This window comes from Lygodium microphyllum, chromosome 26 (assembly GCF_053477565.2).
Source record: "Lygodium microphyllum isolate KBCC chromosome 26, Lygodium_microphyllum_v1.1.10, whole genome shotgun sequence".
In the NCBI taxonomy this organism is placed as follows: domain Eukaryota; kingdom Viridiplantae; phylum Streptophyta; class Polypodiopsida; order Schizaeales; family Lygodiaceae; genus Lygodium; species Lygodium microphyllum.
This window is the reverse complement of record NC_141160.1, coordinates 28,963,259-29,035,347: the sequence shown is the minus strand read 5'-3', so window position 1 is coordinate 29,035,347 and position 72,089 is coordinate 28,963,259. Positions and strand designations below refer to the sequence as shown.

At 41.2% G+C, this 72,089-nt stretch overlaps 1 protein-coding gene across 2 annotated transcripts; it reads right to left on the bottom strand.

Annotated features, from left to right (window-relative positions):
- Positions 1–18,506: 18,506 nt before the first annotated feature.
- MDAR6 (monodehydroascorbate reductase 6) lies at positions 18,507–61,978 on the bottom strand. Of its 2 annotated transcripts, none has more exons than XM_087668629.1 (17): positions 61,823–61,978; positions 61,334–61,496; positions 60,879–60,978; positions 60,548–60,625; positions 60,363–60,434; positions 60,140–60,258; positions 59,906–59,990; positions 39,084–39,173; positions 38,708–38,809; positions 38,279–38,371; positions 38,116–38,196; positions 26,952–27,023; positions 25,004–25,098; positions 19,515–19,603; positions 19,352–19,414; positions 19,208–19,248; positions 18,507–19,108 (listed from the first exon to the last, which is right to left on the bottom strand). In XM_087668629.1, exons 1-17 carry the CDS (start codon positions 61,893–61,895, stop codon positions 18,974–18,976), a joined length of 1,551 nt encoding a protein of 516 aa, XP_087524755.1. In that variant the 5' UTR covers positions 61,896–61,978; the 3' UTR covers positions 18,507–18,973. The 2 variants fall into 2 exon arrangements, with proteins under 2 accessions (XP_087524755.1, XP_087524756.1); XM_087668630.1 differs by having other exon boundaries at positions 61,334–61,481; positions 61,823–61,959.
- Between the last annotated feature and the right edge of the window lie 10,111 nt (positions 61,979–72,089).

Sequence of the window (72,089 nt, the reverse complement as noted above, 5' to 3'; positions counted from 1 at the left end):
TTAGTGGCTAATGATTTCCCCAAATCTAATGTGGAAAATATTGAAATGGCCAAGTTCTATGTGCATCATGCATGGGCATGTCATCCATATCATGTTTGCCACTCACTTGGGCATTGCATTCATAGTGGGAGTTATGAGTAAATATATGTCAAATCCTAGTAAGAAACATAAGGAAGCAATGAAAGATAACTTGAGATACTTGAGTAGTACATGTGTATATGCTTTAGAAGTAGCAATAGTGATGTACTTGGGTTCATAGACATAGACTATGTAGTGAATGTTGACAACAAAAAGTCAAACACAGGATGTCTTTACCTTGTATGGTGGCGCTCTTGGGGTGTTTAGGGAACTTGGCCTTAACCACAAGGATTTAAGAAAAAAGGTTGCAAAGAGTTGTAGATTCAAAAGACATTGATAGAGGTGCAATCAAGATGCTTTGATTCATTTATAGTTCAATAAAGCAACTCTATTACATCCAATACTTAAGTATAAATACTAACTCGTGACAATTGCCCAAAACATTTTGAGATTATCGCTTAGTAAATAACATGATACAAGTCAAGTCTATGCTATACATAAACCATATCCAATGCTAGGCACCCCAAAATACATGCTCAATCAAAGAAAACATGGCAAATCAAGAGGCTACTATCATCCGAGCATAAGATCAAGAGTTGGTATGTAGTAATTCTAATGAAAACCAAGAGTCGATATGAAAACCCTATATGTACCTCCATTCTTCACTTTAGCCATGTATTTTCTATTATGAAAAATAGTAAAAGAACCCACTAAATCAGCTCTAAATCCCTTCAAAGTTGTCTTTTGGAAAGCCCAAAGAGTCTATCTATTGTAGAGAGATAGATGCTTTGAGCGAAGGCCCTAGAACTAATAAAAGATGCTTGAAAAGCATCCATGTACAGTAGTACCTTGATGTATACCCTACCATAAACCCTATGTATTCTAGCCCAAAGAAGCCACAAAAACCCGTTTTGATAACCCAAAAACCTTTCCTCAATGTCAGAGGGTATTTAGCCCTATTCCTGTTTATCCAAGCTTGGAAAACCTTGTAGAGAATGAGAGAATTGACTTCAATTGTCATACCTTGTTTAGGACAGCATGTATCTTCTTCAAATCAGTCCCAAAAATCTTCTTGAAAGCAAAAAACAACCTTTGAAGATGACAAGAAGCTTCAGTCCTCCCCTTCCTCAAGCTTTCATGGTAGAAAGTTCCCCCATTTAATTGTCATCCCTTTGGTTAGCACGTAGGAAACCTTGAACTACCTAAAATCAAGTGCATTTTTCTTGTCTTTTTGGCCCCACAACTTCTCTCCTCAAAGGTCTTCCCTTTCTCCCACTTACTCTCGGTCTTTAGTCCCTATTTTGGACCCTTTTGACCTTGTCCCATGGACATTGGACACTCCTCATTTGCATGATCATAGGTAGCCAACAAGCTCATCCCCTTTTACACTAAAACCTCTCTTCAAACTTGTTCTTCTACTAATCTATGGGCATTACCACTTACACCATCTTGAGTTATTATCACATACACTGAGTCTTTTCACATCATGTCTCAGAAACAAGCACTTAAAAAATAGAAGAATGACAAAACAAAAGGTTAACATTGCATTGACTAAGAACACTCAAATCGTGTGAAATGGGGATCCTCTCAAGATTTTTGTGAGTGGGCGTATAGCGCCACGACATCCAGCCCCTCCAAACCTACACGTCCTCCAACATGTGCTAGCGTACCACTCATCTATAGGTTCAAAGCCCTCACCATCTATCTCCATGTCATCCTCTTCTTGCTTTTTTGCACTATTATAGGTAGTACCTATCTCCAACTCCTATATCTCAAATGCATCAGGCTCCTAGCTCTTAAAGAGCTTGATTCATTTTCTCACTATAGGAATCCTCAATACTATCCCATCCAACGATCCAACTCACTAAGAGAATAGATAGCATTGTCATCTACATGTCTCACCACATATGAACCAAACCACCACTTAGAAACCTTTCAAATAGCACTATGTTGATTCTCTAAATTGCTATCATAAATCAACACCCAATCACCTTCCTGTATTGCCCTTTGTGTGAGTCTGTGCTTCTTGTCAAAACTCTTATTATTCTGAAGCCTTATTGCTTGCAAGTTAAAAACTATTGTCTCAATATCCTCCAATCTCCTCTCCAACCATTTAATGCACAAAGCAAGAATTTCCTCTCTACTCAACTCTTCTTGCCAAGGCAGCACATTTCATATAGAAGCCACCTCAATCGACATGATACGCTTTTGACCATAGATCAACTCAGAAAGCCTAAAACCTCATTACACTATGTGTCATCATGTAGGCCCATAATGTCTACAATAACATTCATGGCCACTCCTCTATCCTGCCTCTACATGACTTTGCTAATGCCTTAATGATAGGTGAGTGTCCCCTCTCAATCTTCCCATTACCATCTAGATTATAAGCTAAAGTGAATGCCAACTATGAGAAGGACTCATGAGCCTCATATGCATCCAATTTCCCTCTATCAATAATAATCTTACCAACACATGCATATCGGCCAAAAAACCTCTTCTAAGACAAACCTACATATATATAGCATGTGTAGTCTTAGTGCTTTGAGCTCTTACCTCCACCTAATTTGTCAAATCCTCATGCATAAGCATTAGATTTCTCATCTGCGAAAGTCTTGTTCTACAACCAGGTTGTAGTGAAAAGACGAAGGATATGTTGACTACAACCCATCTTGATGCTTCACAATTGAGTACATTTGGCAGGTACTGCATGATTCTACAAAGTATATTTTCTTAATCTTCTCAAATGTGCCCCAAACACCTTTATGGCCCCCCTACCACCTGTATCTTTCCTTGAACCTCTCAAATGTTCCCCAAATACTTATATGGCTAGCCCATAGACTCTCATGAAACTCTTGCATTATTCGCAAACTTAGTAGCTCTATCACCAATGAGTCACAATGGAGTGTCTTTCTTCTTCTTTGCATGCTTCAAAAGATATCCATCTTTCAAAAAGCACCCATACACCTTTCTTTTGCTTGTTTTATACTCCTCTTTTGAACACTCATCTTTCTTGGATGATGTAATGAGATACTACCCTATTTTCAACCATTCACATGCATTATTATAAGTCCTCCAAGAACACCTCCATTGCTAAAACATAACACCTATAATTTTTTCTTCCTACAATCCAAGCTTTGTTAATTGCTTAATACACTTTATGTGCCACTGAATTCACTGTTACAACAACACTCCAAATCGGTCTACATGTTTTATTTGTTATATTTAATGTTATCCATGTATTTATGATAGCTGCACTCACATTCATGAAAGTTGTACCTACAACTACAATAGCTATCACTCAATTTCTTGCAATAAAACGTGCATTTTCAACAGCAAAGTCACCCCTCTCTTCATCTTCCATCATGCCCTGTTTATCCTCAAAGCGTGCTCTTCATAACATGTCAGCAACTAGATCGTTGATCATTGCAATGTGTTGCGATGAAAGATTATGTGACTTAATGTAAGCGATCCACTGTAGCATGGAAATATCCAAAATTGTACAATTAGCAATCATCCCAATGGTGAGAAACCCATATGTATAACCATGGGCACACCAATAAAATACTCTCAATCACACTTGAGGGCTCTTACATCCCCCCAAATAACTCTCTCTTCACTTGCGGATACCTTATTTGCCTCTCATTCAATACCTTTGCACCATATCTCTAATAGCATACATATTACCCTCTTCATCATTCTATCCAATCGTCCATCCAATGCCAATCGTGCTTGTGTCACAACTAAACAAAAGATCTCTTTCTTGCTTATTATTTTATCATCACCATTGTACATTATTGTCAACATGTCATCCCTTCCTGCAACACATAGATTTCTATAACAATGAGAGATGCTTCATATTGTGTAACTCGAACCTAAGCATCATAGCAAAAGTTGATAAATGCATGTTGTGTCTTAAAGAGTTACACACAAAATCCAAGCTGAATACATCTAAGTAACTGGATGTCAATGAAGGATCTTTGTGAAATAGCATCTTCCAATTGACTTCACCAAAGATATTGAGTCTTAACACTGAATTCTTCTCTACATAGTGTGGTGAGTAGCTTAGCTTTTGTTGCACTATCATCAAGAAGGGAGATCCACAATTATTCTCGCCTGGCAATTTGATGTTACAATGATTCATTTTATAAGGTTTATTTTGAATCCTCAACCTTTGATACTAGTGTTTCCAATCAATGCATAGGATGACTTCAAACACGTTAGCTCCTTCCTTAAACATTACACTTCCTCACCATAGCATTAAATCTATTAAAATTTAAATTTGTTTTCTTTAATTGTGCTGGTCCCTAAACTTTAGCATTGTAGTCCAAAAATGCCCCCTTGGATCTCTCAAACTTGGTGTTTTGACACTATGTCATACATCCCATCACTATCAGGGGTAAAGGCATAGCAACTGTCTGAACCTTTTTCTCAATTGTTTTGTACTTTGTCTTCATAAGTGCTTCAACCCATTCTTGCTGAAATTTACATTCTTCTTGAGCAAATTCTTTTATGACTTCAAATATATCACATGTAGGACATAAGTTTCAGCCATATTTTTTCCATTAACTACGGCTGTAATTTTAGATAGTGTCTACAAAGATCAACCCATCAAATAGCATAGAAATGCATTCATCTTTAGCCATAACATCATATCTTTAAAGCTCTTTTTCATCTGTCACTAGATACATCCTTTCAACCCTGTACATGGCTTCAATCCTCTTGTAGCTTCCCAAATTATTTGCTATCCATACATGAAAACCAATTGTAAATGCATTTTCCCCTTTACTAGGAGGCAAGAGCATTTGCTAGCAGCACTACTATAGCCTCCCATTACAATAGTGCCTTCTAAAAACCTTTAAATTCTTTTACATTCAACTGCACTAGGTAATCCCTAAGAGTATCTATATTTAATACATGATTGACACACATAGTCAAAAACTTTACTACTCTTCTATCATCTCTACTCCTAACATAAGCATATGCTAAACCATCATCAAGCACTTTAGTCTCCATTCTCATTGTTGTGATATATGACTATCCCAATATAACTAGATAACTGCATGTATCCTGCACAAAAAAATGTCGGTCATCCTATACATCCCCAATAGTCACCTGCACATTTGGGCATGCAACATAAAGCTCTCAAATGGAGTTAATTGTAGCCCACATTCTCCACCCATTATCTACATCAATTGGCCAACCACCATTTTCATATAGATTGTGTCATGACATTATTTTAGACCCATGATCAAGTAATGCAATGCATGGAGTCTCTTGCTCCCCAACTTTCATAATAGTCTCAGTAGTGGCTCTAGCCCAATTTTCATATAGACTATGTGTCATGACATTATTTTATGCCCATGATCTAGTAATGCAATGCATGTAGTCTCTTGCTTCCCAATTTTCATAATAGTCTCGGTAGTGGCTCTAGCCCAATGTGTGCATGAATAGTGGCTTCTAGGAATGATACCAAAAGCCTCATCCTCATTAGATTGCAACTACATAACATCCACATGAATAATGATGTTATCAACAACATTTTCAGCCAATACATTGACTTTTACATCCTCATTTTGCCCATTTTCAAACTTAGTCTATTTTAAAATAGTAATGAATTCATCATCAGAATCCAAATGCATCCCTTGCAAACCCATCCCTTCTTCAACCTGCATTAGTGCCTCAGCAGTCTCTCCCAAAAACTACCCTTTCTCTTAATAATATCTATGATTTCATCATGGAATTCATACTTTGCAATCCCCAACACCTTGCCAAACGTAAACTCCACCCCACTATTAAGGATCCGCTCCTCAAGCACTTTCTTGATATTAGTTGCAATCTCTATGTTGTGGATTGCAACTTATACCCAAGCTCCTTACTCTTTTTCTTCCCTTCCTATTTCTTATCCTACATTACATCTTCCAATACATGTTCAAGAATGAGCTTCTTAGCCATCTTTCCACTTTGCCCCATGTCATCCTCTTAGAGGTACTTACCTCATTCTCATCCCTCTTTCTCTTGTCTCCACAACTACATCTTTATTTTTCACTTTTGCCAAGTATGCATAGGCTAAAAACAAGTCCATAGGAGCATTCCAACCTATCATATCACATATAGGCTGACTAACACCTATCAAATCAGCCATGGATATCTTCTTGTTCTAAATAGAATCCAATGCACAAGTCTACATTTCAATCTTAGTAACATCCTTGCATTTTCCACAAGATTTTTCAATTTGTAAACCATATGTGGCAGCATCTACAATTGCAAATGCATTTCTTGATGTCATTTCATCAAGAAGCTTTTGCATTCTCTGCCTTTGCCAAAGTTTAGCTCAAGAGACAAGCTTGTCTCTCTTGCATGGATCTTTCAATCCTCCAAAAGATCAAATCTTTGGCCAATGCATTGTGATAGGAAGCACAGTCATGCCTCTCATGCTAAGGGCTATCAGACCATGTGCATCTACATGCAAACCCCTCTTGGATAGGTTTCGAGGTTTCCCTTCCTCTTTCTTCCACCTTTTCATCCAACTTTATAACATTTAGGTGTAGGTCACACATCCCCTTCACAATCTTATCCACAGCATCTTCTTTCATAGTTGGAATAGTAGGTACAACCATAGCAACAAATGGTTTCACTATAGGTTCTTTGCCAAAGGTAGTAGGCATAGCCCCTACATGCAATCTCACTTCCATTCTTTCCCTCTTAACAATCCTGTTTATAGCATCATTTACATGTGACTAATATGATTTCATCCATGTCTCTATTGTATCATCTTCCAAACGATACCTCGACCTTTCTTGCAAGGCAAAACCTTCCAAATGATCTCCTACCCTTTCTTGCAAGGCAAGATCTATGGCTTTCAAAAACAATTCAACCTTTTGACCTTCTAGAGCATACTGCTCAACAGCATCCAATTGTGCATACATGTTCTCAAATTTTCATAGCAATGCGATGGCTACAAGACCCTTATTAGATTTCTCTACCTAGTCCATAAATGTCCTGCATGTAACCAAACCAATATCTTCCAAGAAATACTCCTCTCTTGGAGCCTTTTTAAACTCTACCCAATCTGAATTTCGCCTATACAAGGTTGAAATCTAGCGTTTAAGTGTCCTCACACCAAGGCAACCAAAGCATTAACTCCATGCATACTTTGAAACCCCCAAAAAATCCATTTTTTATGCATATACAACCGTAAATAAGTTGATACATTATGCCCATTAAACTATTTCATCAACTACCTACAAAGCATTTACAAACTTACGCTTATCTGTGTCTAATTGTCGTTGTTGTTGTTGTTGTCACTGCTACTACAGTAGCAATAACACCTGTTATATAATGTTGGGGCCTTTAGGGAAGATAGCCTTAACCACGGGGATTTAGGTAAGGTTGTAGATTCAAGAGACACAAGTAGAGGTGCAATCAAGATACTTTGATTAATGTATAGTTTAGCAAAGCAACTATGATACATCCAATACATTTATCCAATTGCATAAGCATGAACATTGACTCGTGATAATTGTCTAAAACACTCTGAGAGTATCGCTCAGTAAATACCCGGATACAAGTCAAGAGTTTTTTGTACATAAATCATATCCAATGCTAAGCATTACAAATTACATGCTCAATCTAGGAAAACGTGGCAAATCAAGAGGCTACCATCATCTGGGCATAAGACCAAGAGTTGTTATGCACTAATTCTAATGGAAATCCTATATGGGCCTTTGTTCTTCACTTCAGCCATGTATTTTTTGTTATGACCACAAAAAAGAACCCACTAAACCAAGTCCAAACTCCTTTGAAAATGTCTTCTTAAAAAGCCCAAAGCATCTATCTATTATAGAGAGATCAATGCTTCAAGCCAAGGCCCTAGAACCAATAAAAGATGCTTCAAAAACCTCTATGTACAATAGTACCATGTTGTATACCCTATCAAAACCCTATGTATTCCAACCCAAAGAAGCCACAAAAACCCCTTTTGATGATGACCCAAAACCCTTCCCTCAATATCAAAGAATATTGAGCCATGTTCTTGGTTGTCCAAGCTTGGAAAACCCTCTAAAGAATAAAGAGAATCGACTTCAACTGTCATACCTAATTAGGACAGCATGTATCTTCTTCAAATCAATTCCAAAACTCTTCTTGAAAGTCCATAGACAACCCTTAAAGATGAACAGAGACGTCACTCCCCCCTTCCTCAAGCTTTCATGGTAGAAAGCTTTCCCTTTTTGCCTGGTTCTCATCCCTTTTGATCAACATGCAGGTAGCCCTAAACACCCCAAAATCTAGCACATTTTTCTCCTCTTTTCAAACCCATGACTACTCTCCTCAAAGGTCTCCCCTTTCTCCCACTTATTCTTGGGCTTTAGTCTCTATTTTGGGCCCCTTTTGAGCTTGTCCCATGGACATTGGATACTCCTCATTTGCATGATCATGGGTAGCCAACAAGCTCATCCCCTTTCACACTATAACTTGTCTTCAAACCTATTCTTCCACTCCCGACCCTACTAGACAATCTCTAGTGGATAGTCTTTGGACACTACCACTTACACCATCTTGAGTTACAGTCACATACTGAGTCTTTTGGCATCATGTCTCAGAAACAAGCACTTATGGAAACAAAAGAATCACAAAACAAATAGTTAACATGTCATTGAATAAGAACATTGAAATCCTATGAAATGATAATCCTCTTGGGTTTTTTGTGAGTAGACATGCAACACCATGATAACATAATCTAATGTATGTCTCGTTTGCAAAAAAGTGACATTATTTACTGTTGAGATGACAAGCTCAACACATGCAGACATTGATGATGGACCGCCTGGTTAGATGGGTTCACACGTCTACACTTAGCACGTCGGTGGTCATTATGACTCTCACATGGCCACTGACTCATTACTTATTATATTCAGGTTGTTACACCTATTTACAGCTGGCATAGTTATAGCGCCAGTCGACTAGTGTAGTCGGTTATGCATTGTTTGACTTAGTAGGCCACTTTCCTTTTATATTGTATCTTATGTATACTTTGTGTACATTGTAAAGTGTGTGGAAGAAGAAGAAGAAACCAGCAAGAAAACGTTTTGGCCTCCATCTCTCTTCTTGTCTCTTGAGTGAGCTTCTCTTTGTGCATTCTGTGGGTGTTCGGCACAGCATCTTGAGCAACCTCCTCCACCACGCGATTCTTGACATGGTATCAGAGCCGCGCCATTGAGAGAGGCTGATTTCGAAGGTTGAAGCAAAGGAGAAGAAGCAAGGTTCGAGCAAGCAAGCCACGGGTAAGAAGCTCTCCCATCCTTCAACTCTTTCTCTTTGGATAGTGCCTGTGGAGGCACCGGAAGCAGGGCAGAGCAAAAATCTCAAATTGCAGTGAGATTTGGTGTGCGCGAAGAGTGCTGTGTATTCTGCAGATTAGCCCTTTAGGGCTTTCCCGTAGTTATTTTGGGCATCTGAGGCCGTTTCAGGGCCCGTTTTAGAGTCGCAAGGTTGCAGACATCAGTTTCAGGGTACGCTATGACTTCGACTGTATTGACCGAACGTGGGTGCGCAGGTTACAGATTTTAGATCTTAAGTTCAAAGGTGTTTACCAGTGAGTAAACACAAGGTTTATCTGCAAACTGGTTGCAGATTGCATGTATTGTTGAGCAGACAGTGAAAAAGACTGTCTAGTGTATTGCTGTGCACTACAGGTCAAGGGTTGCAGAAGATTTGCTTGCTGTTTGGTATTAATTTTGTGATAATGGCAGAGAACAGTGGAAGCCCCATCATTGAGAAGCTCGACAAGAATAACTACCCTTCATGGAAGTTCCGTGTCACGAACTTCCTTATTGGAAAAGGCCTCTACGAGTTCGTTTCAGGTGAAGAAAAGGAGCCGGAGATGAGTGATCCTCCAACTGCAGAAGAGACAAAGGCACGGAAAGAATGGAATGCAAAGGATAAAAAGGTCATGTATTGGTTGTCTGCAGTAATTGACAATAATATGTTGGGATACATTAGAAATGCAGAGAATTCATATGCAGCTTGGACCATACTTGAAAGTATGTTTTCTGTAAATACAAAGGCACGAAAGATTCAACTCAAGCAAGATTTGAATACATTAAAGAAAGGGAAGATGTCTATCAATGAGTATGCACTGAAGGTAAGAAGCATTGCAGATGCATTGGCAGCGATTGATGCAATGCCCGATGATGATGATTTGGTGTCGTCTACCTTGGATGGACTTAACAATGAAAAGGCTTGGAAGTCTTTTGTAACTTCCGTATATGTCAGAAAGCCATTTCCAGATTTTGATAAATTGGTCTCCCTTATGATCACTGAAGAGATCAACATGCAGAGTGAGACATCTGAAAGAAGTGGTGAACAGTCCAAGCTTTCTACTCCAGTTCTGGAAGGGGACGTGGCAGGTTCTCTTCAAGAGGCCGTGGTACAGGATGTGGTAGTGACAACCAGCAAAACAGATTGAATCAGCAATTTGGCGATATGCAGGTTTCAGGAGGTCGTGGAAACTTTAGAGGCAGGGGGAGCTTTAGAGAAAGAGGTGGATGGCAGAACAGAGGTTCTAACAACTCTGGTATTGTGTGCCACTACTGTGGCAAAACAGGTCATATTGCAGCCCAATGTTATGCTAAGAGAGATGATATCCGCAGTGGTAAGTTGCAGTAAGGAAACTATGCATCGTCTTCACGACAGAATGAAGACAAAAATGAACGTTTGTTCGTTATGCAGCATATGGTGAATGCTGTTACAGGAAAGGGAACATATGAAGATGTTTGGTATGTTGATTCAGGTGCATCCAATCATATGACCAGCCATGCAGAATGGTTTGGAGAGATGCAAGATTTGCAGAATGCAGGTTATGTGCAGACGGGTGATGACTCATGCCACCCAATTTCACACATTAGAAAAGTTCCCTTGTCCTTGCATGATGGTAAGACAAAGAGTCTTTCAGATGTATTGCATGTGCCATCTATTACAAAGAACTTGGTGTCAGTCGGTCAAATGGTAGAGCAAGGGCTGCAAGTCAAATTTAATGCAAAGGGTTGCTTTGTAGAAGACTTCAATGACAAGTGCAGGTTGGTAGCAAAGGGAAGTAGAGTTGGACGTATGTTCACTCTAGATGCTGGAATTCCTACTATGAATGCTGCTATGTATGCCAAAGGAAAAGGTGTTGTTGCAGACATTGAAATTTGGCACAAACGCATTGGACATGCAAATGTACAAAGGCTGAAATTAATGCAGTCCAAAGGGTTGGTTACAGGTTTGCCTACTTTTAAAGTTGCAGAATTTCAGAAGGTATGTGAAGCATGTCAGTTAGGTAAGCAGGCAAGACAACCCTTTTCACATGACAAAGATGTAAGCAGAAATATCCTTGACGTTGTGCATACAGACATTTGGGGGCCTACACAAAATGTATCTCTTGGAGGCAGTTCATACTTTGTCACATTCATTGATGATTGTTCTTGAAAGCTGTGGGTATATTTTATGAAGGAAAAGAGTGAAGCTTTTGAGCACTTTAGAACTTTCAAGGCTGCAGTTGAAAGAGAAACAGGCTTGAAAGTAAAGTGCTTGAGGTCAGATGGAGGGGGAGAGTACCTCTCCAATGAGTTCAGTGATTTTCTGAGGTCTCATGGGATAAAGAGACAGTTCACATGCAGGTATACCCCACAGCAAAATGGGGTTGCAGAAAGGAAAAACAGGCATATTGCAGAAGTTGCACGCGCCTTGATGGCTGAAAAGAATATGCCTAAGCATTTTTTGTCTGAGGCTATTCATACTGCTGTTTATATTATGAATAGAACTCCCACAGCTGCAGTTCATGGTATGACTCCCAAAGAATGTTTTACAGATAAGAAGCCTGATGTTTCACACTTGAAAGTATTTAGCTGCATTGCGTATGTTCATGTGCCAGATGAGTTGCGAAAGAAACTGGATCCAAAAGCTGAAAAGTGTGTCTTTATTGGATACTCTTTAGAGCAGAAAGGGTATCGCTGTTACAACCCTGTCACATGTAAGTTCAGAGTGAGCAGGGATGTCATCTTTGATGAAATGAGCAGTTGATATGCATCTAGTGGTGATGCATTGGATGTTGATGATGATCATGACACTCATGTGCAGGCTGAAAGGCAAGAATCACGAACTCTTAGTGGACCAGAGACATCATCTGGTAGTCCTTGGTCTGGAAGACTAAGGAGTACCTCTACATCTTCGAGTGCATCTAGTAGCACTACAGGTAAAGACAAAGGAAAGAATAAAGTGTCAGAAGGCATTGATGCAGTTCTTGATGGAGACTCCAGTGGCTCAGAGGGCTTGGATGATGAGCTTGGCATTCCTTCAGTGAGGACTCCAGGTGTGCAGAGAGCACATGTTAATGCAAAGACTCCATTGAGTGATCCAGTGGTACGCAGGTCTAGCAGGGTGAGATACCCTATTAAAAGATTTGGTTTTGAAGGTTATGCAGCTCACTATTATGCTTATATGGTGAAACTAGTTGAGGATGTTGAGCCCACATGTTTTGAGGAGGCTGTTGGTCATGCTCATTGGGATGCAGCAATGGATGAGGAGATGGCTGCATTAGAGGCCAATAAGACTTGGGATCTAGTATCATTGCCAAAGGGAAAGAAAGCTATTGGATGTAAGTGGGTTTATAAGATTAAGCACAATGCAGATGGTTCTATTAACAGGTACAAAGCTAGGCTGGTTGCAAAAGGCTATGCCCAGACATATGGCATAGATTATGATGAAACCTTCAGTCCAGTTGCTAGGATGGCAACTGTCAGATGTGTGATTGCTTTGGCAACAGCCAAAGGTTGGAGGTTGCAGCAAATGGATATAAAGAATGCCTTCTTGCATGGTGATTTGCAGGAAGAAGTGTATATGGATCAGCCAACAGGTTATGAAGATTTAGAGCATCCCACATATGTGTGCAGGTTGAAGAAGGCACTCTATGGGCTCAAGCAAGCACCTAGAGCATGGTCTAACAAGATTAGAGAGTATCTTATCAATATTGGCTTTTATGTTTCTGATGCTGATCACTCACTTTATGTGAGAAAGGGAGATGTAGGTTTGGTCATCATAGTCATCTATGTGGATGACTTGATTATTACAGGTGACAGTGATAATGGAATTGCTGAAGTCAAGGGCTATTTGAAGATGAAGTTTGAGATGAAGTATTTAGGTGAGCTAAGGTACTTCCTTGGCATTGAGGTGATCAGATGTGATGATGGTATATGGCTGTCCCAAAGACAGTATGGCTTGGATATGTTGTCCAAGTATGGTATGACTGCATGCAAACCACTTTCAGTCCCGTTGGAGCAGAATGTAAAGCTGAGTGCTGATGTTGGGGATGAGATAGAAGACCCTACTATGTTCAGGAGGATAGTGGGGAGTTTGATCTACATGACCATTACAAGGCCAGACTTGAGCTACGTTGTTGGTCTTGTGAGTCAGTTTATGCAAGTACCTAGAAAGCCACATTTGGATGCAGTCAGACGCATATTGAGATATGTGAAGTCCACATTACATTATGGACATTTCTATGAGGTAGGTACAGATGTACAGGTGTTTGGATACACAGATGCAGATTGGGCTGGTAGTATGTCTGATAGAAGATCTACCAGTGGATACATGTTCTCTCTTGGTAGTGCAGCAGTTGCATGGAGCAGCAAAAAGCAATCTACAGTTGCTTTGTCGAGTACAGAGGCTGAGTATAGAGATGCTGCTGTTGTAGCATGTGAGGTAGTATGGCTGCAAAAGCTATTGGATGATTTGGATGTGCAGGTGGAAGGTTCAGTTGTCATTTATTGTGACAACATGAGCAGTATACAATTGGCTAGCAACCCTGTGTTCCATGCCAGGACAAAACATATTGAGGTACACTACCACTTTGTGAGAGAGAAGGTACTAGCAGGTGAGATTGACTTGGTGTATGTCAGCACACAGGATCAGATAGCTGACATCTTCACGAAGGCATTGGGTACAGAGAAGCTTCAAAAGTTTCGAAGCTTACTTGGAGTTGCAGAGATGCAGTTGAGCTTGAGGGGGAGTGTTGAGATGACAAGCTCAACACATGCGGACATTGATGATGGACCGCCTGGTTAGATGGGTTCACACGTCTACACTTAGCACGTCGGTGGTCATTATGACTCTCACATGGCCACTGACTCATTACTTATTATATTCAGGTTGTTACACCTATTTACAGCTGGCATAGTTATAGCGCCAGTCGACTAGTGTAGTCGGTTATGCATTGTTTGACTTAGTAGGCCACTTTCCTTTTATGTTGTATCTTATGTATACTTTGTGTACATTGTAAAGTGTGTGGAAGAAGAAGAAGAAACCAGCAAGAAAACGTTTTGGCCTCCATCTCTCTTCTTGTCTCTTGAGTGAGCTTCTCTTTGTGCATTCCGTGGGTGTTCGACGCAGCATCTTGAGCAACCTCCTCCACCACGCGATTCTTGACATTTACCACAAGTGACATGCAAAGAAACTATATATTGGGAGATTTTGGGCCTTGAAGAAGGCATTCCATTATTGCATAGTGATAGACAAAGTAGCATTATATTGGTAAAGAATCATGTGTTTCATACAAAGATCAAGCACATAGAAGTGAAATAATACTTTATCCATTAGGTGCTTGAGAAAAAGCACATTGGGCTAGTCAAAGTGCATATAAATGAGAACCCAATAGACTTTCTAAGGGGCTACCCTCCAAGAGTATTGCACATTATCAAGATTTTGATGGGCATTAGGTGGAGGTCCCTCACATATTCTTTTCTTATCATGTCTTCCTTAAAGGCACATTGGCCTTTAAGTGGAAGGTTATTGGGGTAAAGGCCAATATAGTTGACCGGCCATCTAGCTAACCAACCGGATTTATACACGTACACACTCATTCTTTATGTGTTAAGTGACAAGGCAATAAGTTGTTACTCATAAAAGAGCTATTGAGAAACCACACACACACAGTCTCCCCCTTCTCTCTCTCTCTCTCTCTCTCTCTCTCTCTCTCTCTCTCTCTCTCTCTCTCTCTCTCTCTCTCTCTCTCTCTCTCTCTCTCTCTCTCTCCATGCAGCCTCATCAATGGAGCCACAATAAAATTCTAAGAAATCAAGTCCAAACTTGTTGGAGTCTAGATATTCAAAATCTATTTTTTAAGAAGCTGTCCATTGATATATAATATGACAAGGTTTGAATGTGAGGAGCGAGAGATGTAGAAAAGTGAAACCAAAAGTACCATAATCACAATCATTTGAGTTAGATTAGAATACATAGCATAATTTGAGCATATAAATTAGAAAGTTACCTAACCTTGAAAGTTTACATTATATTCATTTAAGAGGTATCCAAATGATATATTATATTATAGGGCTTTGATGTAAGAATGATGGGGCTCACAATCTTCCCTGCATTTCTAAGGAGTTATTGACATGGCATTTCTTAGAGGGCCCAAGATTGAGCCCAAAAAAGGCCTAATTATTGCAAGCCTCAACAACTTTTTAGTCAATGTGTGTTAACACATATCACATTTCCCATAGTCAAGCCATCAAATTTAGAGGCATACACAAAGCTTCAATATAGTCCAAATTTCTATCAATGGCTTATTTCAAATCTTAAGACTTCTCCAAATAAATAAACCACCCTACTTTCTCTATATAAATAGTCTCTAGAATTGAAGTGCGTCACCTACACACAGATTGTATTCAAGATGACAATGAGGAAAAGGAAAAATATCATTAGGCTTATTAAATATTTTTCCTTACTTAGTTAACTACATGCTACACTTATAGTTTGATCCAGTGATTACAAGAATAAAAACAAAGTGGAAATTTTATAGGAAACAAATCTTCAAAATACCCTTAGAAAAATGAATAAAAGGGCCTATCAATCATGTTAAGGCCTACTCACAACTAGGAGGGGTCAAGATCTTACTCACTTCTTTCAATCTCTCATTGATCCAATTGATGTAACACTACTTCGTTGTGCAATCTAAAGAGGTACTTATAATAGTGCATGAACTAAACCCATCCATGGATATCCTTCAAGCCAATATTCCCTTAATAGCTCACTTTTTCCAAGTCCAAACTTCTTCAAGGCAAGACACTTAATTCTCCTTCAATAACCTTAAAGATCGTGATCAAAACCATTTTTAGTGAGCTTAATTCTTCAACATAATCATCATAAAAGCTCTTAAATTCAAATCATTGTCATATTGGTCCTCCTTATTGTGAACACTTATGCCCATGTGAATAAGTGGGAAAGAAAAGGTGTAGTTGTTATCGATCTTTGAGCCTCATATCCCATAAAAGCAAGGATAAAAGCCAAATGTAGTCATATTATACAACACTCCCAAAAAATAAATTAAAATACAAGAGAAAAAAAGGAAAGTTATGCCCATACAATTATTATGCCACACGTAGGGATTCTCAAGCTAGAGACACCCACTAGTAGTGGTAAGTTGGTTCCATCTCTACTCCCCTAGCCTTTTTTCTAGCCCTACACATGTTCAAGGCACGTTACAGGAAGGACACCACCTAAGAAGCTTGGCTAATGTTGGACCTGCTAATGTTGGACCTCACTACTTTAGTCACTCATATATTTCTTTCCCCATGACTCCATTCAGTCAGTTCCATCTCTACTCCCCTAGCCTTTTTTCTAGCCCTACACACGTTCAAGGCACGTTACAGGAAGAACACCACCTAAGAACCTTGCCTAATGTTGGACCTCACTACTTGAGTCACTCATATATTTTTTAACCTATGACTCCATTCACCCACCTTAGTGCTTGGTGCCAAGGAAAGAACCTACAAATAACAAGCCAAAAAAGGCAACTCACAAAGAGATGTGCTTCAACTAGGACTTATATCAAAAGTAGAACCTTCCACCTCCTCGTTTAATCTTGTTCACGATTCCCTTTTCCTCAAAATTGATCATATTTCCTATTCCTCAAAAATGGAGATCACTCTAGCTCCAATGAGAATCTTCAACATGAAGCAAGGAGAGAAGCTATCTTCTAAATTTATATATTAGTCTATGTAAGCAAATTGCTCACATATTATTTTTACTATAACCTACATGCAAATTCGATCCTCAATTGTGGAATATACCTAGGAAGCTTGGACCACCTAGTATCAGAGGCATCTCCCAAACCAACAACATATGCCATGCGCATAAGGAAACCCATCCCCTTAGGAACAACTATATGTTAGGTTTTGATTTTAAGTACCAAATCTTGAGTTCTTTACTTTCAAAAATAAGTTTTTCATCCTTCAACTTGTAATTCCTCCATTTCAATGCTTAAGTCATGATCATTTTGAAATATCTCACCATCTTCAACAAACTCACTAATACTATCTAATCTTTGATCCAATATGAAGGGTAAATCACATTCCTCATCTCCCACAATGAGCTTCCTAACCATTAGACACAACCTATTCTCCTTCATCAAACTATACCAGTCAAGTCCTAACATTCCACAAATATGGTATGCATTAGGACCTGCTACCTTCAACACTAGGTGCTAAGAGACTCACTCATTCAAAAGAGAGAAAATGTTAATGAATTTCAATGGCTACCAAACGCAACTACTAGAATAGTCAAGAGTTATTAAAAGTATTACTTTCAAAAGCCTCACAAGATAATACATACTACTAATAATAATAATTAAAAGTTAAAATTTGAGAAAGCACAAACCAAGGTCAATTTTTCAAAATACTTTATCAATTTTAAAAGATATGTAAAGCACCAATGTCTTCGTAAATTTTATTTCCACTTAGCATTCGATCCCATAACCAATCCTCAGTATTTTAGAGTTTCGTTCCAAAATACTTGCAACTCCCATGCAATTATACGAGCATGTGCATTACAATATCCCGTAAGCTAAATAGAAGAATCCCGTGTATGCATTTTAAAATCCTAGATGCAATCGATAAAAATCTAGCATTGTAAGTGGACAAGAAGGGATTAGTAGATGAGGGTGCTTACCAAAAATTAAACTCCATACATATAATAAGTAAAACTGAACAGAGATCCCCTTTCTGTGTCGACAGCTTTGGCAGCCCTTACTTCCCTGATGCTGTCCCTTACTTCCGTGTATTCTCCTCCTCTATCATAGCTTGTGAGAGAGTAAAGGAGAGAATCTCGCGGAAGATATTCTCTCCATTTTCTTGCTTCCTTTATTGTCTTCCTTCTCCCCATATCCATGCGTTTGCCTTAAGAGGTGGTTGGATTGCTAAAGAGGGCTTGGAGATGCTTGGAGGTGGTTGTCTTCCTCCTCCCCGTATCCTTTTCCAACACCGTGTCAGCATTCGGACGACGGAAATGCCATGCCTCCGCGGTAGGAGGATATGCTAGATTTGGAAAACTTCCTCCTAAGGCCGAATCCAGACCCATTCGGAGCAGAGAAGCCTGTAAGTTCGTTCCTAGCATTGTATCAATAAACATTTTACTTTCATATTATCATTATGTATGCACAAATAGTCCGTATCTTGAAGAGCATGTTGTACGCATTACACTTCCCACTGGAGCTGCAATGACGACGTATTGCACCACCATGACTGTCGCATCTACATAATCTGCCTTATTGAATAGGTGGCTTTCATCCATAACTAAAATGACAATGAACATTGATATTTTCCAGCCTATGAGTTGAGCAGAACTGAACATGCTGTTGCATGAATGTTCCGCACCTGTATTTTGGTTATGATTGCACGGGATTATGAACCTCATGTCTCACATGCACAACATTATTTCTCTTACAATAACACACAGGTAGAGAGATGTGAGCGCAGCATCGCTCACGATCCTCCAGCCAGTCATGCCAATGAGAAAGAACTGCTGCATGACACTGTACAAAATTGAGTGGGGGTCTCCACAAAAGGGCCCTCTGAAGGAATTAGGTTGCCTTGACAGTCTCTCCAATTGCTTGCAGCGCTACTGTAAGAGCATGCTCTACCGATGAAGCTCCCCTGAGAGCCTTTGGATCCAACCTGGGTTGCTGTCTAGCCAACTTAGGAAGAGATGCAAACTCCTGAAACCCGGGAATCATGTTGCACAATTTGAGAAGAAACTGAGAGTAACAGCAACCCACTATGAAAGGGTTCAATCACTAGACTTTAAAGGCCCTTACCTCAGGAGTTCCACTTTCCAAGAACACTCCTTTCAGCTTTCCTGTTATATCAGAACATGTACAAAATGAGCCCAAGAAAACATACCATGAATGATGAAATGTCTGCTATTTCCACTACAAAAAGATGATTGGAATGCATGCTACCTGACTCAATCCAGAAGGCTGCATATTTCGGATTGAAGTCCCCAATCTCTACAACTTCGCCCACTGCAACCCACACCCCCATATCATACATACATCAGTTCTGGCTGGAATTTGTTTAGCAATGCAGGCAGACATAAACTATATCAGAGCGAGTCTCAAATACCATTATCTCCATAAAATTGCCACCAAACTTTTCTGCTACTACCAGGATATTCGAAGACTCGAGAATAGAAAAATGGCAAGTAATCATACCTGCACAAGGCCATGCACATTATGACTATCTGAAGGCACACAAAAAATTGGAAGTTGTAGTAGCAATTGAATCTTCACCAGAGGAAAAAAAGGGATTTCAAGTTTGAGTATTGAAAGATTGTCCTTCGATGCTCTTTCCTGGAAGAAAGAGACACAAGGAAAGACTAGAAAGAGAGACAAACGAAGACTACATTGCCACAGATTACCAGCGAAAATGCATCCCCCAGAGAAGGGAACTTACAAGTACATTAACTGATCAAAAATTAGAGATGCAGACACCACTAAAACTGCCTTCAATGATTCCTGTTTACATGTACTCGTGTTTGTGTTTCCAGCTGATATGGATTGTCTGTTTCATTACTCTGCTGACCATTGCACTTCAAAACATGGTATCAAACATTCAAGTTGAAGAAGTTCTCTCCCTAGTGGCATTGGTTTTCTGAGTTTACTAATGCCAGTTTCTCTGTACTTTTTTTGTGTGCATGCAAGTCTCATTTCCTACTATGGTGCTCCTGACATGTTGATGTAAACTGTGTAAGGCTGCTGTGCTAGCTGCATTGCACGCCACCTAACATGTAGCATTGGCAGCATGTTCGCTTTGTGTGACCAGATGTTTGTTTGATTCAGATTTGGATGCCTGTCCTGCACTGCTAGTATTTGTTTGGTAGCCTACGGCTAGCTGAGCATTGATGAATCACCTTTGAGGATTGCAAAAATGGCATCTAAGTGGACTTTCGACCTCTTCCAAAGTTTCCATCTCTACCCAGACTGCATTCATGCGGCTTCCAAAGAACACCAACCCATTAACCAAAACCTCTATCAGCCTTGTGTTTCTCATTTACAGTTATCCTAGCAAGAGGTCGCAATCCATACCTTGCATGACCACAAAATTAACTGAGAATTGTGCACCTCTGATCCTAACCAGCAAGTCCTTACTCCAACAGGTCTTACCTTCAAAACCATTATTCATTGTCAGTTTAAAATGTACATTCTCAATTGATGGGCTACCCCATGCTTGAAGTACTGAAGAGTTGATAATACTTACCCCAGCCTTTGTGTTCTTCTAGTAACATCGGCTAAAGCTAACACTTGTAAGACAACATGCATCTCAGCTCCTTCCCAAAAAGATTTACCCAAGGCTCCCAAGGTCTTGCTAAGTGATAAGCCAAGAATGTATGCACTCAAGTTTGACTCTTGGAATGGAACGAACTTCAGCTGCTACAGGCTCCTGGTTTTAGCTCCGGAGTGGAAATCCCCTTTCTGAGTTTGAAAATCCACTCTAGGAAAGATTTCTCTATAGACAGGAACATCGTTTAGTGGGTATGTAATGTTTGAGTTGGGCAATCTTGGCATTCTCAATGGATATATGTCAACCCTAGGTGCTACAAGTCATTGGCCATTCAGTATAGGCAAGGCTAAGGGTGCTCTTCTCCCCATACAGAAACCCTCTATTGGCTAGATAAGGCTTGTTTGCACAAGGATTTTGATACCAAAGTCCTCTCAGGGCTCAACAAATGCCTACATCATGGCCATACCACCCAAAGTTCTTGGAAGTTCTGCCCCTGAACTCAAGGCATTCTAATGGCAAGGGGATGCACCACAATAGATACAATGAATGTTCTTTCTCTAGGATCTGCACTTTACCCTTCCATTATTTTCATTAACTCCTAGAGACCATGGACACTGGTCATGTAATCCCTAATAGCCTCATTATCCCATTGGCTTATAGTAATGAGATTAACTATGAAGCTATTGAGAGAATTTTTGGATGAACAGGTCCTTTAGAGTGTTGCAATCATTCTTCTAGGCCATATCTAGGCTTGCGAGCTATATTTGGCCTATTTCTCCCAAGAACAACCCAAAATCTTGTACTTTCTTCTCGTTTGTCTTGACATTATTAGGTCAAAGACCTATCATTGGTGAAGGCGACTACATATTCTTAACCAGGAGAAGATGGAGATTGCGGCTGATGTGTTTACTTCTAAAGATTACAACATCTAATGCTCCTTTTGCGATTGATGAATCCATTTGGGACTGGAAAACCGGGCCAATACCTTCAATTTCATCATATTCTCGTGATAAATCTCTGAATTTTCTCTCTTTATCTCATCTTCCAACCACCTTGCAAGTTTTCTTAGCAAAATCCAACCATTTGAGTGATCAGAGATGGAGATTTTTGTTAATCTCTTATGTGAACCCTAATTTATACCAAAAATTAGCGTTTGGCAGCTGCCTCGAATGGGTGCTCAAAAATTAAGAGCCTAGGACTTAAATTTCAATAGCTGAAATTGAAGAATTTCAAGAATATTCAAGAGGCCAACCAGCCAATATAAAATTTGGGGCTAAATTTGTCTAACAAGGAGCAGGATGAAGGCCGCCAATCCCCGAGGAAACCAAGGGATGATTTGGTTTGAAGGTTTACTGGTCATTTATGACAGCAAGAGGCATTTGGATTAGAGGAAGAGATTTGAGAATCTCCATTGTACTTCATCCATTTGCAATTGAAGATAAAGAAATACCACAAGGAGCACCACTTTTAGGGCCAACAGACTGTCCATTGTCCAAGATTAAAGTGGTAAAGTGTGCATTCAGTTTATGTGTTTTATTTACTTGTAATTATCGATTGATCAGGTTATTACCACCCTATCCGAGGAGGAAGATTGGTTTTAGAAACCCACGTGTGGTTGTGTTTTATAAGGTCTTACTTTTGTATGAATTAATGAGCATGTATCAATCCAAAAAAAATGAAAAAAAGAAAAACCAAGTTTCATACAATTCAATGACTCAACAGAAGATATTCATTGCCTCTATGTCATAATAGTCCTTGGGCAGTCCATTGTGACACCTTCAGCCTGATGCTTGGTCTCCTTGGAATGGGATCTTTGGGGTCAAAGCTGAGCCGTCTTTTCACACTCTTCTTGGTCCCCATTTCCGGGCCTAAGAGGAGTTGTTGAACAATCAAAACTTACCTTTACGTTATTCTATTTTTCTGACATTTTCTGGCTCCTTAGAGCAGCCCCATAAAGGCATTTTGACCATTTTATACGACATTCTATAAAATTGTGTGACACTCCAAACATTCTTGTGGCTCCAATAGTTCTATAAAACGGACTCGGGGTCACACCACTCTTCATCCCTTCAATCCCTTTGCCCATCCTTTGCATTCACAGTTGTCACCAATCATTACCCACCTCAGCTACCAGTGTGCTGCTCTTTCGAGGGTGTCTCACCCTGTTTCAGCTGCCACAACCTGATTTACAGCATCCACATCACCATCGAGCATCAAATGACCTATCCTACTGTTGTTGCAACCAGTTCCTAGGCTAGGTGACCTGTTTTACAGCAACTCCAACGTGTTGCATCTTCATCTGATTTGGTGGTATTGCTGGAATGGAATTTGCACAAGGAGGACAACACTCTTTGGCACTCTCCCTAAGCCTACTCCCATGAGAGTCAATGGTTCTTGGACATCCCTACTCCTTGAGCATCATATATGTATCATCTTCCTTATTCATATTCAGCATTCGTTCATTCATCATATTATACTTCTTCCCTAATTTTTGTGCTTTTGCATTTTTCCTGAGCTATTGTATTTCAGTCGTGTTCGTACATTCTCTGTTCAATGCAAACCATAGCATATCTTAGGTTAACTCCTCCAATGCCTCAAGGTGATGTAGGCCCTCAAGTGAACCTGATATGATAGAGAAAGAGAGAAGAACACGACAAGGAAGAAGATTATTATAACATCTATAAAAGACTAGAACAGCTTGTTTGACTTGAACATGGTACAATTAAAGACGATGTCTCAACATGATTACAACAAAGAAATTGAGTAAACATAAATCATGTAAAAGTCCTATGACTAGAGAAGTAAAAGAGGTATAGCAACGTGGAATAGGGAATGGAAACAAGAAACATGATAGGAATGGGGAGCCCAATTCATGGAATGGAGACGGAATGGGACATTTAATAACATGTAAATTTGGAATGTTTTCATAATTCTGAGATAAACAACTTCACCAATATTCAAGCCATTCTATACATCATGTTGTTATTTTTTAAAGATGAAAGATGCATTGTAAAGGTCAATGTTGAAAATAACTACATGCTAAAAAGGTCTAAAGAGTGAACACTCATGAGCCATAAATGTCTGAAGGCTGAAGTATGTGTCATATTATGAAAGAGCTGAGGCCCAAGTGACATGGCCAATAGTAGATACATCATAGAAATATCAAGCCAAACTATCAAAACAATTGTTGAAGATGGCAAGCCAAAACCACAAGCTGCATCTATGACCAACCCCTAGGTCCGTTTAACCTAAATCGGCACTGGGAAGCAACAGCTGTTTATGACTTTGGGCTGTAAGAAAATGATGACAAGACGGCTCATGAACAAGTTGGTGGGAAGGCTGATAGCTCATGCCTCAAGCAGTAGATGGAGAAAATAGCACCAAATTGGTCACAAGTGGGGGCACATAGATGGAGCATGGCATTCCCAATAACATTCCTCCAAGTCAGAACATTCCATGCAAGGAACATTGTTGGGAACGTGACAGGAATGTTCCTAGTAGTTGGGGCTTTTTACGGGCTTGGTCATCTCACCGAACACAATGCTACTATCCAAGAACACCCTTTCTCATGACGACTTTGCTATGATAGGGTTTGTAGCACGTGTGCACGGGGGGGAGGGGGGGGGGTGGGGGGGCGGGGCGCGCGCGGGATGTGTAGGTTACAAATTTTGTGGGTTGTAAGGTGGTTCAATGAAACATTGGTTATATAACAATATGCTTTTAGTGATGCAGATCTCTGATCAAATAGTAGTTTATGAATGGGCTCAAAAATGAAAAAGCATAATATGTGTGCGCGCATGTTTTTCAGGGGTTTGCTTCTTCCTTTCTTTCTTTATTTTTCTTTTTTGGGTTTTGGGGGTTTTTTTTCTTTTTTTCACTTTCGCAGGGAAGGGGGGTGGGGGTTGGTTGTGGCTTCAGAATGGAATCACCACATGCGGCTTCAGAATGGAGTCACCACACTTTGTATTAATAAGAAGATTAGCATACTAGTTCAATACTAGTGATAGTTATATGCCTTCAAACTAAATTTAAAAGAAATATGTTCCACAATGCGCAGGTGATGTTTGGTATCCTAAACCCTAAACTCTAAACCCAAGGGTAAAGGAAGGGGGATCAAAGATGGAATCACCACACATCATATTAATAACAAGATTGGCATATTAGTTCACTGCTGGTGATAGTTAAATGCCTTCAAACTAAATTTAGGAGAAATATGTTCCTTCGCAGCAACAATGCAACGGTGATGTTTGGTATCTCATTTTCTTGTTATATGTACACAAGTGAACAGCTTGTTGTAATGCCACCTTAGATTGCAATTTAGAAGTACTTACACATCAGAGCGGACTTGAAGTAATGAATCAACACAGTGCTGTGCAGATTTTCGAGCATGATCAACATGCTCCACCCTGGTGATCCGATCATAAATCTTCAATTATACAATCAGCAAAGGACAATTGTTAGATAACAACTGGATCTTGATCCAACAATACATTCTGTATAGTACCTATCAACACACTTTTTTCCTGTATGAAAAAGGAATCAAAGAACTAAACAAACATTAGCACATCCTACAGATAATACTGAGAATCCACAGTAAGTGGATAAGCCTGGGCTGTATTGTTACAAGCTTGTAATCTCCTAAAGCCTTAAGTACTCAAACCTGTAGAGATGGAATAATGTCTTGTGGCTAATTGGGTTCATCTCACTGGTCCAACAAACTCAAGTGTTGACCTTCCACCACTGCCACACCTTTCTTGAACTCTAAAAGAACCATGTTCAAGGTTTACAAGGTCTAACAACTAACCTGACTGAGATGTAACACACTAAATACAACCACTCTGGAAAATGAAAAGAAAGGCATGCCTTCCAGGAACAATTTATTTGACCCGCATCTGATTGTAAAGGTCTCATCGCAACTAGTAGCCAACCTCAAAAAAATGGATTTGTCCAGTTTTTTCTCATTGAGCAGGCATCAATGAAGAGGCTTTTTCAAATCATGCGTAAACTAATTTCTTACACTAAATGACCATTTGTTCATAGATTCAGGTTTAAATTCTATTTATTGGGTCCTTATGTGGATTTTAGGTATATTCATTGATTGATAGCAGACAATTGGGTCCTTATCTGTGTTTCATTAGTGAAATCTTTGTCTGCAATTCTCTTATGCCAGAATAAGATTCTTAAGGTTACTGAAGTCAAATCCCTCCCTTTTTTGAATACACAAATCTTGTTGAAGTCAAAATCCTCCCTTTTTTGAATATACCACCAAACTAGGGAGGAGGATCCAGACACGCTGTCAACTCCTACTCAGAATTGCATTGGAGATGGTATCTCGTCAGCTTCCTTGACTATCTAGAGGAGTTTGGATGATATCTTTAAATGTGAGGGTTGAAGGGACCCTCACATTTACAGCTGTCACATTGACAGGGGATCTCCTCTTCGGCCTATAAGTTGTCTCAGATGATTTGAGAATTTGGAAAGTCATTGCCTACTGTTTTCCAAGGGACCTGAAGAATAATGTTCTTGTGAGGACTGGTGAGTCCTTCCTACCCTAGAGCTGTCTTATTGTGCAAATGTTTCCTTCCACTTATTCTATCAACTTACTTGCATAAGATGAAGAAGATGAAATTATCAGTTATGCAACGATTGCCAAGTTACCTCTGTCTACATCATTGGTTCTGAACAGAGGCAGTATGTTACAAGACTCCCTACTCGCATTACTAGCTACAGCAAAGCCAGAAAAGCTTCTGCATGAAAGCTATCTGTCAACGGTATTTTGAAATGAAATCAATAGTAAAATAATAAAATCATTCATCAAACAAAAAGGTCTCAATGCCTGGACTCCTGCCCTGTAACATGTCAGCACCTACACTAAAACTATGGTTTTGAGGTGGTTTGGAACCAACACCAGGAGAGTGTCCACAGTCATGCCAAGACACCTTATGCTTCTGTGTTTTTCTGCTCATGAACATAATCTTTTTTTAAACCCCTTTTTTGCAGGAGATTGAAGGTTCAAAGAGAAGAGCTACCTCTCGATGGGAAAGTTAGGAGAACAGAAACTTGCAAAGCAAACTGTTGTTCAACACCCATTTTGATGAGTATAGAGGTCTTTGTCTTACTTGCAGCCAGCATTTTTCTCCTCTCACCTAGAAAGCATGCTCAACATGTGCTATGCAAGAGCTTCCACTCCATGATGAACTACAGGGCAGTAATACCCTTAAACTAAATGAAAGGAAAAATTGAATCTGTAGATAAAAAGATGAGCTATGATGAACAGACCTTCAAAGGAAATGCGGCAACATCACCAATTGCCCATACACTTGGTGCACTTGTTTTGAATTGGCCATCCACCTACAATACCATAGACCAAAGCAACAGCACCACAACCATCAGACATACTGAGACCGACAAAATTCCCTCTGAAATACTTTGTGTAAATTTACACTAACTCTGAACCCCAATTCCTAACCCTTAAACCCTGTACAAGTAGATTCTAAACATACTATAGACAGTAGAGACATAGGAACAAAAATAGCTGTAAAGATTCTAAACATAGTACAGACATAAGAACCAAAACAGTTAGCATAGCACTTTGGGCAAGGTAAAATGTTTGATAACAAGTAGTTATTATAAAAAATAGGGGAAGAGAGAGAAAGAGCTAAGAAAGGGCCCTTTTTTCTTTTCTTGGGGGTGCGTGATGGCCCATGGGTATTAGTTGTTGTGGGTGGGTGGTGTGTGTGATGGGGGATTGGCGGTGGGTTTTTTTTTTTTTTTTTTTGTCTGTGGAGAGAGAAAGCAAGTCCCTTACTTGCAATCTCAGGTCGCTGAACGTGATTATGCATGCGCAATAGGGTAGAGACAGTAGATTTCTTCTCCACCTCAGTGAGAGGCAGAGGCACAAGAGGATGGCTTGTCTGCTGTACTGGAGTATGTGGATCACAATTATGAACCATGCAAGGTTTTGTAGAGGAGGATGTTCTGGGTACACATGGACACCAAGAAGGTGTTGAAATCCTCTGCCTCTTTTCATGACAAAGGTACTACCTTGTCTTACACAGCTCGTATTCCTTGCTCTTATGGATTAAGCAGTGTTTGCAGGCTATCATATAGCAAGAAGGTGTAGATGAAGTCTTTGCAGGAAGCTCACAGCTTCCATGAGGTACTGTTGAAGATGAGTGGACAAACCACGTTGCTCCTAAGCACACTTGCATTGTTCTTTAACCACCGCTTAATTCACATAGTGCCATGGAGACTTATGGCCAATTCCCAGAAGCTCCTAAACAAAGAATGTCCTATTTGGGCTGAGGTCAAAGGCTGCCCAGTAGTGTATTGGTTGTGAGAAAGGGATACGAATGTGAAAGCAACAGAAACAAACACCAGAACTCAATGAATGAACAAAATTGCCATTGAAACCATACCAAGTATGAGATGTGTACAAACCACAGGAGCTATAGCAACTACCAGAATACGTCCAGTATCCCTCTCTCCAATGAATGCGCATGTGCAATGAATGTAGGCTAGCACAGAGGAGGCATCTATGAATAGGCCAAGGAATGAGGCCTGAAATGAACTAAGCCAGACATAACCCAGCTGCCCACTCAGATGCCCAAATACAGCCAATAATATCCATGAAATGTACTAATGCTAACATCATTAGCCACTTTTGGAAAATGCTATGGCTACCATTAGGAAGGTTTTGGTTCCCCCAAATGTGCATACCGCAAATAGAGATCTCCTTTGCATGCTTCAGGATACTACCAGGAGGCATCCCAACTAGATGTGGGCCATTGTTTCTCTTGTGGACAGTTGGAACACTTCATGACAAAATGCTCTTCCAATAAGGACGGGCACCCTAATTTAATTGATGCTCTTGTGATGTATGATGGTGGTTTGCCTTTAGGTGTACCCACATATACTCTACCTACAAAGCATGACAAGAATAAGGCAAACAACTAGTCTAGCACTCGCTTGCTACCAATTCTCGATGGCATGAGGTACAAAACAAGAGGGCAAAAAGTCAAAGACAATACATCTTGCTAGTAGCTAGGCAGATCATAATGAACATAATGAACTACTTCACACTTGTGGTAAGAAGAAAGGGCAAACCCATTGGAAAGCCTATGATAAAAAGCAACAGGATCATCAGGTACCATGCTCTATTATACTATGACCTTGAGTGGTTAGGTTGCATGATGCTTACCTTGCCTTTGATTAGCAAGGGGAATGCCAAGATGCTAAGAATATTGATCAGCCATATACTCCAAAGAGAGATGACCGTGGCAAAAAACAAATGCAATTGCACTATTGGCCGATTTTTTGGATGATGAGGTATTAGCAACATTGGAAGCTAAAGCAAAGGGAAGGTATTAATATTCTTGCATTCAAATGGATCTTCCTCTTCCTTCTGAAAATTGCCACTTGGAATGTTCAAGCCATTTGTTCTCAAAGCAATAATCATGTTATGCTAGGGTTTCATCAATGAACTATTCAGTTGTGCTGATGATTGTACATGAGAAAATCCTTCCAATCTTGGATAAATGGAATATATCTAGCAAATTCCTTGTCATTCAAATTACATATGAAGGTGAAGTTATATGGCTAGTTCGCTTGTATACATCAAATGTTACTATGCCTCATCTTGATTTGTGGCAATAGTTACACTCATGCATGTTTGGTCGTCATAGTCATCTATATGGATGACTTGATTATTACAGGTGATAGTGACAATGGGATTACTAATGTCAAGGGCCTTTTGAAGCAAAAGTTTGAGATAAAGGATTTTGGTGAGCTAAGGCACTTCCTTAGCATTGAGGTAATCAAATGTGTTGATGGTATATGGCTATCCCAAAGGCAGCATGGCTTGGATATGTTATCCAAGTATGGTATGCCCGCATGTAAGCCAATTTCAATGCCATTGGAGCAAAATGTAAAGTTGAGTGCTAATGTTGGAGATGAAATAAAAGACCTTACTACGTTTAGGAAAATAGTAGGGAATTTAATCTATATGACTATCACAAGGCCAAACTTGAGCTATACTCTTGGACTCATGTCAATTTATGCAAGTACCTAGAAAGCCTCATTTGGATGCAATCAAACGCATATTGGGATATGTGAAGTCCACCTTGCATTATGGACTTTTTTACGAGGCAAGTAAAAATGTACAACTGTTTGGATACACAAATGCAAATTGGGCTAGTAGCAAGTCCGATAGAAGATCTACAAGTGGACTCATGTTTTCCTTTGATAGTGCAGCAATTACTTGAAGCAGCAAAAAGTAACCAACAGTTGTTTTATCAAGTACAAATGCTAAGTATAGAGATGTTGCTAGGCAACATGTGAGATGGTATAGCAACAAAAACTATTGGGTGGTTTTGATGTGCAAGGTGATGGTCCACTTGTCATTCACTATGACAACATAAATAGTATACAATTGGCTAAGAATCCACTATTCCATGCTAGGACAAAACATATTGAGGTGCATTACCATTTTGTGAGAGAGAAGGTACTTGCAAGAGAGATAAACATAGTATATATCAGCACACAAGATTAGATAGCCTAATATTTTAACAAAGGCATTGGGTGCAAAGAAGCTTTGAAAATTTCGAAGCTTACTTGGAGTTGCATAGATATAATTGAGCTTGAGATGAAGTGTTGAGATAGCATGCTCAAAACGTGCGGACATTGATAATGGACCGCCTGGTTAGATAGGTCAGCACATCTACATTTAGCACGTCACTGGTCATTATGATCCTCACATGACCACTCACTTATCACTTATTATATCTTGTTAGTTGCCCCCACCTACAACTAGCATATCCAACCGATTAGTATAGTCAATTATGCACCATTTGACTTTGTAGGCCACTTTCTTTTATATTATATCTTATCTATACTTTGTGTACATTGCCTTCTAAGAGGAAGAAATAAGAAAAACCAGCAAGAAAACGTTTTTGCCTCCATCTCTCTTCTTCTATTCTTGAGTAAACTTCCTCTTTGTGTATGGTGTGTGTTTAGTGCAACAGCTCAAGGAAGTCTCCCCACCATGCGATTCATGACAACATCGATATTAGGTTCTTTCCGAGGCACCTTGGTGGTGGCTAGTACACCCCTCTTGGGTATCCATGGTCCTATCTAATGGTCATCCATAGTACCAAATCACCCATGATTTGAGAGAGGATATTAGCGGATATCGTCAATTCATGTGTAAGTCTGTGTATGTCCCAGTGGACTAGGCACATTTTCTTTATCGATAATGTAGTCACCTATATTTTTTACACCTAACTTATAGCCACCGAGTCATTTTATTACTGGTTGACCTGATGTGTTTATGGCTCCATTAATTGGCTAACTTTTCATGATTGTTGGCCTATTTATAAGCTTAGGTTCACTCCTCTAGTTTGTATCACTTAGTATACTTCCATAGTAGATTTCATTGGGGAGAGGAAGCTTGTGCCAATGCCCACACAACCAGTGACTCACATTGTTTTAATACTGTCTCGTGTCTTATATATGGATTCCATTTTCGAAGCATCTCTTTTATTCTGAGTTCTTTGTGCAGTGTTCTTTTCTTTGCAATTTTTCTCTTTTCTCCTCTCGTATTCTGTAATCTATTCCAGTAGGTTTACAAGATTCCATAATTGCACCCAGTTCTCACATTATGATTTGGTCAAGAATTAAGTTAAAATTGGCATGTAGAACTAATCTACAAGGCAACGAACATAAACTTATAGCACACACACTATTCAATTCAATAAAGAAAAATAATGACATAAAGAACTTGAGAGCTAGAACACTCTTGTATAGTAGACAATACCAGATTGGCTCTCAAGGTGAACATCTCTTACGATATTTCTTTAATATTGAAGATGAGCCTTTACATGAACCGCTTGTGACCCACCCTTGCAATCAATGCGGTTGTCACAAACCAGTACTATTTTTGCTAACGATTCCTCACATGCCTAGCTCTTCAATGAACCAGATTGGCCCCAATCACTATGTCCTCGGTTTCTCTCACCAACATTAACCAACGAGCTTTGAATCTCTCTAAATTACACACTCAAACCATTTTTTCTTCCAACATATAGAGTCACAATCACTCCAATGTTAACCAAAATGACATTAACAAATGCATCCATGGTCTCCCATTGCTACCACATTGCAACCAATGAGGAATTACATCAAACCTTAGTCCCAAACCAATCCAATTTATTAAATGAGACCTCGGCCCTCATGGTCCAACAATCTTAGAGCTTTACCCTAATCAATGCACCTTCAATTCACTATCAAATTGAAGTAATTCAAACCTGTAAAACCTGCTATCCATAAACCCTGATCTCTAGGATGTATTTTCCCTAAGCTTGGATGCTCAATTTAATGCTTTCAATGGCTCGATAATCAAATCTACATGTCCAAATACATTTGCCCTAATTTCTGTACCAAATGTTCAATGATTTGGTGACCCAAGAACGAGGCAAATTGGGGGTTTTGGTTGGAATATTGTCAATTAGCAATTCCACACCCAAAACAACTGATTTTTTGCAAGCCCTAGCCACTAATCTGCATCAAAAAGCAAAGCCTAATTCTGATCTGCTTTAAGATAGAGCTTGCATAGCCCCTAAGAGAGAGAAAGAAGAAGAAAGGGATTGATTCCTAGCAGTCCAATACCTCCGTTGATGCTAGAGGGCTTCATCTATACCTCTACAATGATTCAGAGCCTATGCACATATACAAGAATAGAATCCGATAGGTTCATAAAGAGAAAGACTTGGGCTTGAGAGTTGAGTCAATCCCATAATGCAGCTTGGTCCATCGTAGAACCAACACTAGGATCCTCCAATGGATGAGGAATCGAGGGGGTATCAAAAGTCCATAGATCAAAGGTATGAAATATACACTCCACTTCGTAGGACCAAGGGAGTAGTTCGACACATCTAGTTGATCCTCTTTTGATAAGAAAGGAAGAATCGACACCTATACAAAGTGCCATCATAGCTATATGAGGGCCAAAAGAAGGGGTCCTATGAGAAACGTAGAGAGAAGTAAGAGGAGAATGTTGCTTCAATCTTTAAGACTTGTTAGAGTGAGATGCCTTTGCTCTTCTATCTTCATTATGCTCATTGCATCGATTTCACAACTATGAACGCAGTCTTCAAAAGAATAGGCAAGCTCCTCATCTACATCAATGAAACCATTAAACCGGTGGAATTCCATGGGTCTTAAAGACCTACAAACACACTTGAATCTACTACATTTGGATGCCACAAAGCTCAAATGGAGGGAGAAAACAGCTATACCTGTTGTAGATGGCCTGGCTTCGTCAACATCAGTCTTCAGAAGAATAGACAAACTCCTTGTCTAAGCAAAACCATTGAACCGGTGCAACTCCGTAGCTCTTATAGACCTACAAACATACTTGAACCTACTACATTTGGATGCCACAAAGCTCGAGCAAAGGAAGAAAACAGCTAGACTTATTGTAGATGGGCTGGCTTTGTCAAGATCATCCCAAACACAGCAGAAAACCTGCATTTTCTGGCAAATAGTGTGCTGAAAATGTATGTTTTCAGCTCCAGACAGTCCGCTGCAATCTACATTTGGGCTGCACTGGACAAATCATTGAAGTGTAGCCGCCTCTAATAGAATCCTCTACATCCTCACTTAGGTGATGATACCATGTGAGAGTGTGCCATGGAAGGAAAATAGAAACACGGAGAAAAAAGAGAAGTGAGAGACTGCAAGACACGAGAATGAAGTGATAACTCTAAAGTAAATCTAAGTGTAAAGCCTAATACAACGACAGACTGATCAATCCCTATACACAGCCCAAGAGGCTGATATAAGGGCACTGGATCAAGCTAATGACAATAGCAATACCAAGACAAAGAAGAACCTAAAGACGAAGTGCAATGTCCACCTACATAAAGAAAATGACCAGCCAAAGTGTGGAGGGGCTAATAAATAGCCCACAAATGTTGAATCTGGCCAACCAGCTACAGCTAGCCACATTAAATGTTGGCTGACCAGCTGAAAATAATGCACAAACTACTAATGAAAATCAAGCTAAGTGCAATATAATGAATATGTAAGTATGCAACGGAAGTCTAAAAAGAGAAAGGCTAAGTGTGTGGCCACCATCACATACGGTGAGGTAGGGAAGTGGTCCTAGAAGATGCAGTGGATATCCTAGGAATGGATACGTAAAGTACCATAGATAAGTCACTAGCAGACCAATTAGCCAATCCTTCAAGAGTAGGAAAGGAGATAGGTTATTCAGACTGTCCGTGTGCCACATATCCAGTAGCCACTGGGACAGATGGAGTAGATGGTGCAACAAGGGGAGACGTAGCCCCACTGCACTAGCCAGCCAAAGTGGAGACAATCACAGTAGTCTCTGCGGTGGTTTTCTAAGAGGAAGACCTTGGACCTTGGTACAATACTCCTCATCCACATGGCCTGACCTCTGATACAGTACGCAAAACATATTTTTCTTAGGAATTTACTTCCAAAGGGGTCATGTTTCTTTGGTTCCGTCGTAGGAAGTGGTGTCACCCTTGGTTTGGCTTGCCTTCGCATCTTGCGAGTTCTTCTCACTAGTGGTTTTCCCTCCCGAAGAAGAGGCAACCAGCCCTCATCAATCTAAATGGATTTGTGTGAGGACTTCTTGTGGACTTAATCATGAAGCCTCGCAAAATGCAAAAACTCACACTCAAACTCGTAGAAGGTCGGCAATCTAGGTAGTGAGATAATGTGTTGGATAAAATGAAAGAGCAAGCATAGAAGAACGTGACATAATCCTCCTCTCGCTTTGAGAGGCCAATAGTGGTAAACTCAGCCAGTAAACGCCGATACTTTGACAACTTGACTTTCAAATCATCCCCTTTCTTAATGGAAAACTCTTGAAACTCAAAATCGAGATTGATACGTCGAGTGCGATCTCGAGCCGCATAGCGGTCAATGAGATGACTCCAATGCTCAGATGTGAGGGGAAAATGTTGTAATTGAGAGTGAAACTCAGGAAGCAACCCACACATTAACTCAACATTGGTTGTGGCATTGTAGACTCTCCATTGACAAATGTGATTACGGCGAGTTAATCGAGGGTCCAAGCGGCACCAACAACAAGGTCCCAAAGTCCTTGAGATTCAATCACTTATTGCATGAAGTTCAACCAAGTAGTGAAATTCGACCTGTTAAAATGAGTCTTGTCCGTGAAGACATTCTTTGTCGTTACAATAGAAGTGGCGGTGCTAGGAGATGGAGGTGCATAATGGCGGTAGGGTGGATAGGGGAGATAGGGTGGGGGAGCAGAGTACAATTGGCAAGGGATCCCAAAGTGCCCATCATACATGCGAGAAGTGTGCATAGCGGATCCAAATATAGGCAAGGGAGGACTAGGTAGAGGCATGGTAACCGCCTGAGAAACCCATGGTGGAGGGATAGTGACACACGGGGCAAAGGATGGAAATCCCTACGTAAAAGTGACCCAAGGGATGTGTGCCAATGGTCCATAAGTAAAGAATGGATATCCTTACATCTAAAAAATCGTATGGGAGGGGTTGTGAGTGTCCGAGGGTAGTGAGGGGGATGCCCATCGCAACCGTCCCAGAGTGGAAGGATGTGGTAAAGTGGGGATATGTGGAAGGTACAGTATTAAAGGGTGGCATTCTCCCTAACGATGCACCAAGACGTGGAGTGAATGAAGGATAGGTAGATGGTGGCATGGAGAAAAAGAAAGTGTTAGGAGCGAATATGGAAGATCCAACCCCTAGTGTGCTTTGAGAAAAAGTGAAATGTAATCCAAGATGTTGGAATAAAGATGTGAGTAGATCAGAATGTAAAGAAGATAGTGGTGGGATGGAAGGGACTTGAGAAGTGTGGTTTACTTGCTTAAATGAAACAGATGATAGAGATATACCTGATGAAGGGTGTTTGCTTCCAAAGCCTCCTCTATTAAATTTAACATACTGAAAAGCATATGAATCATGTACAATAAAAGAATAAACAATACAGGGTTTTAGCTCATACAACTCAAAAGGCTTATACGAATCTAACATAAGGCTTGGTTGAGATAAAAGAGATGGATCGCCAAACGCATTGAATGCCATGGTCCCTCCAAGATTAGAGACATGGCCAGTCTTACAAATCGATCCAAAGGGAGTAGTAGCATTTGTTGGAGAAGTGTAAACCAAACTATATGTGATATGCTAGTACTCCTCAAACTCTTCCTCTATAGGATGATCAAAACGAGAAGAAAAAGATGGTAAAGAAGAAGGTGTGTCTACCTCCTTCTCAAGATCATAATGCCTTCTCAGAGCCTGATAGGGCATCTAGAGAAGCCTAATAGGGCGTCATATGATTTGAAGAAGGTGCCTGAGACATTATGAGTCACGTGTGAGTCTCGTACAAAGACTAGCCTCCACAATCACTACACGATACTCTTTAGATGAGCACCAGCTTTGATACCATGTGAAGATATGCTAGGGTTTGCACTGAGGAAACACAACATGTACAACCAAGACTAAAACACAAAGAAATTCAAACCCTAAATGCAAAACGCAAAAACTCAAAACTCAAACACAAAGACAAACACAAAGACAAACACAAAAAGAAGAAACTTTGAAGTGAATGAATATTGTAAATGAATGTGAAAGTGTACAAAATGCCCAAGGGCACAGCAATGTGGTGTCAGAGAGTGACGTCTATCAGAGACAAATCCTGAGTGTTGTGTCCACTAGTCGGAGTGTCAGAGTGCAAGAAACACCAAACGTTGATCACCACAGTGTCAAGGAACTGAGGCGAAAACAAGAGAGGTGTTTGCTGATGTAGACAGCCTATTGGACAGCAAAAACACATGTCCTACAACAATCACTTGGTGGGAGAGATGGCACTATCACCTGGCACCAGATGTTGAAAACACAAGCTGATCAGGTGCTATGATGAAATAGTAGATGGAGTGATGGGCTACAGTCATTGATGGCTAGACAGCAAATGGTAGATGGCTGAAGATTGAAATCTACACGGTAGAGTGAGAAACATGCACAAAAGGATTAGGCTAAATGGTGGGCAACCTATCTATTTATAGATGTTGAAGGGTGCCCTAAAAAATTAGGGCTTTGGGGAACCACTGAAACTCTCTCAAACCGCGAACCAAATTTGTGTTTTTCATTAATTAAGCGTGTTTTGGGAATGTTTAAAAATGCTAATCAGCTGTAAAGTGTGTGTTAGCTCAACATATACATTTTCTCAAGTTGTCTTTGCACATAGGAGGTTCTTCAAAGAGCATCTACTTCTCTCTAACTTCGCTTTACTTCTTTTGAATTTGGCACAATTTTTTGACTCTTTGATTCTTTCCTGATCAAATTGCAATCCTATACTACTATTTTTTCTTCGATGCACCTCTAGACACTTTGATTATTTGGAAACTCAAAAACCAAGCTATCTACCGTTGAGGCCACTATTTCTAATGGCTACATTCAAGTTAGAATATCTCTGCACTAATTTCTCTTTTGACTGTTTGACAACCTTGTCAATAAAGGAAGAAGGCCAAAACAGCTGATGATACCTAGGCATATAGTAAAATTGTGATGATGCCTTGTCATAGAGCATGATCAAAAGTACATTCAAGGTAAGACTAGCAAGTAAACTTAACTATAAAGATCTATGGCTATAGGGAGAGCTAAAAGGCTAAGATGCTGAAGAAAATAAACAAATCCTAAAAACCAAGATAGAATGGCATCATGTCTCTATGTCTAATGTAGTGTCTACTCATCTTGATACCTGCCTTATAGGTAGGATGCTACAGCAATTGCTCTAGCATAGGAGTAAAGTGTCTCAACAAGCGTCTCCTGAGGCAAGCAATAATGGCTTGGATCTCCTCGCAGGGCGGCGAGGAGAGTTGTATCATCACCTTGGGGGTCAAGGACATCTCATCTGGCATAGGTTATGGCTTGCTCCCACATGACCCGTCGTGGGCATGATCTCCCTAGAACTAGAGAGGTAACCATTGAAGGGAGGATTTGTACTCTGCTGCTCATCATGGTGAGGAACTTTGTAAGCATCTTCTGTCTAGGTGGATCCAGACATGTTTCTCAATTGGCTTTCATGATTGAAACAGAATCAAGAAACCTCATATAACTGGCACACACACGCATGCACGTGCGTGTACGCACTCCCATACAGCTTCATTAAATCATTTTTTGAATTTTTGGGATTCCATTCTTACAAAAATATCCTTCGCCCTTGCAAGATAATGAAACCTATTGCAGGCCAAAAACTGTACAAGAATCAATCCATCAAACAAAAATGCATTTGAGAGGTGTCGGTACACAAAGTCTTACATAGAGCACAATAGATAATGGAGGAGAATGTATAAAAGAAATCCTAGGAGCATGCTAAATACACTCCCCACAGACTTTAGACTGGCAATCCAAACTTAGGAACATACCGCAATACCACCCTCAGCCAAATCAAGGCCAGCTTCAGTAAATGGACTGGTAACAGGCTTGGCACCAACTCCTACTACAACCTGATTTTAAAAATCATCAAAATGTAAGTTCATAAGAATAAAACAGATCTGTTATCTTAGGAAAGTAAGAGAATCTCCTCACAGTATCAGCATCAAGAATAGTTCCATCTGAAAGCTCAACTGCAGAGACTCGTTCACTGGAACGCCCAGAAGTTATCTTCTTAACTGTTACACCCTGTGTTTCAAGATTTCATTGTTAATTTATTACTCAAAATCTGACACTTCATTGGAGCTGAAGAAAACTTTGTTACTTTCAGTGTCAAAGTAGCCTCCTTTGTAAGCTTTTGATAGGACTTAGAACAAATATACTTTGCATGAACTGTCTTGAACTTATGTTTCTCTAATCAAAACCCTTCACATGACAAAAACCGACCAATAATTCCACTTACACCATCTAGACTTCTGAGCCTGCTATGAGAATCACAAGTATTCACCGAAAGATTTTGTGAATTGCTTGCAGATATGCACCAGCAATAAAAATTGTTGTAAAAGTAAAGAAGTTGAAATCAACCTTAACAAAATTCACCCCATTTTTCTGGTACAATTCCTCATAATTCTTTGCAATGGATGAAGTGAACAGACGAGGCATAACATGATCTTCGGGGAAAATCATCTGCAGCAAGAGTTTACAAAAAGATAACTACTGATCAAACCACAAAACAATGCGCAACAGTCTAGTTTTTTATTCAAGGCAACTACTTATTCCAAAGCCTTATCATTTGGTTTCTGCAAATATCAGATGTTAAATAATACTGCACAAAGGTGATAATCAACTCATGTAAATGAATTCATGATTGAATCTACGTCAACTACTTGACTCCATTTTGCACTGCATTCTCAACAAATCTGGCATACAAACCTACACTTGACCAAAAAGAACAACTTACTGTTGTATCCAATTTCCATGCTGTAGCTGCTGCAGCAACTTCCATTCCAATGTACCCTCCTCCAATCACTACCAGTTTTTTGCATTTTTGCTTCATAACAATAAAGGAAGGCTAGGTCAGGGAAAAAATTTTGATATGGGAGTTCCTAAGAATAGGATAGCAAGGTAATTTCTCTAAGAAAAAATATCTGTAACGTGCAAGACTTTGATGAAATGATAACTCTGCCACATGACTTGCAACAATGCAGCCTGAATATGTTAAATCTTTTTGTATTTTTGTCACTAGTTCTGTAAATGGACAGATATTCAACTGTCCTAGTTTTATACTTGGAAAAAAAACTAGATCATTCAAGTGTCCTGAAAGTTGATGATTGTAATGGAACTGACAAGAGTTACTTCATACGTCTTTTCCACCAAAATATTCACATTATTCAAAAGTTGAATGACCTATTTGTTTGACATTGGATCTATCAACAGGTAACTTTCTGGTTCATGAGGTCTGAACTAGATCAAGTTTCTATCACTTGTGAATCTCACCACCCCACCCAAAACTACCCCATGAAGTAGTAATATCTATCTAGAGATACCTTGGACAGCCAAAAGCATCATGTTTTTCATAGTTCTGCAAAGCAAGGAAAAACAACACGTCATGTGTCCATCAATTTACCCATCAAGTTCGAGGATGATGTATCTGTGAGAGTGCGCAACGGAAGAAAGAGCTCGAACACACACACACACACACACAATCTGCAAGAAAAGAATTAAAGAAACCTACACTGAACAAGGAACAAATGTTGAATACAGAAGGAGGACTGATCAGTCCCGGCACGCAGCCCTCAACGTCTGTGAGGGCACCAAATCAAGCTGATGATGACGGCAGTACCGAAAATGGGGGAAGATGACGGAGTCCGAGTGTGCACCTGCCAAGGAAGGAGGGAAGGTGATGATATATATGACTACCAAGTGGGAAATGGCTATAAACAGCCGAATATCCCAAAAACTGGCTGACCTGAAATTTGGGGCCAAAAATATGGCTGACCAGCATTAAATGCTGGTAAAAATGCCATAAATGCTCAAAAAAATCCCAAAAAGGGTGGACAATGTTTGGCAAGGCTGAAGAAAGCAAAAACTACCCGAAGAAATGCACACAAAATCCCAATTGGAGGAGAAAATTCACTGAAACGCAATAAATTGAGTGCTCCAGAATGAGCTACCTCCTCCGTCAAAACAAGTGACAGACAAGCTAGAGCTCCTAAAGTCCTTGTCTAACTCAGACTGAGGCTCACAAGCAAGAGATGACAAGGCATAACAAACATGAGTGCTAACACCCTCTCTTAGATCTTGGATGTGACAAAAAGCCAAGGAAGAAACGAATCCTGGGGCAACAAGAGGAATGCCAATGTCGATGAAGACTGCCAATGAAGAAGCTCCTCACAATCCTAGTAAACCCCTTCGGAAACACTAGGGGCCAGAAAATCCATAGCTGCATCATCGAGATCGTCCCCCTCTAAAGGGATGGAGGGTACGAGGGAACCACCGTAGGAAAGGGTGGGGAAGAAACCTGTGGAAAAGATAGTGCACCAGTAGAAACCGGTGTAGCAATAGACAATTGCCTCAGAGAACCTTGCATAAGAGAAGGGGAATGGAGCCTGTAAAGCCTGCTCTCCTACCAACTTGTCGTGATAACAACCCTTGTAGAAGAATCTCAATACAAACGGCCTACTCAATGAAGACAACCCGGGTACCAAGCCTAGTAAGACCATAAACTGAGAGGAGTGAAAAGCCCAAGTTCGAAACATAAAGGGCTTGTGAAAGGGAGAGCGACGCATAGTCAAAAAATAAAGACAAAGTGCCAATACCACAAATAGGCACCAAAACAATGTCACCAATAGTGACAGAACCCTCGAAAGGGCATAGATCTTGCAACAACTCACCTCGTGGAGTCATATGACTAGAAGCTCCTGTATCAACCAGCCAAGGCCTCCCACGAGACGAGACAACCACTGAAGAAGGCTCCTCAACAATATGAAGGAACACTAACTCATGGATAATCCGGTAACCGTTGGAGGAGAGGTAGAAGGCTTGGATGCGTTAGCTCCATCCTTCTTTCCCGGACGAAGATGAGGATACTTCTTCCAACATTTCTCTCCTAAATATGTTCCTTCCCACCATATGGGCATTTAGGCTTCGCCAAGATGGATTCAAAGCCTCAAGAACTTCCTATCTTTTAGCCTTTGACTTCCCTTTCTTCTTTGTCCCTCCTCTCGAACCTGCAACAAAAGCTTTAGCAAAGGTGGATCCACTGGGTACCTCTTTGGCATGCTCGTCATACTCCAAAACAAACGGGGCAAGCTCCTCCCATAGAAGCTTCTCAGGGATTCTCAGTGTAAGAAGGTTGGTGTAGAAGACATCAAAACGGGGAGATGGCACAACTGAGTCAAAAGAATCATAGCCATATCTTCTGAAGAGATCATCTTGCCAAGGGACACAAGCTCATCCCTCATGTTCGCCAACTTGTTGATATAATCCTTCATGGAAAGAGAATCACCAACAAGCATCCTTCATTTCTTCTCAAGAGTAATCCAATGGGCAAATGTCTTCTAAAGGTACAAGGAAGTAAGCTTTGTCCACACTTCCATTGCTTTGCGCAACCTACGCACATACACTAGGACAAAATCCTATAAGCTCATAAAGAGGAAAGATTGGGCTCTAGAGTTGAGCTGATCCCATAAGGCCACATGATCCATCTCAAAGATCCAACGGGGGGATCCTCCACTAAACAAGGAATAGGGTGGGTAACAAACTCCCAAATATCAAAGGTATCAAGGATACACTCCACCTTACACGATCAAAGTGAGTAGTTGGAACTATCAAGCCAGTCTTCTTTGCGCCAAGAAGGGAGTATGGGCACTTGTATAGAGGGTGCCATGAAAGGCATATGACGGTTAGTAGAACATGCCTTTTGTGAAACATGGAGAGAATGGGGAGATGAGGGATCCCGTACAAACGGGCTAGGTGACCTTTGGTTGTCGTGTGAACTAGCACGAAAATCTCTCCGTCTCTCAAAGGAAGAAATAGAGACCTTGTCCTCTAAGTTAACAAAGAACTGGTGACAAGACATCTTCTATATCCTACAAGACACCCACAAAAAAATTGCATTTTGGTGGTAGACAGCCCGTAGACAAGAGGAAACGACTACGGGATCACAAGGAAGTCGATATAGAGGGTCCACCTGGGGGGGATAGACTTTCAACTGCACAAGGACTATGTGCATTTGCTCAAGAGAGTTATTGCTTGACCAAGGAACATTGTGTTTTCAGCACAAGATTGTTGCCTGACTGAGGAAGGTTGTTGCCTCCAGTAGGAGAGCAAGTGGGCAGCAAAAAGGGTATCTGGCACAAGAAAAGCAAACACCTCCAAGCAAAAAGCTATGTTTTCGGCAAAACGCTGATGTGGCAAGGTCGAAACGCTGATGTGGCAAGGCCGCCTGGCAGTCTTGGGTGGTCTTCTCCACGAGAAGTCAACTCTGTGTCTCTCTTGTTCAATGATACCATGCTCTAATACCGTGTGAGAGTGCACAATGGAAGAAGAAACTCAAAGGCAAAGAGAGAGAGAGAGAGAGAGAGAGAGAGAGAGAGAGAGAGAGAGAGAATCTACAAGAAAAGAAGAAAAGAAACATGCACTGAACAAGAAACAAATGCTAAATACAAATGGAGGACTGATTAGTCCTTGCACTCAGCCCACAGCATCAATGACGGCACCAAATCACACTGATGACATCACCGAAGACAGAGGGAGATGACAAAGTCAGAGTGTGCACCTACCAAGGAAGGAGGGAAGATGATGATATATATAACTACCAAGTGGGAAATGGCTATAAATAGCCAAATATCCCAAAAACTGGCTGACCTGAAATCTAGGGCTAAAAATATGGCCGAGCAGCATTTAATGCTGGTAAAAATGCCAGATATGCTTAGAAAAATCCTGGAAAGGGTGGACAATGTCCAGCAAGTGAGGCAGGCTGAAGAATGTTGAAACTCCCCTAGGAAATGCACATAAAATCCAGACTGCAGGAGAAAATGCACTGAAATGCAATAAATTAAGTGCTCTAGAATGAGCTACCTCCTCCGTCAAAACAAGTGATGGACAAATGAAAGCCCCTAAAGTCCTCGTCTGACTCAGACTAAGGCTTACAAGCAGAAGATGACAAGGCATAACAAACATGACTGCCAACAATATCTACAATGTTTAAGACATTCTTCCATGTGTAGGTACTTTTCTTACACCCCATATTACATAGGTGATGAAATATGGATAGAAATACAAAAGTTCTAATAAGCACATAGAAGTATCTTGTAGTAGTAGAAAAATAGCATTATAGTGCTTACAATAAGTGTCATGCAATGGTCAAACACATTTGTTATAGTTCATTCTTTATTGTCAAGTTTTTCTAGAGTGTACCATAAGAAAATAAGTGTTTCAACTATCACGACTACAGAGAGAAAGGAGAAGAAAATAAGATAAGAACTTAGAGCACACACACACATTTTTTGTAATACTTTATCTCTCACACCTTTTTTCAAAAAGTAAAGTTCACACCCATGTGTCACATAGGCGCATGCGCAAGGCACATGTACACACGCACATCAATGGAAAAGAATCACATGTGAGTGAAGGTTTTGTCTTATTGAAAGCCATATTCCCAATATAAACTAAAGAACACTAGTAATTGTTATCCGCGCATGAAAACTTGTGTGATTGATATAAGAGACCCTACATGGCCTTGATGGGCCCCAAATTCATAAACCCACTTAAAGTTCACACACTTTTTTTTGAAAGGTGAAACACACATTTTATGTACCAATGTTCAATGTACAAAGTGAATAATATCGTAGAAAATAGTGCAACCAATAAGGATCACAAAAACACTCATAAAAAATATCTAATTGAGGTCAATCTAATCCTTTCGCAATTGGACTGTCAGAGAGAGATTAGTACAAATATCTTCCACAGTATTCAGGGGAGGGGTAAGCAGCTTATTCTAGATGGACAGGGTGGTGCTCATACTTCAAAGGTGCTTTATGTGCCAGGCTTGGGTTACCATTCGCTTTCAATACACAAGATTTGTGCCCTAGGCCTCTTGGTTGAGTTTGACTAGGATTCCCTTCAAATTCTTGATCATGGATCGAGACAAGTGCTTACTTTCGGTTACGAGGAGAATGAAGTCTACAAGCTAAGGTCTCCTTCTGCCTTGATCTCACTTCTTCTTACCTCTCACACACAGCCTGAGCTTTGGCATGCTCAATTTGGCTACCTAAATTATGATTACCTTTAGAAGGCTTCTAGAGGACAGCTTGTTCAAGGTATACCGGACATTACGGTGAGCCATCAGCCGTATGTATCTTGCATTTGTAGGAAATAGCATCGTGATGCCATTCCCAGCAAGGCTTCGAGGTGGTCTTTAGCACCCTTGGAGCTTGTTCTACAGATCTGTGTGGACGTGTGAGAATGGAGCCCCTCACGGGGAGCTTGTGTTTCATGCTGATTGTGGACAATTTTAGCAAGATGACATGGGCTTATTTTTTGCAGCTAAAGTCAAAGGCTTTCTCCCACTTCAAGGATTGGTTGCTCTTTGAGGAGAACCAATCATGCCAGAAACTGAAGACATTACGATCGAATAAGGGAGGAGAATTCGTTTCTAATGAACTTGCTAGGTTTTGTGCTTTTGTGCCAATCATGGTATCCACCAAAAGTTTGCAAACGCAAACACACCTCAAAAGAATGGCATATTGGAGAGGAAGAACCAAAGTGTAATTGAGATGGCTCGCACCATGGCGGAGCATAGATAGACATCTAGGTGTCTTTGGGCCGAGGCTATGGCTATTGCAATCCACATCCTTAATAGATCCCCCACTTCGGCCATTGTTGGTATGACACCCTATAAGACATCTTTTGGGTCTAAGCCTAATGTTTCTTATTTCAGGGTTTTTGGGGATGATACCTATGTCCACATCCCAAAGACACAACGTGATAATTTTGAAGCGGCTTCTCGAACACAGGTGTTTGTGGGCTACAACTCACAATCCCAGGGTTACCGATTGTATGATCCTGTTAAGTGGGATGTCTATATGAGTCAAGATTTTCGATTCGTGGAGGTTCTAGCCTCATAGAGGGGTGAGGAGCACCCTGTGCTTGGAGATCCAAGAGATAGTTGGGCGCCAGTGACTGTACCTTTGGAGCCCGCACCTCATGGAGATGCTTCCTCTTCAAATGAGGATATTACTTCCCCACCAGCTTCTCCAACTAAGCCACCGCCGATGGATGTTCCAAAGCCGTGATTCAAGGATTGAGGGAGTCCCTGAAGGGCAGCCATAAGATGTCCAAGGCGGTCTCGAAGGAACCAAGCACATGCTACCGAGCTTGTTTGTACTAACTATTGTTTGATGACCCATGTCATACAAGATAAGGAGTCCACATCCGTAAAGGAGGCTTTGCAATCACAGCATTGGAAATAGGCTATGGAGCAAAAGTTGGATGCTATTGAGCAAAATGGCACTTGGGATCTCGTGCCTTGGCCCATTCATAAGAAGGTGATTCGTGTCAAATGGGTCTTCAAGACCAAATATCACAGTGATGGTACTCTAGATAAGCACAAGGCACAGCTCATTGCAAAGGACTTCGTACAGCGGCCAAGGGTGGATTTCCATGACACCTTTGCACCTACAACTCGGATGGCTACCATTAGAGCCGTTCTTGCCTTAGCCAACCATAGGGGATGGCCAATTTATAAGCTTGATGTGAAGTCTGCCTTCCTCAATGGTGATTTGAAGGAGGAGATCTATGTTGAGTAGCCTCCTGGTTTTTCCTCATCAAATGGACAGATGTACAAGAAGGCCCTTTACGGCTTCAAACAGGCTCGACATGCTTTGAATGAGAAGATAAGATCATTCCTCCAAGGGACCTTGGGGTTCCTCTTTTGATCCCCAGTTGTATGTCCATACCTCAATTGGAGGGTATGTGTTGTTCGTGCTTTATATGGATGTTCTTATTTTGACAGGTGCTCGTGCCCAAAAGGTCAAGGAGACTAAGGCAGCACTACACTAGGTGTTGGAGATGACAAATATGGGCCTTCTTCATTTCTTTTAGGCCATGAGATTTACCAAACTCCGCGGGGATTTTCCTCTTCCAACAACAATATGTGCAAGAGCTTTTGGCCGCATTTGAGATGGACGGGTATAAGGCCATTTCTACTCCTATGGATCCAAACTAGAAGGCTACGGCCCATGCAAATTCTCCGACGACAAATGCTACCTGCTACAAGCAGTTGATTGGGTCTCAATTTGGCTTCTTAAGACTCAAGTTGATTTGTGCTTTCCTCTAGGTCTGTTGGCCAGGTTCACGAGTGAACCCAAGATTGTACATTAGCAGACTGCTATGAGGATTTTGTGGTTCCTAAGGGGGACCCATGATCTGGGTATTCATTATCCAGTAGGTGCTTGAGATTCACCTTTGGTTCTTACACACTAGATAGTAGGCCGAAGATATTGACCACCAGAGGTAAACAACAAGATATTGTTTTACTTTGGGTGCAAGTGTTATCTCGTGGAGTAGCAAGAAGCAACCCACTATTGCCCTTTCTTCCACAAAGGTGGAGTGTGGAGCAACGACTTCTACCACATGTGAGATGGTATGGCTTTGAAAGTTACTATACCGTCTTTTAAGGTTACTAGGAGAGCTTGGCTGTCCTTAGACAAGTCCTACGACACTTTGTTGTGACAATGAGAGTTGCATTGCTTTAGCACAAAACCTTGTGTTTTGTGCTAGGTCAAAGCATATTGAGATTCAGTACAATTTCATTCGAGAGAAACTTGGATGAGACTATTGACGCAGTTTACTACAAGATAGAGGATAATCTCCCAAGTTTAGTCGGCCATTTCAATGGCTTATGACTAGAATTGCAGGTCAGTCAAATCTGGCTGCAATAGGCCAGATTTCACTGGCCGACCTGCATATTTCTCTATTCTTTTTATGGCTATTTATAGCCCACTTTCAGCCTGACCTCTTCATTTGTATTTGCAGGGATTGGTGGGAGAGATCCGGCTCGAAGAGATACACAGACAGCCCTTTTATATCTGCCCTCTTCATTTCAACATCTATTAACTGTAGATTTCTGTGTTCTTCTCTCTTTTCTCTCTCCCTTTCTCTCATGTTCATTTTCTTTCAATCTTGTGCATACGCTTCTGCATTCATAGCACTCTGACACATCCGAATGGGTGCTAGTAGCATTGGTTATGGTGGTTACGAAGTGACCTGGTGCGAATGCACTAAGGACACTTCAGGGTTAGGACATCCAAGTCCTAGAAATAAGATTCAAGACCCTGTTGAGCACATTCATTGTGTGATCACCACTCTTGAACTCTTGGTCCATTGGCTAATGCATCAGTACACCGGGATGGTGTGGCTTGGCAGTATGGGACACCAACCCTTGGGATGTGGTCGTGGCCCAGAGTGCTACTAGCTCCCAAGCTCCAGGGTGAGTCTGTTTGGCTCTACGGCTAGGAGGTGAGTTTGATGTCCAATTCCTTTTATGTCGAGTTTGGCTTATGTTATGTCTCATGCGCAAGTTGGATCCTAGGGGGACATTACATAGGTATCAAAGCATCATCCTACAATTGGACACAAGATTTGATGACATGCACAAAACCACTTTTGCTCACGGAACCATGATGATTCACGCCTGACAGGTATACCTTGATCTTGTTAAGGGTGATATGGGATACTACTGGCGGGAGAGGCGTGCACAGGGGGGCACATATTGCAAATGGTGAGTACAGAAGCAAGGTATTTTTTTGCTTCGTACTTGTTCTCAAGTTTTGTGTTGAGTTTATGCTTGTGCACAAGATTTATTTTTCTCCGGTGATTTTTAATGATTGGAGTCCAAGGAGCTACCACTCCAGGGCTATAGCAGACAGTTGTCGGAGACCGAAATCTTGTAGCCCAAATAAGCATCAAAAACTGCTTTCGATCGAGTCAATATTTAATATTGATGTTAATTTTAATGTTTATGCTAATCTAACATTAAGTGTCATTGTTAGTTAGCAATAAGGTTAGCATTCCTTTTAACTTTAGCATTAAGATTAAATGTTACCTTAACATTCATTTGAATGATGACCATCGGGGAGAGAGACGAAAGATTTCTAATCATGGAGTGAGAAGAAGATTCTCACTGTGGAGAGAGAGAACGATTGTGCAATAGTCGTGGAGAGAGAAAGGAACGAGAATTTTTATTGCACAGTGAAACCAACCTTCCTCCTCGGATAGAGTGGTAAATAACTTGATTAAGCACTAATTACAGCAAGCACAAAACTCATATAAGCTGAAAATGCACACTTTACCACTTTAATCTTGGAGTTTGGATACCCAATGGGCCCCAACTAGCGCCCCTTGCAATATTTCTTTATCCTATATTGCAAATGGAAGGAGTATAACTGAGATCCTTTGATCTTGTTTGCTAATCCAAGTGTCTTTTGCTGTCAAAACTGACAAAAAGCCTCCAAACCAATTTGCGCCTTGGTTTGCTTGGGGATTGGCCTTCATCTCCTCCTTGAATGACAAATTCAGCCCCAAATCTAATATTGGTTGACTGGCCTCTTGAATCTCCTTGAAATTCCTCAATTTCAACTGCTGGAATTCAAGTCCTAGGCCGTCAATTCTGAGCATGCATCCCGAGACAACTGTCAAAACCCTAATTTCTACTCTAAATTAGGGTTTACAACAAAGATTGATTGAAATTTCTTCCTCTAATGGCTCAAAATGCTAGTAACTACTAAGATAACTTGAGAGATGGCTGGGGGATGAGAGAGAATGCTATAGAGAGAGAAATTTCAGAGTTTCATTGCTAGAAACACTGAAAAAACGCTACTGCCCTGCTCAAACAGCCATAGAAGCTACCATCTACAGCTTAGGACCACCAGAAAGACTGCTGCCCCCTCCTATATACTGTCATCTGCACCACAAGGACCTTGGGCTACTGTCACCTACTCCTGGAGGGCTCCAAATTGTTATCACATGCTATAGGATTGATCCCTAGTGTTTGCAAATCACATCAGCAGCCACTCCTTACTCTCTAACAGTCTCCTCTCTCACAATGGCTGGAATAGACTTCCATTAGTCTCTAAAAACGTTTTTCCCATTTGCATGGGCAAATTTTGCCAAGTGGCAACCTTCTAATCTCATTTTCTAGCATTAACCAACTTATTAAATTAATTTTCAGAATATTAATTTTAAAAATTATTTTAATAATTATTTTAATGCTCCAAAAATTAATTTCACCAGCCAATCATTAAATTGGCTGCCAATTTGTCTTCCAAGTATCCCCGAGCAGTTATTGACCCTTGGACTAGCATTAATCAATTAATTAATGCCTAGTCTCTAATGTCACCACTGACATTAGTGGCTAATAAATTGGTCTAGGCCCAAATCCGACACCAAGTACCACCTAGTACTTGTCAGACATAACTTATTTTTGCCTTTGGCACCCAATGCATCCTTAAGGTCCTTGGCCTGTTACCATGAAATAACTGCCATGTGCATCACATGTGCTAAACAACCTTGCACATTTGATTAATAATTTAATTAAATGTTATCAACAAGATTAAAGCATCTCAAAATTTCACATCCCCGTGAAATGGTTAAGAAAATGCTGCACATGTGAAGTGTAACTAGGATTAGAGTAAATTTATTCATCCAAGACCTGAGAAAATCACAAGATGCCAAAGGTAAAAGTTGTTATAAGTTATGTCACACAGGTACTTGGTGGTTAATTTGCATTTCTCAGTTTTGTAATAAATGTTGCTGCTGTAACTAGGTTATAATCAGGGAATTACCACCCATCCACGGAAGGAAGGTTGCTTTCACACGGAGTTGTTTTTTTCCTTCAATCGATTAGAGAGAAAGAAATAAAGAAGAAAGATATATTAATGTCTTCCAAGGCCAAAATTGGCCTATGGGACAAAATCATATACAATGTTGATCATCACTAGACTCTTCCACTTTCTCATCCAATTTTACAATCTTTGAGAGGAAAGATCTCTCATATTTAAGTGCAAGTCGTGCAAGCTTTTCACCAATTCATCCATAAAATCTCCTTTTTGGATTGAACCAATACGCATAACAGGCTGTTCAGCCATAGATACAGATGGCTTTGCTACAATTAGAGGACTTTTTATACAAATTGTAGGCATAGACCTTGTTCCCAACCTGAGTCTCATCCTTTCTCACTTTACAATCATATTTATAGCATCGGTGGCATATGTCTACTCAGATTTCAGCCGAGTTTCTAAGGTTTCATCTTCTAGCCAATCAGTCAATTTCTCTTGTAACACAGGTCAATAGCTTTCGAGAATAACTCTACTTTTTAACTTTCCAACAACTACTCGTCATCCACATCCAATTGAGTATCGCTAGATAGTGATAAGGGAGATTCGCTAGTGACATGAGTAGTGGCTGACAAAGTTGAGGACCCAACCCAGATGCTATCTTTATACTAATTCATTCGAGATGTATGGCATACTCTACCCACCGATCCTAATTGGGTGAAACTAGATATACAGAGTATTCATTTAGCCACACAAATGGACGTGTACTATCTCATTCTCCCATTGTATCCCTAAACGAGTACTATTTGGCTTTGTACACCACCTTGGCTTCTTTTATAGTATATCACTTCTAGGGCATCATAGTCTGCAATGGGGTTAAAAAATGGGAAAAAAACAAATATAACACATATGTGTCACCTTGCAAGGTTCTTGTAGGTTCTTGGGTTCGAGCCACAAGCTGGAGGCCAATACCTTGATCTCCTTGAGGCACTCCAAGCAAAGAATTGGCTGATGAGCCATCTCCACTAAGAAAAACAAAAGAAAAAGAAACAGAAAAATATATATGATGGACTAAAAGCAACTCCCTCAAGGGATTATAGGCTTAACATTTCTTTTCTTTAGCATTAGCGGGTCCTAAGTGGTAGGGAGTCAGCTTGGGCCTCTTGCTAGTGCTTGTGAGCCTTGTGTGTGGACGGATTGTCTCCTAGGTGGTTATCTGGCTAGGCTAGGATAGCATTTGGATCCCATTTAGATCACCTTGTGAGTATTTGATAGGAAGGATAGTTATTGAGTGTCCTTCCCTTGGGGGGACCCTTATTTCTTGGCCATCAAATCCATGGTCTATGGGGTTAAATGTTTAATCTTTTCTTTGTCCTTTACTTGTTTTTCTTCCTATCCAATATCACATTCTATGTTATGCTACCCTGTATCCATGGGTGGCATGCTACTCTGATCTCCTCAACTCTTGAGACTATCACCTCTCTCTATGTAGATGCCGTGTGGGTAGTCACTATTTGGAAGAAATCGGTAGTTGTGACTAGCACCCCCTCTCTGTGTAGTGCCATCCTCTAGTAGTGATGTGGGGAGCTTCTAAATCTCAACTAGAAACTGGCCCAAGTGGCTCTAGTGTGGGGACTCCATAACTAGTATGAGCAAGGTGTCTCCTCCAAATAGCGTGGAATATCTAGCTCAAACTATGCTATAGGCTTAGCATTTGCAAACGTGGTGCTCCTCGCTCTCTACCTCCTCTTGGCATAATCTAGAAATCCGCTCAATTCTAGGGACATGGGCTGTTCTCTCGATCTCGATCTCAAGCTGGTGAGAGGATACCCTACGCTGGCCAATGGCTACCTGCCTCTCATGTGACATGTATACATCTAGGTATCCAAGTATCTCAATGAAGCCATCCACAGTAGTCTTCATGAAGTGATCTCTGTAGTAAGACATATTCAAGGGGAGGAGCTACCTGGATGATAGCCATGTATGTTGTATGTACAATTGGTAGAGATCTTGTCGCATGACCAAGTTCCTATGTGTGCGGGAGAGGTGTATGAAGGGGGAGTCAAGATCATACTGAAAGAGAGGGAGATGGTCCATGTTGCTCCCATATCTTATAAGCCATTGCTCGAGCTGTGTATACCATGAAGTCTATTGTCTTGCCTAAGCTAGCTGCCTAGAGGCCTCAAAGGCCCTCCTAGGTAGTCTATCTAAGTGCATGTCATGTACTCTGTGTATGAAGCTAATGGTTTATAAAAGGGCCTCCATCATCATGGGGGGTGAAGCCTACCTTCCTTCTATGCACGGATGATATTCCCTAATTACAACCTAGTTATAGTAGCAACATTTATTACAAAACTAAGAAATGCAAATTAACTTACAATCCTAAACAATGGACACCCTGTTGGTCCCAAAATTGGCACCCGTTTCCATACTTTTTTAAACCTCTCTTCTTGTCTATACCATCTTCTCACAAAGTGTCTCCCTTTGATGCACCCATTCCCATTGAATCTAAACACCAGGAGGATGCCCATCCGGCTTCTCCCAAACCCAAACACACACACAGATAGCATCCCGAAACCTCTTCTTCATTTAAATTTGAAGGAGATTCGTATATTGTGGCGATTCTCCAAGCTCAAATAAGAGAAATGCAACGCCAATTAATCGAACTCTGCACTCCTCATTTTCCATTTGTGCCCGCAACCATGAGGACATTGCCTCTTCAATTCCAACCCGATCCCTTGAAAGGGAAGAAGAAGGAATGTGATGAGACGAATATCGTTCATGGCTGGCCAAATAGATGCCGTAGTTTGATTTGTATCAATTCGATGACCCCCAACATATTGTTAGCAGATTAGTCAGTTCATGGCTGAGTCTGTACATGTGGTACAACAGGCTAGGCACTAGAGACATTTTAGGCATTTTATTTGTCAGTATATATGGGGATTTGGCATTATTTGCAGCCGAACTGTCATATTTTATGGCATTTATTTGGCCTATATATTCTCAGGCTCCCTCTTCCTCATTTACTCATCACCTAATAGTTCTTGGAGAGAGAGAGCATGTGCCAGTGCCCCCACAACCGGTGACTCACATTGCTTCTGTACTGTCTCATGTCTTGGTATATGGATTCCATTTCCCAAGCATACATCTAAGTTCCCATCTGTATTGTGTTCTCTCTTTCTTTTCTTTTGTCTTGTGTTCAACAATTTATTTCAGCACATGTTTATGCTTCCATTGCTGCACCACTTTTGACATGGTATCAAATTTCAGGATTAGTGCTCCTGCTATGTTTTCTTGCTAATTTCAGGACTCTTTTCACCCTTGCTGATCAGGCGACTGCTGCTCCAACTAGGCGACCTGTTTTACCTGCGTTTTTTTGCTACTTTTAGCATCCGTACAGCCTGTGTTTTGGTGCCTTTGCATCTCCTCCTCGCTGGATGCTTGCGTTATTAGGCCGCTTTTGCTGTTTTTGACTGTTTTTTTGACTTTTTGCAACAACTTTTGTGTTATTTTGGTCAGATTTTGGGTTATATTATATGTGAACTCTTGTTTTCTTGCAGTATGTGCTCGTGTTTTGGATGTGCTCCCTCTCCAAATACCTTCTCTTCTCTACTTCTCTTCTCAGTCCTCTACAGATGGCTCCTCCATGCACATCCACTGATGATACACTACATGGAGATTCCCGTGAGGCTTTTGCAACTTGAGAGAGGGGCTCGAAGACGAAGAAGTCGAAGGCCTAGTGTTCCCACTGTGGCAAGAAAGTTCATTTACGAAAGGACTGCAAAGAGTTAGCAGCTTCCAAGAGGAAAAGGAGCAGGAGACGAAGCGGGATGCGGACTTCTCCGACGAGTCATCATCTACCTCAGATTGCAACTCAGATCCTTCGGCCAAGGTGAAGTCCAAGGCACAAAAGGGATCCTCTTCTTCGGATCGTGGGAAGGGCTTGGTGGCCCCTTCCTCAGCTACTTTCTAGTGGTGGTGATGCGGTCATCTCTCACGCCTCTCCAGTGCTTGAGAGGGAGTGTGAGAGGGTGGTGAGATGGGGCAATCACGTCTCATTTATATTTCTATACAGATGCAAAGGATCCAGAGAGGGACACCCCTGACGCATCGACCGAAGTCTGGCAGGTACAAATCCTGGAGCTAGGATTGACATCCAGGTTCATGATGGGCTGGTTATTTGATAGAGAGCGGGCGGCTTTCGTCTGGAGCTCAATGAGGGGACCCTTTGGTGGTTTGGCTAAAGGATGGGAATTCATGGTCATTTATGCGTTGCGGCATTGGTGACATGGTGGTCATGTGTGCTACATCAGAGGCATCATTGACGGACATGAGAGTTGCTATGATTCTTCTCTATTTTCAAGAGCTGGTACGATTGACATCGACATCAGGTTCTCTCCGAGGCACCTTGGTGGTGGCTTACACACCTACTACTTGGGTATCCATGGTTCTACTCTTATGGACATTGTTGTATGTATTATGATGACACATTATCATTATACATTGTATTGTATCAGATCACCCATGATCTGAGAGAGGGTGTTAGCAGATTAGTCAGTTCATGGCTGAGTCTGTACATGTGGTACAACACGCTGGGCACTAGAGATATTTTAGGCATTTTATTTGTCAGTATTTATGGGGACTTGGCATTATTTGCAGCCAGTCGGCCAATATTTAATGCTGGCCGACCGGTCATATTTTATGGCATTTATTTGGCTTATATATTCTCATGCTTCCTCATTTATTCATCACCTGATAGTTCTTGGAGAGAGGGAGCATATGCCAGTGCCCCCACAACCGGTGACTCACATTGCTTCTGTACTGTCTCATGTCTTGGTATATGGATTCCATTTCCCAAGCATACATCTGAGTTCTCATTTGTATTGTGTTCTCTTTCTTTTCTTTTGTCTTTGCAAAAAGGCATTGGGTGCTTCTTGGAAAAAAAGCACTAGGTATTATTGATAGTTTGTGCCAAATTATGCCACAATAAGAAGACTATTCTACAAGTTGTTGGTTATCTAGGAATGGACCATCAACAAATGTCAAGCTTCATGCAAAGCACTTAAAATGGCTCTAGTGATTACACCTATCTTATGAGCCCCAAATTGGACAATAACTTTCCATGTATAGATTGACAACCTCAAAAATAGTAATCGGAGCACCAATTTATTTCAGCACATGTTTACGCTTCCATTGCTGCACCACTTCTGACACATATTAGGCAAAACACATACAAATCATATTACAAGGAAAGGTATACGCTTGGTGGGTGGGCTTACGCCCTAAGCCGATGACTTGGATTGACTTTCAATCTATTTTCCAGAAACTTTTCACGACCAATGATCAAATTGAAAATTTCCGAAAATCATTTAAGCCTGATATGGGAAAGATGAGCTTGGATGCATACTCACAAGAATTTAAAGATTTGTTGCATAAAATGAAGGCCTTAGACGATCCTCAAGCGCTGCTCTACATGAGATACCTTTTTGGATTGTTGTTGGACTACCAAAATGATTTGCTTTGCAATCCTCGTCATTCACTCGAGGGTTTGATAATACTTTGGCTGCAACCAATCGACAAGGCGTTCCCATCGAGCTGCCTCAATCTTTAAGTCAAAGAAATCACCTACCCCAGCAGCAACTCGTCAACTAACTTCAAAGTTGCACAAGAAAAAAGATGGCAAGTGTAAGACAGCGAGGATCGCTCAAAGGGCTTGTTTCACCTTCGGGTTATTTTCACGCTGATTGTGAGTGTCCCCAAAACAAAAAGGCAAAGTCTATTTCCAAAACTTTGATAAATACTCTTGAGGCTCAAAAGACTGCGACTCCACACAGCACACCTTGACTAAGTAAATCGTGTCTGATATGCGGAGGGCCCTATGCTGGATTGCTAGGATCAAATAGTGCCAAACTTGGATAAAACGCAATGTTTCAAGGGTGGAATGTTTTGAGGTTATCTTGGATAGGACCAAAACTTCATAATGTCCATACTGTGTTCGAAACACAATTTTCAGGATGTTCTCCGAAGTTATCCATATTTGATGGTATTTGGACCTTAGATTAATTTTGGTCAAATAGCGCGCACCACAAAGTCGATCTATAAGGTCATCCATCCTTGCCAACGGATATATATATATATATTTATTCTTGATGGTTATCTTATTGAGACCTTTGTAATCGATACAAAAGCATATCGTGTCATCCTTCTTTTTGGCGAGAAGGACATTTATGTGCCGTAGGGATTTACTTGGCTCAATACAACCCATGGCCAAATTGTCTTAAAGTTTCCTAGCTATCTCATTCTCCTCTTTTGGGCTAAATCTATAGGTTTGCCGAGAGATGAGATGGCTACTAAGCAAAGTTTCAATCTTATGGTCTAAGGCTCTATGAGACAACAAAAGTCCATTAGGTAGCTTGGATGGTAAACATCAGTATACTTATGTAATTACAGATTCAAATACTTACTTACATTTGAATCCATGTTGAGATTATTATTAAAAGAAATTAACTTACATTGATAATCAAACGATCGAACTTTTTCAATGAAACAAATATAAGTAGTAATAGTTGGATTGGAAAAACATTGAGTAAACTCCATCGTCGCTAAAATCATATGTACATTATTTTCTATGATCTCGAAGGGTAAACAACCCTAGATTACATGGAAACGACTATCAAGCTCAAAAAAAACTATATGATTTTTATAATCAATATACAAGGAGTAGTATTTTTCAAAGAATCGTGGCATGCCAAGAATAATATCCACATAATCAAGGCGTGTACGTCTGAAATCCATGATTTGATAGTATAGAGCCCCAATCCGCCAAGTCTCACAAGCCTACCCAACTCGTTGAACCCTACAAGCCTGCCAAGGCTCACGAGCCCGAACCCCCGCAAGCCCAAACCCCCACAAGCTTAAGCCCCAAACCTCCACGATCTCAAGTCCCGAGCCCAAGTATCCATGTCCCACAAGCCTAAGCCCCAAATGCCCCCATTCCACGAGCTCGAGCCCCAACCCTACTCCCAATACCAATTACCCCTGCACCACAAGTCCGAGCCCAAGCCCCTAACCTAAGCCCAAGTGCCCTCATCCCATGATCCCCAACCCCAATCACAATCCCAATCCCAAGCCCCAAACCCAAACTGAAGTGTCTCATCCCACGAGCCTAAGCCCAAGCCCCAAATTGATGCCCAGTACCCTCATCCTACCAACCCCAATCCCAACCGTCTCCACACCACAAGCCCAAATCCCAACCCTGAGTGCCCCCGCTCCACAAGCCCCAACCCCAAACCCAAGTGCCCTCAAATAAGACTCACTAGCCCCACCCTCTTCTACACAATCTCTATCCGCTATCTTTACTACAACTAGCCTCAATAGAGCTCGCCGACCACCAATACTTTTAATGGAGGAGCCGTATGTTCTTAAGAAAGTTGAATGGTATCCTCGAGGAGTACTTAACCTTGTAGTAGGATTGCCCCATACAAATCAAGATCATAACGCAATTTGGGTTATGATCGATGATTGACGAAAATGGCTCAATTCATTCCTACAAAGACGACCATGAAAAGCCATGAGTTGGCCGATCTCTTTGTCAAACACCTTTATAGACTTTATGGTTTGCCCAATGAAATAGTAAATGAACAAGATCCTAAATTCACTGGCCATTTTTGGCAAATGGTCTTCCAAAACCTCGAAACTTAATCGTCCATGTCATCCTCGAAGCATCTTGAAACTGATGGATAGACCAAACAAACAAATCAAACCATAGAGAATATACTTCGTGTATATGTCTCCCATAGGCACTCTGATTGGGAGTACTATCTTCCTCAAATTGAGTTTGCTTATAACAGTGCTAAGCATTTAACAACTAGTTATAGCCCATTTATGATTATGTATGGTTATGAGCAGAAACCATCGATTGCCATAGAGCTCAAAGGTTGAAAATATAGTTCCGTATTCGACTTTTTACACGATATGCAAGAGATACTGACAATTGCTAGGAAAAGTATGCTTCGTACATATGTCTCCCTTAGGCAATTTGATTGGGAGTGTTATCTTCCTCAAATTGAGTTTTGCTTATAACAATGCTAAGCATTCAACTATTGGTTACAGCCCATTTATGCTAATGCATGGTTATGAGCCAAAACCATCAATTGTCATAGAGGTCAGGGGGTTGAAAATGCAGTCTGTGGTCAACTTTTTGCACGATATGTAAGAGATGCTGACAATTGCTAGGGAAAGTATTAAAATGGCCTAGGATCGTGCCACGCTTAATGCTAATCAACATCGTACACCTAGACAGCTCCAAGAAGGTATGTGGGTTTACCTTAAAGTCCCAAAGAACTCCGATTCAATGACTACCAACGAGTGTTATAAATTATCTTCAAGGTATTGGAGTCCCTTCCAAATCAACAAGAAGATAAGTAGTATATCTTGTGAGTTAGACTTATCTTCGGAAATTCAAGTTCACCTTGTGTTTCATGTAAGTTGATTGAAAGAATGACTAGGAAAAGGTGAGTAGATTGTTTTGATTAAGGAAGTTTTGCGGCTTGAGGATACTACTCATTATGTTCCACTTGAACCTGAATTCGTTCTTGACCTTAGGACTAAACGATCCCATCAGACTGTTTATCTTGAGTATTTGGTCAAGCAAAAAGACTGCTTGGAGCTGGAGGCTACTTGGAAGTCGGTGCATTCATTGAAGAGCCGTCTTCCTCACTTTGTCCCTAAGGATATTGCTAAGGACAACAATCATTCATAAGGGGGGAGTGTTATGTCCTTGGACATCCGGATGGCGCTAGTAGCATTGGTCACAATGGTTACGAAGGACTTATTGCAAGTGCACTAAGGACAGCTCGAGATTAGGGTAGCCGAGCCCTGTAAATAGGACTCAAGGCCCCATTGAGCACATTCATTGTGTGGTCACCACTCTTGGACTCTTGGCCCATTGGCTAAGGCATCCACACACTAGAATGGTGTGGGTTGGAGGGGTGGTCTGTTTGGCTCTATAGCTAGGAGGTGAGTTTGATGTCCGGTCCCTTTTATGTCGAGTTTGGCTTGTGTCGTGTATTGTGCATAGGTTGAATCCTAAAGGAACATTAAAGCAAGAGTGCACAGATTTATTCATGAGTGGCAACAAAGCAAAGCCTAGAAATTTGCATATGTCTATACAGCTGGAAAGCAACAAAGAAAGTCTTCAAAGACTTTTATTTTCTCGGGTTCAAGTCAGTAGCATTGGCAAAAGCATCTAACAGTTTATTGCATGTTTTAGTGCACTAAAGCCAACTCCTCAGATCAGAATGCATAGTTAAAGTAGTAGTGTACAAAGGACTCAGCAGTGCAGTTTTCAACCCGTTTTGTATCCATGCCTCAACTTACTTACTAAGCAATATCTATCTTCTGAAGAGAGTACTACACTAAGAAAGCTAGTACACCAATTTCAGTAACCACCCCTATTCTTTGCGATATCAGCAGGCTCCTGCCACTACTAACTGAAACAAAAGACGTTGGAATTCTTTTATACTTGCCAGTCCATCAAGTATCTGAATGATTCCAAACAGGACAGTTGCTATCAAGTATCCAAATGTCTCCATACAAAGTAAATAGTATCTTTGTAGCAAAATCTCAGGAGGTATCATGAGCTTCAGTAGTTCTTTGACATGGCACTTGGCTACCAGAGGTTTGTGAAGCTGTACTCTCACCTGAGTTTAAGCATAGCTTTGAGTGGGCACTGCTAGAAGCCTCAAGCTAAGATTCATGAAATCAACCCTTGAAGCCCATTCTTTAAATTGATTCATGGCTGTCTGTTTCGTGTCCATGTGTAATAACTTGCACATTTGAAGTGCATATTATCACTTCTGAGCTAAAGACCTAACAGAACTCGATATCAATTGAACAAATATAAGCCATATACTTATCTTTCAAAGAAGTAAACACATGTACTTACAAATGCAGCAACCAAAGAATCTGCATCAGCAACATCACGAATGTAATGGACACCTGGTAAGGCTCCCCCAATTGATCCTGGAAGCCTGATCAAAAGGATGGGAGAGAATGAGAGAGAAAAGGGGTTGTTGGGTGGGGGGGGATGAGATGGGTGTGTGGGTGGCATAAAAATCTTTCTTTCTTTAAGTCTTATATTCATTCTGTCATCCTTGTAATCTAGTAGATGCAAACTCACCTTGATGCAGTGCAGCCTGTAGCAATTATAACATCACCATACTCTATAGAGGCACCCGATGAGGTTGACAGTGTCTTTGATTTTACATCGATGCCAGTAACAGAAACACCATAGAGAACCTTCAACATCAAATATAAAGTGAATGGCTAACACCCAAGTGTTACAATGTGATATCATGCAGAGATCCCTGTAGCAATCATTGGATTATGACAGCTTAAGTTACCTCAATTCCTTTCTCTTTATACCATTCATCTGTCTGTCGAGGCTTTCCAACACCTACACATGTGTGGAACCCCTGGCATAAACAATTGAAACTCAGATAATCTGTACAAGTGTGTGAACATAGGGCTTGCAAAATTGCTCGGCATGCACATAATTATTGAACAAAAAGTGTAACAACATATTAACTGGAAGCCTTGCTGGATTTTTGTCAAGTGGAAACAAATATGCCTTCGTCAGTGCTGGCCTTTCATACGGTGGAACATTCTGCAGCCACAAATTTAGGGCCATCACACAATCATCAACCTTCAAAGTTGTTGTGCACTACAAGTGTGACCTTATATAAGCAGATCACACATACAATTAGCCAACCCATCTTTTCCATTTTCAGCATTATGACAAGAGACATTGCCAACATATTCACTAGCTGTGGGAGGGTGCAGACTTTCTGTAGCCATTATTATTTAGTGGCATGAAATCACTTTCAAAGAAACCTCTAAAAGTGAACAATAGACTGCACCTCTTTTGATATAATGCAGAGTTTTCCCCCATCCACTCCATTCTCTGTGAATGTGCAGGCAGCATAACCAGCAGCATTGCCTCCACCAACTATGACATATCTGTACAGAGAACAGTCAGTAAACGCTGCTTACTACTGGATTGTAACGTCAAGAACGTACAAGCTAACCAGACATTTCAAAACAAACAATCAACAATCAGCTTAGCAAAAGGCTACGAACACACAGGACCAGGAAGGTACAATCTCAAAACAAGTAGAAGGTTTCACACTACTTTTTAGTCCATTGTTACTCCAATCGGTACTGTGTGCTTGGGAATTTTCAGTGGAGATGCTCAGCAAATTTGTGTCTACTTTAGTGACCTCATCCAGAAGTAGGAATTAAGGTCTCAAAACGAAGCTTGCCGAATTAGTTGCTCAGAACCAGACAACTTTAAGCAATGATTGAGATGACTCACCGTTTACTGAGGTCTCCGGACGCACAACTGATGGTAGCATAGGACTGATTTGTGCAACGTTTTGCCAAGATGCACGGTTGTGCAACCGATCGGAGGACATTCTTTTGAGAAGGCTGGGGACACCACAAGGAAGCTCCATGCCGGAGACCTGCCATGTTCATTTCTGCTGATAAACTAGTTAGCTGATCTCCCCTTTTCGACACACACAAAGAATCCTTTTATAAGTCGATGAATAATAAGTAGAAACAGGGAAAAGGCTCTCGGAAGACGTGGCCAAATGTCTTCAGGCTACGGCTGAATACCCGGCCGAAGTAAAATCTCTCTCTCTCTCTCTCTCTCTCTCTCGTATGATGAGGCCAAGAGGACTCAGCCAACCATGGCCCGATCTGCAAGCTCCCAATGTTTTCGTGCAGCCAAAGATGCTTGTGTCCAGAGAGAAAATGGAGTGCCGAGAATGAGAGAGACAGAGAGGGAGAGCTTTGCCCTTACCCGGGCTGAAACGTTGCGCCAGCGAGCTTGTGTATATTTTATTCAGCACCTGAGAAAACGCGGCTCGATGCATGTCTGAAGTTTTAAGAACTGCCGTGGGCTACCAAAAACAAACCTTTCGGGACGATCGCAAAAGACATGAAGCCACTTGTAAATTTCTGGCAAGTCAACGTGTCAAGGTCCCGTGTTCTAAGGATGAAAAAATGTAATTCAATACATGATAACTAGCGTTCTTCCCACATATGGAATGCTAGGTTGCTCACCCCAAAGCAGCAAGCTAAGTAGCACAGCAATTACGTTCAACAATTCATTCTCATCTTTCTTTCTCCTCTTTTCTCTTTTTGTTTTTAATTTTTTCTTCACCCTTTCTCTTCTTCTCTCTCTGCCTTCTATTTTAGTTTATTTTTCTCTTCTCTTGGTTCTTTCTCTCTCTCTCTCTCTTTTTTCTCCCTTGCTTTTATTCTCTCTCTTATTTTTCCTCCTCTCTCCTCTCTTTTCCTTCTCTCTTCCAAGCAAAATCGTAGGGCGCAGCCGCTTAGTAGCTAGAGGCAGGCAGTTGCGAGACCATGGGCTTAGATGCAATCCACCGAGTGGGAAAACCTGATTAGACCCAAAAAATGAACGAGGCAACGAATTAGAAAAAGAGCTCCGAACCCCGAAATTGACCCCACAGGCTACATAGAGCGAAAGGCGCATCGCAGATCCACCACTAGGCCGAAACCTTGAGCAAGTGGTTTAAGATTTGGCGGAACGATCCTCCAAGGTATGCATGGTGCTTACCATAATGACCCTGCGGATCGAGGAGGGGACTGCCCCCCCGACCCCCGCGGAGGGAGCTCTGCCCCCTCCGCACCTCCCCCGAGTAGGTTGGAGAGGAAACGCATGCCGTGATAGGTCCTCCAAATTCGAGCCTAACGTAGTAATGGCTCTACATGAACATGGATTCTCACTGATGAAAAAGCAACCAAAAGCCCATGCTCGGACCGAGAGAAACAGAGACCCTAGAACCTCAATGGGTCAATCTAGCCAACAAGGGCAAAAAGGCCACACTGCAAAAACACATACATGTTGCATTCTGACTGCATCTAGTCAAAGCGAAGAGCAACAACAGTAAGCTACAATAGCGAGAATGACTAGATACAACAGTCCTAACAATAGATGCTCCTTGAATAGCACCGCACTGACGAACCAAGACATCAGTGGAGAATCCACATCTGGTCATGCACTTGGGGACTCAAGGGCATTTGTCAGAAGGCTTAAATTTATAAGCCAGACCCGGAAGATGAAGACATAGTACCACCTGCTTATCTTAGGATCAAACTCACCGCGAAAAGAGAACATACTATCGATGCTCTGATTGATGAAGGAGCAGATTTTAATGTCTTGACCTATGAGGCATGGACCCTACTAGGCCAACCAGAGCTAACACCGACTAATGCAACTCTTAACCCTTGCGGGGGATCTCCACAAGCACTCATAGGGAAGTGCAATATCCTTGCAACAATCAAAACTGAGAGCTTGCCCATCCTATTTCATGTTCCTCCAAATAGTGCTAAATATGGTAAGGAGACCCTCTTGGGAAGACCCTTCAAAAGGGCAACCAAATGTGAGGCCGACTATGTAGCTCAGAGGATACACCTGGCACTACCAGGTGTGAGGATAGTCACAACCTTTAGCAAGGGTGACCTCATCGAACCTCAAGGGAAAGGCAAGGAAGGTGTTGACGTAACAGTCAAGCCTACTAACGAGAGCAAGCACTTGTTGGAAGAGTTGATACAAGCACAGGTCGAACAACGAGAACCAGTGAGTGAGGCCATGCTTGAAACAAGAAGGTCAAGAGACAATGCCAAGGACGGACCTGGGACTTACAAATATCATAGGAGACCCCAAAGGAAGCCCAAGCCTCATAAGCGAAGGCATCGATGGAGGGCCAGCACAACGCCACGATGGATACCCAAAGCGCTGCTATGTACTCAAGGGTATTACGTAGGTAACCGATGGATTTGGGTACCAAAACACCCTACTAAACCACCTCTGCCAGAAGCCCAAATTATATCAAAAGCAAAGAGGCATAGGAGGAAACCTAAACAAAAATCTAAGTCTCGAACCAAAAATAGTGGAGCGATTGAGCCCCTCACGATTGAAATCAAGAAACCGAACAGGACCTATCGAAAATTAGATCCTCAGTCTACTGTGCTTAGCAGGCAGATATCGGAGGTAACTGTCGAGCATACACAATGTCCACTAGTGCCCAAGGAGCCTTTGACTCCCCAAGAGGATAATGAGCACCACAGGCACAACATCGCTCATGATAAGGCTGATTGCTCAACAAAGCTAATGACAGAATCATCTAACCATCACGAGCAAACCATTCAGCCAGTGCCAAGTCCACCTAAGAGTCCTAAATCTCCTACATCCTTTTTTTCCAAACGGACACAGGAAGCACAACAGCGGTCGTCAATGGCGGCTACTCACTCCCAATCTCTATCTCCATCAAAGCTTCCGAATATCCAAGAGGGGGGATATGACACTAGCCATATCTCTCGGCCCAAGGATATGCCTCTGCAACCCAATGTGACCATATCAACTCATGCTCGATCTACACAGATGAATGCTCAAACGGCAACAAAAGACGCAACCACCTCCGAGCGCCCTAAGGACCGGATACCGCAATCCACCAATAGTAGCAAGTCCACCGAACTAGCTGCTAGTACTTCAAATCAGGGATCACAGTCGTCACAGCCCTTGGCTGTGACAATACCCCTTGCAAAACGTATCCTTAGTAGTTTACCTGTGAAGGAGGTGTCGCAACCAACTTCATTAACAACTCCAGCACTTCCAAAGATCCTAAAGCCTGGGCTGGAGGAGTTAAACACATGGGAATTGGCTGAAGCGCTAGACTCTCCCAAAAGGGAGACAGTTGCACCCACGCAACCTAGCAAGGATATTCCGCAGGCCATGACTAGGTCCCATGAGGACACACTAGAGAAGGGAAATGCTGAGGCCCAACCAAGCACATCAACGGTCGACCTAGTCCAGGTCCTGAGTCGAGTCTGCTCTTGAGTTGCCTGCAAGGAATTCAACTAATGAACAGAAAAGAGCTTATTGGCTATGGAATGAGAGAGCATGCAAGGTGCTGCATTGGTTTTCTCTATGTATATCTGATGCTATGGTAATTCAAATCACTGGATGTGAGACTCCGAAGGATGCTTGGGACATAGTGATGAAAAATATAGAACCATGACACATGCACAAAATATCCAGTTGAAACAGCAGTTCAACAACATGTCTAGGAATGGCAGGAGCATCCAGGTGTATACCACGGAGATTAAGACCATAGCTGATCAACTTGCTACCATTGGCTCAACTGTATTAAAAGATGATATGATTGATGTTGCCTTGAATGGATTAGGGAAAGAGTACAAAGCTTTTGACACATCCATTTTTGTTAGAGAAGAGCCCCCTACCTGGGAAGAGCTAGTTGCTTTGTTGCTGCATGAGGAGGTCAAACTTGGTTTGAATACATATTCTAGTGCATCTCAGAGTAGAGACACTGTGTTATACTCTAGCCAGCGTGGCAGAGGATTTAGAGGTCGTGGTTCATTTCGAGGTCGTGGTGACACTCATAATACTTATGGACAGCAGCAGCAGCAGGGTAATTGGCATGGTGCAAATACACAAGGCCAGCGTGGATCTGGCAGGTTTAGAGGCAGTGGGAGATCACCCCGAGGTAGAGGTGGTGGATCTGGTTCATGGTAGTCTTCTGATTAGTCCAACAAGGACAAAGATTTCCATTATTGTGGCAAGTATGGGCACATTGCAAAGGATTGCTACAAGAAGCAGGGAGATATGAAGGCAAAGGGCAGATAGCATGGGCACTATGCATCTTCCAGTGGTGCTCATGATGAGCAAGTTGATAGACTCTTTGCCATGCATCATGTATCCAAAAATGCATCGAGACATGATAGAGATGATAGATGGTACATTGACTCTGGAGCGTCAAACCACATGACACCGCATGGAGAGTGGTTTGATGAGATGGTTGAAGGTACACATGGTCATGTATGTACTGGTGATGACACCCAACATGACATAAAGCATAAAGGGATTGTTCCTCTTATGATGCCTGATGGCAAGAAGAAAGGCTTGCATGATATATTACATGTACCGACTATAACAAAGAATCTTTTGTATGTGGGTCGAATGGCAGAACAGAATGTGCAAGTGAGATTTAACAAAGATGGATGCTTCATTGAGGATTATGGAAATGGCTGCAAGTTAATTGCCAAGGGCAGATGGGATGGCAGGATGTTTACATTGGATGCAACCATTCCGGGACTTAAGGCAGCCATGTTTGCTCATGATGAGAGTGCCATTCGGAATGTAGAGATTTGGCACAAGCAGATTGGACATGTCAATGTACAAAAGCTGAAATCTATGCAGCATAAGGAAGTAGTACTTGGATTACCTAAATTAAAGTATAATGACTTTGGTCATGTATGCCCTGCATGTCAGTTTGGGAAGCAGGCACGGTTTCCTTTCATGAAACATGTAAAAAATAGCACTAGGCCTTTACAGTTGGTGCACTCTGATGTCTAGGGTCCTTCACATAATGCTTCTTTTGGAGGTGCATGGTATTATGTCTCATTTATTGATGATTTCAGCAAGGTACACTTGGCTTTATGTTTTGAAGCATAAAGATGATGTGTTTGATGCATTCAAAGACTTCAAGAAGCATGCTAAAAATGAGTTGGGCTGCTACATATCCTGTTTGAGATCAGATGGAGGAGGTGAATATGTCTCTAATTACTTTGACAGGTATCTTGCTAAATATGGGATCAGAAGACAGCTCACATGTAGCTATACACCGCAGCAAAACGGTGTTGTAGAGAGGAAAAACAGGGTCCTGATGGAATCAGCTAGAGCTATGCTGAATGAGAAATGTCTGCCAAATGGTTATTGGGTTGTCTATGTGCTGAATCAAACCCCTACAGCAAGGATTCATGATGTCGCTCCATATGAGAGGCTGTATGGTCATAAACCTGATATTTCGCACTTGAAGGTATTTGGCAGCATTGCATATGTGCATATACCGGATGAGAAGAGGAAGAAATTGGATCCTAAGGTAGTGAAGAGTGTGTTTGTGGGATATGCACAGGAACGGAAAGCTTATAAGTGTTATGTACCTTCTACGCATGAAACACTCATAAGCAGAGATGTGGTATTTGATGAGTTAGCATCCTGGTATGGGAATCCTGTTGCAGTGCCTACTGATGGCTCACCCAGTATGAGTCATGCTGAAAAAACTCCTCCAGAGAGTACTTCCATGAGTGGTCAAATAGGTGATGTATCATCTACAGTGAGTCCTTGGACAGGACGATTGCGCACTCACACTACTGCATCCACTGACACAGATATGTCAGTGAGGGGAAGAACAGATAAGGAAAAAGAAAAGGTTTTTGAAGATGTAACAGGTCTACTCATTGCAGGTTATGATTCATCTAGCAGTGACAGCTTAGACAATGAATTGGGGATTTCGTATGTTATGACGCCAGGTGCTAGGCAGAGTCGTTATGTGCCACCTCATGAGAGGCAAGCTCACAGTGAGCCACAGCTCAGGAGATCAAAGAGGGTCAGACGACCTGTTGTAGGTATACTTACACTGGATATTCAACCCATCATTATGCTTATATGAAGAAAGTAATAGGTTTTAGAGAACCAAGTAAGTTTGATGAGGCAGTTGCAGATGAGGATTGGCGTGCTGCTATGGATGAGGAATATTCAGCTTTGGTTGAAAATGGCACATGGGATTTGGTACAGTTGCCTGAGGGCAAAACACCTATTGGCTGCAAGTGGGTGTATAAGGTAAAATGTAAATCAAATGGATCATTGGAAAGATACAAGGCCAGGCTGGTTGCAAAAGGGTATGTGCAACAGTATGGTCTTGATTATGAGGAGACTTTCAGCCATGTAGCAAAGATGGATACAGTTAGAACTGTGATTGCTTTGGCAACAGCTAGAGGCTAGAAACTATGGCAGATGGACGTAAAGAATGCCTTTCTGAATGGAGAGTTACAAGAAGAAGTTTACATGGAATAGCCTGAAGGCTATGTGCATCCAGAATTTCCAGCACATGTATGCTGGCTGAAAAAGGCATTATATGGGCTGAAACAGGCACCCAGAGCATGGAATGCTTGCATCAGCAGTTATTTGCAGCAACATGGTTTTCGATTGGGTGATGCTGATCATAGTTTGTTTGTGAAGAAGACAGATCGTGGCTATGTATTTCTAGTGGTCTATGTTGATGACTTAATCATTATAGGAGATGATGAAAGCAAGATTGCTGAAGTAAAGACATGTTTACAGGCTAAGTTTAAGGTCAAGGACCTAGGAGAGTTGAAATATTTTTTGGGGATTGAGGTTGTCTCTACACCTCAAGGCATATGGCTGCTATACAGAAGCAATATGCTTAGGACATGTTACAGAAATATGGTATAGCTGATTGCAAGCCTCTGGATACGCCTTTAGAGCAGAATGTCAAGCTGCAGATTGATGTTGGGACAGAGATTGAGAATGTTACCATGTACAGACAGATGGTAGGCAACTTGATCTATCTCACGATCACTAGACCTGACTTGAGTTATGCTGTGGGGCTGATCAATCAGTTCATGCAGAAGCCTCGCAAACCACACTTGGATGCAGTCAGGAGAATTTTGAGATATGTAAAGAGTGCCACAGATCATGGGTTGTTTTATGTATATGGGAAACCCCTTGACTTGATGGGGTATACTAATACTGACTGAGCTGGTTGCACATATGATAGGAGGTCAACCAGTGGTTACGCATTTGGATTGGGTAGTAGCATGATCAGTTGGTAGAGTAAGAAACAGCCTACAGTTGCAATGTCCAGTACGGAAGCGGAGTATTGTGGTGCAGTCTTAATGGCATGTGAAGCTATGTGGTTACAGAAATTGTTGAATGACTTGGGAGTACACTTGGATAGCAAAGTTAGGCTATACTGTGACAATTTGAGCAGTGTCATGTTAGCAAGCAATCCTGTTTATCATGCAAGATCGAAACACATTGAGATTCACTACCATTTCATCAGCGAAATGGTTTTAGCAGATCAGATTGACTTGGAGCATGTGAAGACTGAAGCCCAGGTAGCAGACATCTTTACCAAATCACTTGGTAAAGATAAGTTCATTCACTTTAGACAGCTACTTGGAGTGATGCAGATGACTTGAGTTTTGTTTTTGAGCTTAAGGGGGAGTGTTAGAAGTCAAGCTCAGTAGGTACATCTTTATGTGTGACCGACATCTGTGACAGCTAGGTGTGTGATGTCTCCATGTGACTACATTGAATAAGTCGGGTTTGTGTTAGTAGGTGACCTGACTAGAGTTAGTCAGTCTAGTCAACACTAAGTCTAGGTTACTTTACATTGTATTGTGTGCTTCTCAGTTAGTGTGGAATAATGAAGAAAGCTATGGGAACCTGAAGGTTCATGGAGATTGAGTTTCCCTATTTCTCTCTCTCTCATCTTTCAACACATCCTTGTGGAGGGTAAGCCACCAGTATCCTGCTAATAGAGCCTTCATGGCTCTCGTTTCTCTTGCGAAGTGTCCACCACATGGTTCATCATGGCATGCTTTCAATAGTATGCTGATTTCATCCCCTGCAACACATCTTCGCAGCACTTCATCTTTGCCTCTCTTGTACAGTGCACCACCTAGTAAAAGTGTAGGGGGCTGATTCTAACAGAGGCTTCTTCTTCTCATGGCTTGAGATGCTAGGAGGATATTGTTGAGTTGCCAGGAGGTTGGCTATGACTACATACCAAGGAGTAACTGTTTCAACTACAAACAAGGAAGCATCAGGAAGGTCTAAGTCATCCTGTTCCTCTTCGGTAGTTTGAGAAATCTGTGATAGATGATCGGCTAGGACATGGGAACGGCCAGGCATAGTGACCACTTCAAAATCGAATTTCTAGAATAGGAGCAACCATCTCATTAGTCGTCCTTTAATATCTTCTTCGTTCATCAGCAAGGACAGGGCTTCATGATCCATGTAGAACTTGAAATGCATTGACAGTAGATAGTGTCGAAACTTCTCTAGTGTAAGCACCATTGCCAAGCACTCAAGCTCTGTCACTGTGTAGTTTCGTTCCCTATCAGTGACCTTTCTGCTTGCATAATATATCAGTTGATCTAATTTAGAGCGGCTCTTTTGACATAGGATAGCACCTAGCCCTTCGACTGATGCATCTGTGTACACATGAAACTCCTTCGTCCAAGCATTGTTTTAGGGTATTAAAGGCTTCTTCACAGTCATCAGTCCAAAGAAAATCTGCATCTTTCCTTAGGAGCTTGTGCAGAGAGGATGCCTTGGTTGCAAAATATGCAATAAATCTTCTGTACTAGCCCACATGGCCAAGAAATCCTCTCAATTGCTTGAGGTTTATTGGTGTTGTCAAGGCAGCAATCTTCTCAATCTTCGCCAGGCCTGTTGCAATCCCTTGTGTAGAGACAATATGGCCCAAAATAACTCCCGATGAGACACCAAAGACACATTTGTCGGGGTTGAGAGAAATCCCATACTCTCTGTATCTATCAAAACACTGCTCTAGGTGTCCCTAGTGCTCACGGATTAAGCTATAGACACAGAAGTCATCAAGATACACCTCAATGAAATCATGCAAATGATTCTGGAAGGCAGCCATCATTACTCGTTGGAAGGTGGCAGGAGCATTACAGAGCCCAAATGGCATCACTCTATAGGCATAGGTCCCCCATTCTGGAGTGAAGGTTGTTTTGGATCGGTCCTCTTCTGCGATTTGGACTTGGTTATATCCGCTGAATCCATCCAAGAGGGAATAGAGCTCATGGCCTGCCACTGTGTCCAACAATTGGTCTGTAAAAGGGATAGGGAAATGATCCTTCTTTGTTTTCGAATTGAGCTTTCGAAAGTATACACATATTCGAAGTTTCCCATTCTTCTTGGGTACTACCACAATGGGCGAAACCCATTCACTGTTAGCCACGGGATAAATGAACTCAGCTTCAAGAAGGTTCAATAATTCAGCCTTCACCAAAGCAAAATAATTAGGATTCATATGCCTTTGTCTTTGCCTTACAGGTTTGGCATTAGGCTCTAGGTCAATGTGATGTTGGCATACTATGGGATCAATCCCCTTTAGGTCTTTATATGACCAAGCAAACACGTCTAAGTTCTCCTTTAATAGATCTCGTAGGACCACTAGTTCTTCTTCTGGAAGATTGAGACCCACTTTTAGGTGACCTTCAGTAGTGTCAGTATCCGAGAACGTCGCTTGCCTTTCACCTTCCACTTAACGGATAAATGTCCCACGGATTGCTTCTAGATAGAGGTCTGACTCTTTCAAGAGAGTAGTGTCATCATCTGATGTTCCACTAGAACCAGTGTCCTCTTTCTGAATAGATGACTCATTTGTCTGTTGAGATTGTTGGAAGGGTATCAGAGCTTTGTTTGCTTCTGTGTGAGTGGTGATTTCTTTTGGACTTAAGGATTCATCTTCAGAGGATGCATCCAAGAATGTCACATAGCACGAACCTTCTAGAAGCAGAGGCTTTGATAGCTCTAGCTTCTATTGGCAGAGGACATCATCATCATCTTTTCTCTGGACTGAACAGTCAGGGAGACAGGAGCCACTGCTGAACTTAATTTTTATGCCTTTGATCCATTGCTTATGCAGATTCTGCATACTTTGTGGTCAATTAGCCAACCCAAATAGAACCATGGTCATTCCATCCAACACCCCGATATTTTCGGCCTCTGAGGTCTCTGTAGGGACATCAACAAGATCATCCACTATCAGAGGATATTCTTCAACTGCACTTCATAACCTACTTTGTTTTCTTCCTCATCATGTCCATCCTCTTTCTCTGGAGGCTCTGTCTCTGCTTCTGTAGAGGCTCTGTAGGAGAAGAACATATATTTTGCCTCTGTGTCTGCTTCTGCTTCTGCTTCTATCTTTGGCTCTGTCTCTGGAGTAAATTCCAAGGGCCTAGTTTGTGTAGACCAAGTTTGTACAAATGTGGAGCAAATAGAAGCCAACTTGCAAGAAACTCCTCAAAGTATGTAGCACATGAGAAGGAGGTAATATTGTTACCTTCAAACCAATGAAAAATATAGACTCCAAAAGGGCCTTATAAGAAATTGATTAGGAAACCTTAAACTTGGATTAGTCCCTTGAGTGTGGTCATCATTGCACCTCTTTTGTTCCCTAGAC

What these genes read in the sequence shown, in the direction of transcription:
- MDAR6 (XM_087668629.1), bottom strand. Translation starts at nt 61,895, where the DNA reads ATGCATCGAGCCGCGTTTTCTCAGGTGCTGAATAAAATATACACAAGC. An exon ending in TCTGCATTATATCAAAAGAG is followed by an intron (nt 60,626 to 60,878) that starts GTGCAGTCTATT and finishes TTGTGGCTGCAG; the next exon opens with AATGTTCCACCGTATGAAAG. An exon ending in TGGAAAGTGGAACTCCTGAG is followed by an intron (nt 19,109 to 19,207) that starts GTAAGGGCCTTT and finishes CCCGGGTTTCAG; the next exon opens with GAGTTTGCATCTCTTCCTAA.